Below are 72,089 nucleotides of genomic sequence, written 5' to 3'. Positions count from 1 at the left end.
TCTGATCAGCCTGAGCCTGCATCATGTTGTCATGCACCAACTGCGTCAAGGTCTGCATCTTGTCACGGAAGCGCATGACATACTCCACTATGGACACTTCAGAAGGGTTCGGCTCCTCTTCCCAGGATTCTCTTACCAACCCAAGGGGTTCCCGGACTCGCCTGCCGTACAGGAGCTCGAAGGGGGAGAACCCCGTCGAGGCCTGCGGAACCTCTCGGTAAGCGAACAGCAGGTGTGGGAGGTACTGCTCCCAGTCGCACCCTTGAGTCTCAACCAGCATGCGTAGCATCTGTTTGAGGGTACCATTGAAGCGTTCACACAAGCCATTGGTCTGTGGGTGATACGCACTCGATACCAGGTGCTTCACCTGCATTCTCTTACAGAGAGCCTCCATTAGGCGAGACATAAATTGGGTCCCTTGATCAGTAAGCATTTCCCTGGGAAATCCTACACGTGAAAAGATGGCCAACAGGGCATCCGCCACCTTATCTGCCCTAGTTGACGACAGAGCTACTGCCTCTGGGTACCGGGTAGCATAGTCTACCACAGTAAGGATGTATTGCTTTCCAGAGCTGCTAGGGATGGCCAACGGGCCCACAATGTCCACCGCGATCCTCTGGAAAGGCTTCTCTATCACTGGCAAAGGGATCAGGGGAGCCTTAATAGCAGGCCCCGCCTTCCCCACTCGTTGACAAGTGATACAGGAGCGGCAGTAGTTTGACACATCTGTCCCCATCTTAGGCCAATAGAAGTGTTGAGACAGCCGGGCCTTAGTTTTGCTGATCCCCAAGTGTCCAGCTAGCGGGATCTCATGGGCAATCCGCAACAACTCACCCCAGAATTGCTGCGGGACGACCAGCTGTCTTTCCCTCAACCACTCCTTTTGTGATTCTCCGGGTACTGTCTCCCGGTACAACCTTCCTTGTTCCCAGAGCACCTTCTCCTTATCAGTCTCGGAGAAGCGCGTCCCGGCAAGTTGTCTCAAACTCTCTAGGCTCGCATCTGTGTGCAGAGTGGCCTGAAACTCCTGGCTAGGGGAAGCCAGAAGCGACGTCAGGGTCCCTTCCCCACGAGAACCCTCTTGGACCTGCTCTGGGTCCACCTCTGGTTCAGTCACAGTGATGACTGAGGAGGGTCCGGAAGGCTGACAGTTATCTGCGTTCCGGGCACTCTGACTGCGGGTGACAGCAGCTACTTAGGCTGTCTCCCCGGGGGTTTCTACAGACCCATCAGCCGGCGCTGCTATGGGCTCTACCTCCCCATCCACCCCCAACACTTCAAGGGCAGTGCTACTTATGGGCCAGTTACCTTCCTCGGTGGCACTGGTCACTTTCATGGCATCACCTTCCTCACGGTTCCCATGCATCTCCCCATTTCCTGTAGCACCGACACTTGCCCCTGTTAGGGGTTCCTCAGCCGTCTCACTCCGCAGAGCGACGTGGCTGGGCACGCCTGTACCTATGGACACATTAACCTTCACAGAAAAATCATTATCAGGTTCAGCTGGCACAGGTACAACATTTTCACCATCAATCCTAGGGAAAAAATGGTTATTAGATGCATCATTACAAGATAAAGCATGGTCAGGTAACACATGCGATCTCCCATCATCATCATCAGGGTTAACTTTACCCTTATTAGTAGATTGGGGAGGGGTATCAGTGACGTAGTATGCAACCATCCTCCCCAAATCAGTCCCCAACAAAACATCAGTGGGCAAATTATCCGACAGCCCCACTTCCTTCATCCCGCTCCCAGCACACCAATCAATAAAAACCCGGGCCATCGGTAAAGGACAGCTGATGCCCCCAATCCCAGTGACAGTTAGGGTTTTCTCCGGAATGATTTCTTCAGGGGCCGCCAGTTCGGGTCGGATGAGGGTTCGTTCAGCCCCGGTGTCCTTGAGGCCTGTAGCAACATGGCCCCCCACAGTGACGGGCTGTACGTTGTCACACACCCTCCCAACCACACCACCCACCAAAAGAACTGCTGCATTAGGCCCTGGGGCCTTGGCTGGGGTGTTCTTCTGCTTGGCTGGGCAGTAGGTACTGATATGACCAGTCTGATTGCAGTGGTAACACTTGCGTGGTTCGGTGGTAGGTCTGGTGCTGTTGGCTAAGGGGACAGGACCTCTGGTGTGCTGGCTGGCAGGGGTACTGGCGTTGGTTGCAGGCTTACCCCCTCTCCAGCTGGTGGTGACTGGCTTCCGCGCTTCCGATCTATGGTTGGCCTCATAGGCATCGGCAATCTGCACTGCTTTCGTCACGTCTTTGGGTTCTCTGTCCATCACGAACTGTCGCACCTCAGCTGGGCAAAGATGAAAGAACTGGTCTTTGATCATCAGGTCTCGCAGCTGTGCAAAGGTGGTCACTGACAGTCCTTGGGTCCACTGGTCAAAGTGGGTCCCCAGTCCATACACCACATCACTGTAACTGTCGTGTGGGCCACGTTGGAGGGTCCGGAACTTTCTACGGTACACCTCAGGTGTAAGCTGGTACTAGGCTATCAGAGCCTGCTTGATGGCCTCATAGTCACCATCTTGCTCTTGAGGGAGGGCAGCAAACGCCTCCAGAGCTTTACCTCTCAGCCCTGGTGTCAGGTATCGTGCCCATTCATCTGTGGGCAGTCGGTACTGTCTGCAGGCTTTCTCAAAGGCCCGCAGAAAAGTGTCCAAGTCTCCGTCCTTCTCCATAACAGGAAAGTGATCGGGCCAGGGCTTAGGTATCTGAGCGCTGCTGGGCTCACGGCTGGACTGGGACGACCCCTGCATTTGCAGTCGTGCCATCTGTAGCCGGTACTCCCGCTCCGCTTGGGCCTCTCGCTCGGCTCGCTGGGCCTCTCGCTCGGCTCGCTGGGCCTGGGCCTCTCGCTCGGCTTGCTGGTATTGCTGGATCAGCTGCAGACGTCTCTCTAGGTCATCTGCAGAGCCTTGATGCAGAGCCAGCTGCAGGAGGAGGTCTGCACCCCCCTGGTTGCCAGTAGGGCCCGTATTCAGTGGTTGGACCTCTGCTGCAGCACCATGTTCGCTTGTGCTGGCTTCTGAGGCCTCTGGGCTCTGTGGCCTGGCTTGGTCTGCTTCAAATTGCACCAGTTCAGCGACCATTTGAGCCTTGGACTTGTCCTTGGGGTTCAGGCCATGGCACGTGCATATCCCAGCAAGAAAGTCCTTCTTCTGCTGGTTGTACCAGGCTACCCCTTTCGCAGCCATGGTTGCCAAATAAAAGATAGGATAGAAAAACGAAGAGAAGGGAGGGGATAATTACCAGTACGCAATTGTCTCAAGACTAATAAAACACTGAGTTCGTTCTCCAAACTTATTTGCGCAGAGTCCTCGCAAGAACTTTCTGCAAGTTTTTAGTGAGAGGAATGATTACTCAAACCAAATCACTAATGCTCTAAGATATCCCACCGCCTTGCCACCAATTGTCACGATTCCCCTGACCGCTGTCACCAATTGGTCAGGATTCCCACCGTGACCGTCACCCCTACGTCACGGGTCGGGGTGACTTTAGGCCAACAGACGGCTATCACATGTGCAGGGGGGCTTATCTTAGTTATCCCTCCACTGCTATCAATGTGATGAGAAAACACACACAAGGCTATTGACCTCTTAGTTTACAGCAGGGGCTTATTTTAGGTATCCCACTGCTTTTCTATATACCACGAACTGCAGGGATTTATGTATATCCCGCTTACAGTTCCACTTACCACTTGCAGCTCTCTGGCGCCCCCTTTACTCTCAGGTCAGATTAGGTACTGCACCCTGGGTAATTAGTTGCCAGAAAGGCTGCCTGCTATGTACTGGCTATTGGGCACGCTGCAGCGACGCGATAACTACTCCCACTCAGGCAGGAACAATAATTATCAATGGCGCAGTCGCTTCAGCATCGCTCAACAGTCTGCACACTTTCGCTGCCACCAGCTTCGATTAAACGGGTCCGAAGCTAACCCAACACAGTAGCGTAATTCTCTTCAAGAGACAGGGTACGGTTTAGAACAGGAGAATGAACTAACATATAATAGTATATCCCATTAAAAAAAATTAGGCAGTGCTTTATCAAAAATATTTTATAAAGATGCTACAAATGAGACAATTGCAAATATGTACATGGGTAATTATAACATAAAAGGAATAAATGAGAAAAAGCAACACTTACATGTTCAAAGCATGACAGGCAAGCAGGCTAGGGGAGTTTTCCATATGTCCCAGCTCATTAGGACCGGCTGCTGGCTTCAGGAGAAGACAAGAAGTCCAGAAGAAAAAATCAAGCAGAGAGAGTGAGCTGGGGAGCCTGCCACAACTTAATACCTTAAGGCTTTGACATCACAGAAGGGCTGGCATATCCAGACCCTCCTCTCTCTACATTCTGAGTACTTCAATCTTAAATTTATCTACTTGCTATAACTTCGCTACAACACATGACAGAGTCAGACCAAACCTATCATTCATCTCGGATTAACGTGAGCATTCTAATGAGATCAAATATGTCCTATCTGGGATACATATTTACAGAGAAAACCCTACTTCTTTACCAGACGGAGTTAGAAGCCCGAATTTCAAGGGATGGGTAGATACACCGAGTGAGGATAAGAATATATATTTTTGTATTTCTAGCTTAAATCGTTTGCCTAATATCTAACAAAAACTAAACAAAGAATCTTTCATGGATCCTTGAAGTTTCTACTTCACTGATAGCTGAACAAGAGCTTACACAGGAAATGCCGGTCGTAAATTCCGTTCGGCCATAAAACTCCCCACACTCTCTGAGAAGGAAAGCCAGGAATTGGCAGCTACAAACTGTTACTCCAAGAAGGGGGGCTTAGCCCACGCAGGCTAGCAAGAAAACTAACTTATGATATACATTTTCCTCACACCCCAGTCCTCTAATAACCTTGGTCGCTCTTCTCTGCACCCGCTCTAGTTCAGCTATGTCTTTCTTATACACCGGAGACCAGAACTGTACACAGTATTCTAAGTGTGGTCGAACAAGTGACTTGTATAGAGGTAAAATTATGTTCTCCTCATGAGCATCTATGCCTCTTTTAATGCATCTAATTATTTTATTTGCCTTTGTAGCAGCTGCCTGACACTGGCCACTGAATATGAGTTTGTCATCCACCCATACACCCAGGTCTTTTTCATTGATGGTTTTGCCCAGAGTTTTAGAATTAAGCACATAATTATACATCTTATTACTTCTACCCAAGTGCATGACCTTACATTTATCCCAATTAAAGCTCATTTGCCATTTATCAGCCCAAGCTTCTAGTTTACATAAATCATCCTGTAATATAAAATTGTCCTCCTCTGTATTGATTACCCTGCAGAGTTTAGTGTCATCTGCAAATATTGAAATTCTACTCTGAATGCCCCCTACAAGGTTATTAATAAATATGTTAAAAAGAAGAGGGCCCAATACTGACCCCTGTGGTACCCCACTGCTAACCGCGACCCAGTCCGAGTGTGCTCCATTAATAACCACCCTTTGTTTCCTATCCCTGAGCCAGCTCTTAGCCCACTTACACATATTTTCCCCTATCCCCATTATTCTCATTTTATGTATCAACCTTTTGTGTGGCACTGTATCAAAAGCTTTTGAAAAGTCCATATACACTACATCCACGGGGTTCCCTTGGTCCAATCCAGAACTTACCTCTTCATAGAAACTGATCAAATTAGTCTGACATGAACGGTCCCTAGTAAACCCGTGCTGATACTGGGTCATGAGGTTATTCCTCTTCAGATACTCCAGTATAGCATCCCTTAGAATGCCCTCCAGGATTTTAACCACAGTAGAGGTTAAGCTTACTGGCCTATAATTACCGAGTTCAGTTTTTGTCCCCTTTTCGAATATTGGCACCACATTTGCTATACGCCAGTCCTGTGGTACAAACCCTGTTATTATGGAGTCTTTAAAGATTAAAAATAATGGTCTATCAATGACTGTACTTAATTCCTGCAGTACTCGAGGGTGTATCCCATCTGGGCCCGGAGATTTGTCAATTTTAGTGATTTTTAGACGCCGCCGCACTTCCTTCTGGGTTAAGCAGGTGACATTTAATTGGGAATTTTTATCACTAGTCATTTTGTCTGCCATGGGATTTTCTTGTGTAAATACTGATGAAAAAAAGTCATTTAGCATATTGGCTTTTTCCTCATCCTCATCCACCATTTCACCCAGACTATTTTTAAGGGGGCCAACACTATCATTTTTTAGTTTCTTACTATTTATGTAGTTAAAGAATATTTTGGGATTATTTTTACTCTCTCTGGCAATGAGTCTCTCTGTCTCAATCTTTGCTGCCTTGATTTTCTTTTTACAGAATGTATTTAATTTTCTGTATTTATTTAATGCCTCATCACTACCTACTTCCTTTAATTCTCTAAATGCTTTCTTTTTGTCACTTACTGCGCCCCTTACAGCTCTATTTAGCCATATTGGTTTCCTCCTATTTCTAGTATGTTTATTCCCATACGGGATATACTGTGCACAGGTCCTATCCAGGATGCTAATAAATGTCTCCCATTTTCTTTGTGTATTTTTGTGTCTCAGGATATCGTCCCAGTTAATTGCACCAAGATCCTCTCTCATCCGTTGGAAATTTGCCCTCCTGAAGTTTAGTGTCCTTGTAACCCCTCTATTACACATCTTTTTAAAGGATACATGGAAACTTATTATTTTGTGATCGCTATTACCCATGTGACCCCCAACCCTTATATTTGATATGCGATCTGGCCTGTTGGTTAATATTAGGTCTAGCAGTGCCCCCCTTCTTGTTGGGTCCTGAACCAGTTGTGAAAGGTAATTGTCTCTCATAGTTGTCAAAAACCGATTACCTTTGCTGGAACTGTAGGTTTCTGTTCCCCAATCTATTTCAGGGTAGTTGAAGTCCCCCACAATAATGACTTCTCTCTTTGCTTTACGAGGATATTCTCCATTGCTTCCATTATTTTTGGAGATTTATAACAAACCCCTATCAGTAATTTATTATTTTTTCCCCCTACCCTTATCTCCACCCACAGGGATTCTACATTTTCATTAGATTCACCTATATTATCACGCAGGATGGGTTTTAAGGACGAGTTTACATATAGACACACCCCACCCCCTCGCTTATCCATTCGGTCATTTCTGAACAGGCTATAGCCCTGCAAGTTAACAGCCCAGTCAGGGCTCTCTTCCAGCCATGTCTCAGATATCCCCACCATGTCATAATTATGCTCCAACAACATTAATTCTAATTCGTCCATTTTGTTGGCGAGGCTTCTGGCATTAGTATACATGCACTTTATGTATCTCTCTGTACCTCTATTCTTTCTTAAATTATTAACTGTTCTATCCCCACCCCCCATGCCACCGCCACCCCCAACTTCCTTATTTGTGCCCAGGTCTCTGTGTGCACTATCTTCCCCTCCTATAAATTGAATACCCTCTCCCCCCCAATCCCTAGTTTAAACACTCCTCCAACCTTCTAGCCATTTTCTCCCCCAGCACAGCTGCACCTTCCCCATTGAGGTGCAGCCCGTCCCTAGCATAGAGCCTGTAGCCAACTAAGAAGTCGGCGCATTTCTGCAGGAACCCAAACCCCTCCTTCCTACACCAATTCTTGAGCCACTTATTAACCTCCCTAATCTCCCATTGCCTTTCTGGCATGGCACGTGGTACAGGCAGTATTTTGGAAAATACCACGTTGGAGGTCCTTGCTTTCAGCTTGCAGCCTAATTCCCTGAAATCATCTTTAAGGACCTTCCACCTACCTCTAACTTTGTCATTTGTGCCAATGTGCACCATGACCGCTGGGTCCTCACCAGCCCCTCCCAGTAATCTGTCCACCCGATCAGCGATGTGTCGGACTCGAGCGCCAGGTAGGCAGCACACCATTCGATGATCCCTGTCTTTGTGACAGATTTCCCTATCTGTTCCCCTAATAATTGAGTCCCACACTACCAGCACCTGTCTGGCCTGCCCTGCTCTCCTATTTCCCTCCTTACTGGAGCAGTCACTCCCCCGGCTTTCAGAGGACATGCCTAGCTGCAGCAGTGCTACCCCTGCACTGACACCCCCCTCATCTGCCAACTTAGCAAACTTATTGGGGTGCTCCAGATCAGGACTAGCCTCCCTAGCACTCTTCCCTCTACCCTGCTTCCTAACTGTCACCCAGCTTGCTACTTCATCGTCCTGCAGCTCCATCCTACCACCCCCCCTCATCTATCCCATTGAGCGTCTGCTCTGTGAGCAGAAGACTCCTCTCCATATTGTCTATGGATCTCAGTGTTGCCAGCTGCACATTTAGATTCAGAATCCGGGTTTCCAAATGCACAACGTGCTCACATCTCGCACAGCAGTATGCACCCTCGATCGGCTGCTCAAGGATTGCATACATGTGGCAAGATGTGCACTGGATGGCATTAACAATAGTGGAGCACATTTCCTAATGGGGATTCCACCAGACAGAAAAGTTAAATAATAAAAAAATAAATAAATACAAAGTATTAATAAAAAACAGACAGCAATTCCTCCCTTGGAAACTCCCTGAATCCAAAGTCACTGAATCACAAGTCCCACTTACCGCCGTTCACACTTACGCTCAGCTCACACTCAGCTCGCTCACACTCGCTATGCTGAAGATTTATAGATTTTTTTTTCTCTAGTTCCCCTTAACAGCAATCCACCTTGCTGTTCAAATTCACTTCCAAAAACCTCCTGTGAAGCACCTGAAGGGTTAATAAGCTTCTTGAATGCAGTTTTGAGCACATTGAGGGGTGCAGTTTTTAGAATGGGGCCATATAGACCCCTCAAACTGACTTCAAATGAGAGGTGGTCCCTAAAAAAATGGTTTTGTAAATTTTGCTGTAAAAATGAGAAATCGCTGGTCAAATTTTAACCCTTATAACTTGCTAGCAAAAAAAAATTTTGTTTCCAAAATTGTGCTGATGTAAAGTAGATATGTGGGTAATGTTATTTATTAACTATTTTGTGTACCATAACTCTCTCGTTTAACAGAATAAAAATTAAAAATTTGAAAATTGCGAAATTTTCAAAATTTTAGCCAAATTTCCATTTTTTTTCACAAATAAACGCAAAAGTTATCGACCTAAATTTACCACTAACATGAAGCCCAATATGTCACGAAAAAACAATTTCATAATAGCTAGGATCCGTTGAAGCGTTCCTAAGTTATTACCTCATAAAGGGACACTGGTCAGAATTGCAAAAAACGGCCAGGTCATTAAGGTCAAAATAGGCTGGGTCATGAAGGGTTTAAACACATGTGATAATTAGTTTTCCAGGTGATTCTAATTAAATCCCAGCCCCCCCAAGGAAGACATTGCGAAACGCGCCTCGGGGCGCATGGCTACAGATGGACATCTACAGTACAGACCAAAAGTTTGGACACACCTTCTCATTTAAAGATTTTTCTGTATTTTCATTACTATGAAAATTGTACATTCACACTGAAGGCATCAAAACTATGAATAAACACGTGGAATTATATACTTAACAAAAAAGTGTGCAATAACTGAAATTATGTCTTATATTCTAGGTGGATGACTATATGAAAATAGTCGTGCGTTCAGGCTTCCACTATGTGCGCCTAGTGGATCCTGTGCCTCGCGCAGGTATTGTCAACCCACAGGATATTAACTTAAAAGTGACCCGACTAAGGTGCTCTGCACACTACAGGGTATGGGTGTGTGGCGTATACAGGTCCTTCTCAAAAAATTAGCATATAGTGTTAAATTTCATTATTTACCATAATGTAATGATTACAATTAAACTTTCATATATTATAGATTCATTATCCACCAACTGAAATTTGTCACGTCTTTTATTGTTTTAATACTGATGATTTTGGCATACAACTCCTGATAATCCAAAAAACCTGTCTCAATAAATTAGCATATCAAGAAAAGGTTCTCTAAACGACCTATTACCCTAATCTTCTGAATCAACTAATTAACTCTAAACACATGCAAAAGATACCTGAGGCTTTTATAAACTCCCTGCTTGGTTCATTACTCAAAACCCCCATCATGGGTAAGACTAGCGACCTGACAGATGTCAAGAAGGCCATCATTGACACCCTCAAGCAAGAGGGTAAGACCCAGAAAGAAATTTCTCAACAAATAGGCTGTTCCCAGAGTGCTGTATCAAGGCACCTCAATGGTAAGTCTGTTGGAAGGAAACAATGTGGCAGAAAACGCTGTACAACGAGAAGAGGAGACCGGACCCTGAGGAAGATTGTGGAGAAGGACCGATTCCAGACCTTGGGGAACCTGAGGAAGCAGTGGACTGAGTCTGGTGTGGAAACATCCAGAGCCACCGTGCACAGGCGTGTGCAGGAAATGGGCTACAGGTGCCGAAATGGGCTACAGAGAAGCAGCACTGGACTGTTGCTAAGTGGTCCCAAGTACTTTTTTCTGATGAAAGCAAATTTTGCATGTCATTCGGAAATCAAGGTGCCAGAGTCTGGAGGAAGACTGGGGAGAAGGAAATGCCAAAATGCCTGAAGTCCAGTGTCAAGTACCCACAGTCAGTGATGGTGTGGGGTGCCATGTCAGCTGCTGGTGTTGGTCCACTGTGTTTCATCAAGGGCAGGGTCAATGCAGCTAGCTATCAGGAGATTTTGGAGCACTTCATGCTTCCATCGGCTGAAATGCTTTATGGAGATGAAGATTTCATTTTTCAGCACGACCTGGCACCTGCTCACAGTGCCAAAACCACTGGTAAATGGTTTACTGACCATGGTATTACTGTGCTCAATTGGCCTGCCAACTCTCCTGACCTGAACCCCATAGAGAATCTGTGGGATATTGTGAAGAGAAAGTTGAGAGACGCAAGACCCAACACTCTGGATGAGCTTAAGGCCGCTATTGAAGCATCCTGGGCCTCCATAACATCTCAGCAGTGTCACAGGCTGATTGCCTCCATGCCACGCCGCATTGAAGCAGTCATTTCTGCCAAAGGATTCCCGACCAAGTATTGAGTGCATAACTGAACATTATTATTTGATGGTTTTTTTGTTTGTTATTAAAAAACACTTTTATTTGATTGGATGGGTGAAATATGCTAATTTATTGAGACAGGTTTTTTGGGTTATCAGGAGTTGTATGCCAAAATCATCAGTATTAAAACAATAAAAGACGTGACAAATTTCAGTTGGTGGATAATGAATCTATAATATATGAAAGTTTAATTGTAATCATTACATTATGGTAAATAATGAAATTTAACACTATATGCTAATTTTTTGAGAAGGACCTGTATATGCACACATGTAAATTGTGTAAACCACATACACCGGCTGAGGACTCAACAGGATCCAAATGAGTTGTGGATGTGGTTCTGCTTTATATGTTGCTGCCTGAAAAGATCCGTGATGGCGGTCCTGGTGTTCAGATGGCAGGAAGGCGGATTAGTGGCAGCCGCGGCACAGCAGGAATGCAAAGAAGCTGCGTAGAGCCAGGGAGAGCCCCGGCTGGTGGCGTCCGTGGATACGAGCGGGGGAAGAGTGGCCGTGGGAAAGCGTGGCGTGTGATGGAGCAGTGCTGAGGCCAAGAGGGTATCCGATGCGTTTCGAAGGAGTAGCATCCTTCTTCATCAGGGTTACCGCTAAATGAGACCTCAGTCGGGTCTCATTTAGGTTAATATCCTGTGGGTTGACAATAACTGCCCGAGGCACATGATCCACTAGGTGCACTTAGTGGAAGCCTGAACGCACATCTATTTTCATACAGTCATCCACCCCTAAACTGCCAGGGATTTTGTTGCAGCCGCACCTGTTCTGTCCCTGCGGTGTACATCTATGTTCTGGGGTCCAAAAGAGTTTATTTAAAAACAAATGTTTAGCGTGTTAAAAATAATAGAATGTGTCTTCTGCTTTTTTATGGTTTTTTTTCTTCTTCCAAGAATTGTTAGTGTCTATTTTCTCTTTTTTTAAACATTTTAATATTTGCTTTTTTTTCTGGTGTCTTTCTTGTAATGTAGGAAAGCCTAAGGCCAGAAATAAACCCCATAAAACACTGTATATGGAGACTTTGGTGTCAAGTACCATATTTTTTGGACAATAACATGCACTTTTTCCCTCCAAAATTTTAGAGAAAAGGGTGCGTCTTATAGCCCAGATGTACTTTATAGTTGCTATGGGCAGGGGGAAGTGGCAGAGACAGAGGAGCAGGTTACAGGAGGCAGGAGCCAGCAGCTGCGGCTAACACGTTTGCCCACTGTTAAAGAACATGAATATTCACTGCTCCCCACGCCCATAGTCCCTCTCGCCCACAGTCCCTCTCACTGGGCCTGTGGAGCAGTGAATATTCATTCTCTTTAATAGCGGGCACACATGATCGCCCACCCACTATTAAAGAAAATGAATATTCACTGCTCACCACGCCCAAAAATATGGGCGTGGGGAGCATTGAATTATTCTGGAAGCTGACCTCGGCGTTTGGAGACTGCTTACACGTTGTGCGCTGCTTGCACTCTGAAATCAGCTGATTGAATCGAACATGGCGCTGAGCAGAGGGAAGGTGCGTAAAATTGTCTATTTTTTTATGTGAGCAGCGTGATAGGGCCATGTTTACCAGGATTGGGTGGCATCTATGCCATGATAATGATGGGAGCCATGTTTACCAAAATGGGGATAGTAGCCATGTACTGTATATGAGGTTGGGGATAGGGGCCACGTATACTATGATGGAGATGGGGGCCATGTATACTAGGATGGGGATGGTGGCCATGTAAACCAGGATGGTGTGCCATGTATACCAGGAAGGGGTGCTATGTATACCGGGATGGGGCCAGCCATATATACCAGGATGGTTAACCATGTAAACCAGGATGGGGGTGGGGGCCATATACACCAGGATAAGGGGCCATGTATACTCAGTGGGGGGCACGTATACTTGGATTGGTGGCCAAATATAACTAAATGAGGACATACATACCATGATAGATGTTATATATACCTGAATGGAGCCACTTATATCAGGATTAAAACATATACAGCTCTGGCAAAAATCAAGAGACCACTGCACAGTTTTCTAAACATCACCATCTCTACATGTCTGACAGCCAGTCCATTCCAGGGTCAGTTCATTGCCAACCAAAGTACACCTCATTCTCCTTAATGTGCTTCTGATTTGGTGATCACCTGAACCAAATCTTATTTAACGAGGGAAAGTATAAAAAAACACTGTTGTGGTCTTCACAATCCTCTTGCAATAGGACAAGCTGGATGACCAAACAAGTGCTAGAAATAGTCTAAAAGTACGGTAATTTGAATGAAAAAATAATTTGTAACCATGTCAAAGAAGTTGAAAAGAAAAGTGAGGAAAAGATGGGCTTAATTCTGGCTTTACTAATAGATGGACTGTAGTCCATTACAACAAAGTCAAGCAGCAGACATTGGGGACAACAAAGCTACAGACCGGCAGAGGGTGAAAGCGACTCTCCACTGACCGGGATGACTGTCCTCTTATTCGAATGTCACTCAGCAACCCCAGGATGACATCAAGTGACCTACAAAAGGAATGGCAAATAGCAGCTGGGGTGAAGTGTGCGGCAAGAACAGTTCATAACAGACACCTAGAGGCAGGCCTCAAGTCATGTAAAGCTAGAAAAAAGCCTTTCATCAATGAGAAGCAAAGGAGAGCCAGGCTGAAGTTTGCCAAAGACCCTAAGGATTGGACCATAGAGGACTGGAGTAAGGTAATCTTCTCTGATGTGTCTAATTTTCAGCTTTGCCCAACACCTGGTCGTCTAAGGCTATGTGCACACGTTCAGGAATTCATGCAGAAAATTCCTGTGAAAAACCGGACATTTTCTGCATGAAATCCGCAAGAAAACCGCATGCGTTTTTTGCCGCGGTTTTGACGCGTCTTTGCCGCGGTTTTGACGCGTTTTTGCAGCGGTTTTTTCCGGACACTTCCCAATGCATTTTGGAGTGGGAAATCCGCAGAAAAACCGCAAAAAGATAGAGCATGTCCGGATTTTGTGCCTGATGCGTTTTTTTTGCGGAAAAAAACGCATCATGTGCACAAAACATGCTGAATTCATTCTAAATGATGGGATGCTTATTGTATGCGGTTTTTTTGCGGTTCTATAGCATTTTTATCGGGAAAAACCGCGAAAAAACCGCGAAAAAACCGGAACGTGTGAACACAGCCTAATAGTTAGACTGAGACCTGGAGCGTCTTGCACCCACTGTGACATTTGGTGGAGGATCGGTGATGATCTGGGGATGCTTCAGCAAGGCTGGAATTGGGCAGGTTAATCTTTGTGAAGGAAGTATGAATCAAGCCGCATACAAGGTTATCCTTGAAAACCACTTGCTTCCTTCTGCTCAGGGAATGCTCCCTTACTCTGGGGGCTGGTTTTTCCAGCAGGAGAATGCCCCATGCCATACAGCTAGGTCAATCAATGTGTGGATGAAGGAGCACCACATCAAGACCCTGTCATGGCCAGCCCAATCTCCAGACTTGAGCCCCATTGAAAACCTCTTGAATGTAACCAAGAGGAAGATGGATAGTCACAAACCATCAAACACAGAACTGCTTACATTTTTGTTCCAGGAGTGGTATAAGGTCACCCAAAAGCAGTGGGAAAGACTGGTGGAAAGCATGCCAAGACGCATGAAAACTGTGATTAAAATCATGGTTATTCCACCAAATATTCATTTCTGAACTCATCCTAAGTTAAAATATTAGTATTGTTGTTTCTACATGAATAAGAACTTGTTTTCTTTGCATTATTTGAGGTTTGAAAGCACTGTTTCTTTTTTATTATTTTGTCAATTTCTCATTTGCTGAAAATAAATGCAACAATTTTAGCTTCAAATTTCGGAGTCATGTTGTCAGTACTTTATAAAATTAAACAGTGTACATTTTCCTCAAAAAACATACCTATAAAGAGAAAATTCAGAGAAACTGAAAATTTTGCAATGGTCTCGTAATTTTTGCCAGAGCTGTATATATAAAATTTAAAACCTGGGTGCGTCTTATGGTCCAGTGTGTCTTATAATCCAAAAAATATGGTAATTTCTGACCATGGTGTTTTCAAAAACAATTTTTTTAAATTTTTTTTATAAAAGCCTCAAACTTATGTGTGTAAATCAGGCATGAGATCTCACGTGATAAAAGATTACAGTGCAGGGAAGACTGGAAACATTCATATAGACGCCTGGTGGTGATGGAGTCATGTAGTATGTTCCTAGAGCCGTAGTAGAAGATGAAGATGTCGTCCTCATCATGAAGTAGTTATTTCTCCTGTCACGTGTAATGGATAATAATAATCTTTATTTTTATATAGCGCTAACATATTCCGCAGCGCTTTACAGTTTGCATACATTATCACTGTCCCCGATGGGGCTCACAATCTAAATTCCCTATCAGTATGTCTTTGGAATGTGGGAGGAAACCGGAGTGCCCGGAGGAAACCCACGCAAACACGGAGAGAACATACAAACTCTTTGCAGATGTTGTCCTTGGTGGGGTTCGAACCCAGGACTCCAGCGCTGCAAGGCTGCAGTGCTAACCACTGCGCCACCGTGCCGCCCTGCAGTATTGCTAATGCCGATTTAAGGGTCTGTAAATGAGACGAGAATTAGCGTTATGGAAGATGAGTCTATGAGAAACGTATTCAGCTGCCGACTCCGAGGAACAAACTATTTGTTGTCTGTGGCCTAAACTTTATAGGTTTTATTAGTAGATGTCAGAGAAAAAACAATGTTGTAAAATAATAAAAATATACCATTTTTCGGACTATAAGACGCACCGGACCATAAGACGCACCCCAAATTTACAGAAGGAAAATAGGGAAAAGAATGTGTCAAATGGTGGTCCGTCATACAGACCGAATTCAGCTTACCGTGGGAAATCGGTAGCGCTGGTGGAGGGTAGTCACAGGGGGTGTTCGGTGGTCCAGCAGTGATATTTCTCCTATCGCAGACTGATGCGGTAGGTTCTGTGGTTCTCTACTGGTGCGGTAGCTCCTCCAACATTTTCTGAAAGCCCGGAGCACCCGCACATCCATTGCTGTGAAGCAGTAGCCTCTGGGAAATCCCATCCCAGGCTGACGCGGCAGGTTTGTCGGTGTTCAGGGTTGCGGGGGCTACGCTGTCATTTTGTGAAAGCCCTCGAACCCCGCACACCCCCACTGCTGCAATGCAGTGGCCTTCGGTAAAATGGCCTCTGGGAAAATGCTGCTGCAAACTGAGATCTCGGCTCCAAGATCTCATCTCCTGAGATCTCAATGTGTGCATGTGCCAGCTCGGTGGCTTTTTTCCCAGAGGCCATTTTATCAGGGACTACCGCATGGCAGCAGTGTGGATGAGTAGTGCTTCGGGCTTTCCAAAAATGTTGGCGGAGCCCCGCACCACTGCACACCGCCAAATACTGCCGCACCAGCCTAGGAGGGGAGTGTGATCTGCCTGCAGTGTCGGTATGCCGTAGAATCACCCGACTCCTACTGCCGTCACACTAATTGTAAGTATATTCCGACTAGAAGACGCACCCCCATTTTCCACTCAAACATTTTTTGCGAAAAAGTGCATCTTGCAGTCCGAAAAATATGGTAATTGCTGCTTGGGTCCCCGCCAGACTCTGTATTTTCTGGTCTGTCCCAACGAACTTGTGATTCCTACAGCAAATGAATTGCCAAAGCAGTGAGTAACATAGCCAGTGATTGGTTGCATGGAGGAGATGTCTTACTCAGTAACTCAGCTTATGTTCCAGTCCATACAAGACTAGAGAATACAACATCTACACGTTCTGTCTTCTGAAATGTTTCCCTTGCTATCTCCAGTAATTTTATTATTATTCATATTCTTTATAATGATTCATCGTCTCATCGTCTTCCTATTCAGGTCCCTACAATATCCGATTCTTTCAGTAGACATCTTCTATATTAAGATAATTTTTCTTAACTACCCATCAAGAATGGATATTAAGAGGGACAAGATGGCAGAGAGGATATTAGACCTCGCCCTAGAGATCCTCTTCTGTCTTACTGGAGAGGTGAGAGATTTTCATAGCGTCACATTACATAATTCTTATTTATGGCAATAAAACTGTTAGACAGAACTCAAGAGGTGAGGAATCTGGAAATGTCTGTAGAGAGATTTATTAATGTGTCTCTCCATTACCAGGATCAGGGCTGCCACTAGAAATTTCGGGGCCCCATACAGGCAAAATTTTCGGGGCCCCCTTGAGACTCTGCCCAGGCTCCACCCCAGCCCCGCCTCCAGGCTCCACCCCTCGAACTGTCCACAGTCCCACCGCTCTCTCTTGGAAAAACTCCACTTCTCACCAATCACACATTAACAGTTCCCATCACCAGATCACATACATAGCAGGCAGCTTTTGTTTTGGCCAAAAGATTTTTTAAGCCGCCACCATAACACGGTAGATACTTTTGGCCGGGCCCTACTCTGCTGTAACCTATTAAATATTTGTTAAAATATGCAATACAATTTAGGTATACTTTTATTTATTTTTCAATTTTTAAAATGACCAATAATATCACATAGAAGGAACAAATACCACAACACCATGACCAGATGACATATTACCACCACAGTGATCGAATAATATCACATACAAGGAACAAATACCACAACACCATGTCCAGACCACATATTACCACCACATAGTGACTGAATACTACAATTCTGATCAGTAATTTAAAAAAAAGCACCATACTATCACCATAAGTGCCATTATACACAGGAGATCTGTACTTATTATGCAGTGTCTGTGTACAGATAATATAGTGATCACTAGTGAAATTATACACAGGAGCTCTGTATTCAGTGTATAGTGTCAGTGTATAGGTAACACACTGACTCACCAGTGACGTCTCTAGGTGAAGTCCTTCATCTTTCATCCAGCACAGACCGCCATCATTTCATCCAGCCAGGACTTCTCTCTGCAGGAAATAACACAGTTATCTCGAGCTCCGCTTGCAGAACACATTGCTTAATTTTTCACAACTTCTACATTACACCACATGAAGAAGGCGACATAGTATCACTCTATACAGTAACAGGACCGCCCCCCATTTAAAACAGTATACTCAAAAAATAAAATAAATACATCACTGCAGTAATAATATCCCTAAATTAGCCCCTATGGTATTAATAATATCCCCCAGCCTGGCCCCGTGTGTCTCATTCCTGGCATCAGCCAGATGTTCTCCCATCCTGCCCTCATGAGTATCCATTCTGCCCCATATGATCTCCCCATCCTGCCTCATATGATCGCCCCATGTGATCTCTCCATCCTGCCCCATCTGTCTCCATCATATCCATCCTGCCCCATGATCCTGCACGATCTGTCTCCAATTCTGCCCCCAGTGTCTCCAATCATGCCCCATGTCTCCATTCTGCCCCCTATGTCTCCAACCATGCCCCCATGTCTGCAATCCTGACACTTGTCTCCAATCATGCCCCCTGTGTCTCCATTCTGCCCCATCTGTCTCCAATCCTGCCCCATCTGTCTCCAGTCATGCCCCCATGTCTTTCATCCTGCCCCGTGTCTCCAATCATGCCCCGTATCTCCATTCTGCCCCGTGTCTCGCATTCTGCCCCAATGTCCAGCATTCTGCCCCTGGGTCTCACAGTCTGCCCCTGTGTCCAGCATTCTGCCCCTGTCACTGTGTCCAGCATTCTGCCCCTGTCACTGTGTCCAGCATTTCTGCCCCACTGTGTCCAGCATTCTGCCCCACTGTCTCCAGCATTCTGCCCCACTGTCTCTAACATTCTGCCCCACTGTGTGTCCAGCATTCTGCCCCACTGTGTCCAGCATTCTGCCCCACTGTGTCTCACATTCTGCCCCAATGTCCAGCATTCTGCCCCTGTCACTGTGTCCAGCATTCTGCCCCTGTGTCCAGCATTCTGCCCCAGTCACTGTGTCCAGCATTCTGCCCCAGTCACTGTGTCCAGCATTCTGCCCCAGTCACTGTGTCCAGCATTCTGCCCCACTGTGTGTCCAGCATTCTGCCCCACTGTGTGTCCAGTATTCTGCCCCACTGTGTGTCCAGCATTCTGCCCCACTGTGTGTCCAGCATTCTGCCCCACTGTGTGTCCAGCATTCTGCCCCACTGTGTGTCCAGCATTCTGCCCCACTGTGTGTCCAGCATTCTGCCCCACTGTGTGTCCAGCATTCTGCCCCACTGTGTGTCCAGCATTCTGCCCCACTGTGTCCAGCATTCTGCCCCACTGTGTCCAGCATTTCTGCCCCTGTGTGTCCACCATTCTGTCCCACTGTGTCCAGCATTTCTGCCCCTGTGTGTCCAGCATTCTGCCCCTGTGTGTCCACCATTCTGCCCCACTGTGTCCAGCATTTCTGCCCCACTGTGTCCAGCATTCTGCCCCACTGTGTGTCCACCATTCTGTCCCACTGTGTCCAGCATTTCTGCCCCACTGTGTGTCCAGCATTCTGCCCCACTGTGTCCAGCATTCTGCCCCACTGTGTCCAGCATTCTGCCCCACTGTGTCCAGCATTTCTGCCCCTGTGTGTCCACCATTCTGTCCGACTGTGTCCAGCATTTCTGTCCCTGTGTGTCCACCATTCTGCCCCACTGTGTCCAGCATTTCTGCCCCACTGTGTCCAGCATTCTGCCCCACTGTGTCCACCATTCTGTCCCACTGTGTCCAGCATTTCTGCCCCTGTGTGTCCACCATTCTGTCCCACTGTGTCCAGCATTTCTGCCCCTGTGTGTCCACCATTCTGTCCCACTGTGTCCAGCATTTCTGCCCCTGTGTGTCCAGCATTCTGCCCCACTGTGTCCACCATTCTGTCCCACTGTGTCCAGCATTTCTGCCCCTGTGTGTCCAGCATTCTGTCCCACTGTGTCCAGCATTCTGCCCCTGTGTGTCCAGCATTCTGCCCCACTGTGTCCAGCATTTCTGCCCCTGTGTGTCCAGCATTCTGCCCCACTGTGTCCAGCATTCTGCCCCACTGTGTCCAGCATTTCTGCCCCTGTGTGTCCAGCATTCTGCCCCACTGTGTCCACCATTCTGTCCCACTGTGTCCAGCATTTCTGCCCCTGTGTGTCCACCATTCTGCCCCACTGTGTCCAGCATTTCTGCCCCACCGTGTCCAGCATTTCTGCCCCACTGTGTCCAGCATTTCTGCCCCTGTGTGTCCAGCATTCTGCCCCACTGTGTCCAGCATTTCTGCCCCTGTGTGTCCAGCATTCTGCCCCTGTGTGTCCAGCATTCTGCCCCACTGTGTCCAGCATTCTGCCCCACTGTGTCCAGCATTCTGCCCCACTGTGTCCAGCATTTCTGCCCCTGTGTGTCCAGCATTCTGCCCCTGTGTGTCCACCATTCTGCCCCACTGTGTCCAGCATTTCTGCCCCACTGTGTCCAGCATTCTGCCCCACTGTGTCCACCATTCTGCCCCACTGTGTCCAGCATTTCTGCCCCTGTGTGTCCAGCATTCTGCCCCTGTGTGTCCACCATTCTGCCCCACTGTGTCCAGCATTTCTGCCCCACTGTGTCCAGCATTCTGCCCCACTGTGTCCACCATTCTGCCCCACTGTGTCCAGCATTTCTGCCCCTGTGTGTCCAGCATTCTGCCCCACTGTGTGTCCACCATTCTGTCCCACTGTGTGCCCAGCATTCTGTCCCACTGTGTGTCCAGCATTCTGCCCCACTGTGTGTCCAGCATTTCTACCCCACTGTGTCCAGCATTCTGCCCCACTGTGTGTCCAGCATTCTGCCCCACTGTGTCCAGCATTTCTGCCCCTGTGTGTCCACCATTCTGTCCCACTGTGTCCAGCATTTCTGTCCCTGTGTGTCCACCATTCTGCCCCACTGTGTCCAGCATTTCTGCCCCACTGTGTCCAGCATTCTGCCCCACTGTGTCCACCATTCTGTCCCACTGTGTCCAGCATTTCTGCCCCTGTGTGTCCACCATTCTGTCCCACTGTGTCCAGCATTTCTGCCCCTGTGTGTCCACCATTCTGTCCCACTGTGTCCAGCATTTCTGCCCCTGTGTGTCCAGCATTCTGCCCCACTGTGTCCACCATTCTGTCCCACTGTGTCCAGCATTTCTGCCCCTGTGTGTCCAGCATTCTGTCCCACTGTGTCCAGCATTTCTGCCCCTGTGTGTCCAGCATTCTGCCCCACTGTGTCCAGCATTTCTGCCCCTGTGTGTCCAGCATTCTGCCCCACTGTGTCCAGCATTCTGCCCCACTGTGTCCAGCATTTCTGCCCCTGTATGTGTCCACCATTCTGTCCCACTGTGTCCAGCATTTCTGCCCCTGTGTGTCCACCATTCTGCCCCACTGTGTCCAGCATTTCTGCCCCACTGTGTCCAGCATTTCTGCCCCACTGTGTCCAGCATTTCTGCCCCACTGTGTCCAGCATTTCTGCCCGTGTGTCCAGCATTCTGCCCCACTGTGTCCAGCATTTCTGCCCCTGTGTGTCCAGCATTCTGCCCCACTGTGTCCAGCATTCTGCCCCACTGTGTCCAGCATTCTGCCCCACTGTGTCTAGCATTCTGCCCCACTGTGTCCAGCATTCTGCCCCACTGTGTCCAGCATTTCTGCCCGTGTGTCCAGATTCTGCCCCACTGTGTCCAGCATTTCTGCCCCTGTATGTCCAGCATTCTGCCCCACGGTGTCCAGCATTCTGCCCCACTGTGTCCAGCATTCTGCCCCACTGTGTTCAGCATTCTGCCCCACTGTGTCCACCATTCTGTCCCACTGTGTCCAGCATTTCTGCCCCTGTGTGTCCACCATTCTGCCCCTGTGTGTCCACCATTCTGTCCCACTGTGTCCAGCATTTCTGCCCCTGTGTGTCCAGCATTCTGCCCCACTGTGTCCAGCATTTCTGCCCCTGTGTGTCCAGCATTCTGCCCCACTGTGTCCAGCATTCTGCCCCACTGTGTCCAGCATTTCTGCCCGTGTGTGTCCACCATTCTGTCCCACTGTGTCCAGCATTTCTGCCCCTGTGTGTCCACCATTCTGCCCCACTGTGTCCAGCATTTCTGCCCCACTGTGTCCAGCATTTCTGCCCCACTGTGTCCAGCATTCTGCCCCACTGTGTCCAGCATTTCTGCCCCTGTGTGTCCAGCATTCTGCCCCACTGTGTCCAGCATTCTGCCCCACTGTGCCCAGCATTTCTGCCCCTTTGTGTGTCCACCATTCTGTCCCACTGTGTCCAGCATTTCTGCCCCTGTGTGTCCACCATTCTGCCCCACTGTGTCCAGCATTTCTGCCCCTGTGTGTCCAGCATTCTGCCCCACTGTGTCCAGCATTTCTGCCCCTGTGTGTCCAGCATTCTGCCCCACTGTGTCCAGCATTTCTGCCCCTGTGTGTCCATCATCCTGCCCCCCGGGATCGCAGCTCTCAAAGAAAAAAAAAAAAACCACGACTTCTTACCTGGCCATGCTCCTGCGCCGGGTGAAGATCCCCCCAGGCTCCACACAGACGCACTCGCCGGGCCCGGTGGCTGACAATGACGTCAGACGCCGGCGAGTGCGCACTGCGGCCCTATTCAGCTGCCAGCTTCAGACTGGCTGGCGGCTGTTAACTATTGACGTGCAGGCGCGGGCCCGCACGTCAATAGTGTGCCGCTGCCGCAGCGCCTGCAGGGGGGGCCCGGTGACCAGATGAGACTGGGCCCGATGCGGGCTCCCTCTGCTCACCGGGCCCCATGCGCCAGTCACGGCTGTCATGCCCTGATGGCGGCCCTGCCTGCAGGACCCGGATCCGCGGCCATCTTGGATCCGGGACTTGCTGCAGGGAGGAAGGTAGGAGACCCCCGGAGCAACGCGATCACATCGCGTTGCTGTGGGGGTCTCAGGGAAGCCCGCAGGGAGCCCCCTCCCTGCGCGATGCTTCCCTGCACCGCCGGCACATCGCGATCATGTTTGATCGCGGTGTGCCGGGGGTTAATGTGCCTTGGGCGGTCCGTGACCGCTCCTGGCACATAGTGCCGGATGTCATCTGCGATAAGCAGCTTACACCCGGCCGCGATCGGCCGCGCTCCCCCCGTGAGTGCGGCCGATCGCCTATGACATACTATTCCGTCTTCCGTCCTTGGGAAGTAGGGCCCACCCCACATGGACGGAATAGTACGTCTAATGGCAGAAAGGGGTTAAAGTTCATTCAAAAAATTGATTAGAAAAATGAAGAAAAGTAAGTTCATAGCACCCAAAAATATGTATTAGATTATAGAAGAGAAAACAAGCATTCATTGGTTCTTACATATGGTCTTGAGGTTGTTGTGGTCTGGGTTGGAGATTCTCAAGGTATGAGAGCTCTGTCTGAACAGGAGTTAGTTCGGCTTATGTACTATTTTGACCCATAGACTTACATTGGTTGCTCTTTTTCCTGTCTCATAACCACATATGACGATTTGCCGCTATAGTCATAGCCTCTACCATATTAGAACAACACCAGTAACTTAAGGAATATGATTTTTAATTATTTGCACACTACTTCATTTTGAAATACTTAAGCCTATGGCCTATGACCTTTGGGAACGATTTACTATCTCCAAATAGACACATATGTTCTGACAGAGAACAGCTGTATCTACCAAAGTCCTCAGAATAACTGTCGCCCACTAACCAGAGTTAGACCTAACTGCATATGTTAAGTAATCTATATTTTTTCATTATTGAAATATATATTTTGCAGTCCCCCTGATTATGATTTGAGAAATATTATAATCAATCCTAAACTCATTCTCTCACCATTCATATCACATTCATTCTTTATTCTGAAAACTTTGTATCAACCCCAAAATCGAAGGTGAGCTAAGCCCACCGGCATCAGGGGCTTATCTACAGCATTCTGCAATGCTGTAGATAAGCCTCCTTTGTATCCTGAAAGATGAGAAAAAGAGGTTAGATTATACTCACCTCGGCGGGCGGTCCGATCCGATGGGCGTCGCGGTCCGGGGCCTCCCATCTTCTTACGATGACGCCATCTTCTTGTCTTCACGCTGCGGCTCCGGCGCAGGCGTACTTTGTCTTCCCTGTTGAGGGCAGAGCAGAGTACTGCAGCGCCCACATGCTAGGACTCTCTGACCTTTTCCGGCGCCTGGGCACTGCAGTATTTTGCTCTGCCCTCAACAGGGAAGACAAAGTACGCCTGCGCCGGAGCCGCAGCGTGAAGACAAGAAGAGGGCATCATCGTAAGTAGATGGGAGGCCCCGGACCGCGACGCCCATTAGACCGGACCACAGAGGGACTGCCCCTGAGTGAGTATAATATTACCTCTTTTTTTATCTTTCAGGATAAATCGGGGGCTTATCTACAGCATTACATAATGCTGTAGATAAGCCCCTGATGCCAGTGGCCTTAGCTCACCTTCAATTTTGGGGGTGACAGGTTCCCTTTAACAAACCCTTGTCTTTCTTAATCTCATTTGTCCACATATCCCAGGGAAAATTATTTATTTGTGACAAACTGAACTGTATCGGGAGGATTTTCAGATTTCTTGTGCCTGTTGATGTAATATTTAAACTTCCTTCCTTTTTTGAGAGTTTTCACATTTTCCTCAATACAATATAAACCTATTGTCAGACTTTCGGCTTGTACACAAGATGAAAAGAATGCAGAAACAACTTTTTCTGCCATGACTTGGAAACAAATCTTTTTAGCGCTTACTGGTGTCACCAAGTCCTGGATCGTGTTTACATTCTCCACTCTGGCAGGTCATGAGGTATGATTATGGAAACATGAATAATAATGACTTTATCCTGTCCAGGTAGACACATTACCTTAGAAACAACATTTAAGCATGAAGAAATGTCTAATTGTTCAATGTTTGTACCATCAAATGCAAAATCTGTGTCCTGTAATTGATAATATAGCAATTGTGTTGGACTAACAGGAATTCCCAGAACAGTTATAGGAACCAGGGTTTCTTCTCTTCCCGACAACCATTGCTCTGTTCCCATTTCCATGTTAATTAGATGTGATTGACACTGGGGATATCTAGAAGATATTTTCCAGTTAGACATGTTAAAAGTCCATATCATAGTCATAAACACTCCATCTCGAAATAAAGGTTTAGATTGGAATTGATTGATTTGGAAAGGAGTAGATGGTTGAAACCTTGTCTACTGCTGACCATCCACTTTACATTGTTTGTAGTTATTTTTACTGAAAACGCAATATTGGTAAAGTCCAGAATCCTAAGGAGGTGGATTATCTACAGAAAAAATAAAATTCTTATTCAACCAACTCACATTACCGGATTCACCTCTGTGAATAACATTTATTGGACCATTTGAAAAACTTCCCAAAAATAATCTGTCTTTGGTCCATGTCAACAGAGATTCTGAAGGTAATTCTAACCTTGTGTTGCATTTTAATAACAAAGGAGATATATTTTCTTGACTATGTACTGCTTGTGGCGTAACCCTTACTTCTGGAGCTAGAGTATTTGTTACTGTAAAAACTACAGATACCTGTACTTGTACTGGTTCTCTGTAAGTTCGATGTTTTTACCCAAACTTCATCTCCTTCTGTAACAGAAAGTAATGAAGCATCCAAAATCTTCCAAAAAAGTTGTGTCGTTAATAGTGTTGAGCATTCCGATACCGCAAGTATCGGGTATCGGCCAATATTTGCGGTATCGGAATTTCGATACCGAGTTCCGATATTTTTGCGATATCGGGAATCGGTATTGGGATTCATATTCATGTGTAAAATAAAGAATAAAAATAAAAAATATTGATATACTCACCCTTGGACGCGCCCTGGTTGTAACCGGCAGCCTCCCTTCCTAAGAATGAGCGAGTGAAGGACCTGCGATGACGTCGTGGCTTGTGATTGGTCGCGTGAGCGGTCACATGAGCGGTCACGCGACCAATCACAAGCTGCGACGTCATCGAAGGTCCTTCACCCTGCATTCTTAGGAACAGAGGCTGCCGGTTACACCGCTTATAGCCAGGGGCCGTCGGAGGGGTGAGTATATCGATATTTTTTATTTTTATTCTTTATTTTTTTACATGAATATGGATCCCAGGGCCTGAAGGAGAGTTTCCTCTCCTTAAACCCTGGGAACCATTACAGGATACATTCCGATATTTGTGTCCCATTGACTTGTATTGGTATTGGATATCAGTATCGGCGATATCCGATATTTTTCGGATATCGGCCGATACAATCCGATACCGATACTTTCAAATATCGGAAGGTATCGCTCAACACTAGTCATTAACCAAATATTTGTTTTGGATCTTCTATCTTTTCGTTTTGTGATCATATTATTTGTAATATTACCTGAGCACACAGCTTTGTCTTCACCTCTTACCTCTATATTCCAGAATAACAGATCTGTAGGATTACATTCCCATGTGCCTGTCTTATTATTGTGTATATAATATCATTGTAACTGTATAAACCCAGTCTTAGGTCCTGTGGTAGCATGTAATATTATGTCAGTGTCATGTATGAAGTGTAGCTCAATACAGCATTTTACACCATAACCCATGCATATGTTTCCGGTAATATCTACTGAATCGTCCAGTATTTCTTTATCTATTGGGTTTAGTAGACTAGATCCTCTTGGTTTCTGTGAACGTAGAGTTCTTTTGAAAGGTTCATTCATTTCACAAGTATTCGTTCCATGATGTAAGATATCTTCTGCATAGATGCAAGAAAAACGAAGAAAAGAGGCATGCAAACGACGGGGATCACCACACTATACATAATACAAATAATGAAAGCTTTATTGAAGGCACAAAGCACTAAACACTTACAAAAAAAAGCATTAAAAACACATAAAAAACCACACAAGCATATGGTAAATACAAGAGACCCATAATAGGGTCAAACCCTGGTTCAAAACCCCCCCCCCCACAAAAAACATACAATAGTGTGACTGAATGCCAATAAATAGCTGGTACACTGGAACAAATACACAATGCAGTCCTAGAGACAAATAACCACGCTATAGTGTAACATTAAAGGCTGATACAGAGTATAAATATATAAATATAATGATTGTAGATCTGGACTCACTCTGAGCAAAAGAATATGTATATATATGTATGCCAAGTCCAATATACCTACAGAGAAGATCCAATCTACAAAGACAGCCCCTAGTCAATCCTATAAGCACAAATCCTAGCACAATAGCACAGAAATTGTGCCATACAGGTACAAAAGAATATGCATGATATAGGCAAATAACCTGTGCAAGGACAAGATCCGGCCCCTGTAAAGAGTCAAGGAGTAATATAGGATAAGCGGGGAGGAGGAAGAACCAGGGCACAAGACGCCCGACGCGTGTCGCCAGAGGATCTGGCTTCTTCTTCTGAAGAAGCCAGATCCTGTCTTTGTAGATTGGATCTTCTCTGTAGGTATATTGGACTTGGCATACATATATATACATATTCTTTTGCTCAGAGTGAGTCCAGATCTACAATCATTATATTTATATATTTATACTCTGTATCAGCCTTTAATGTTACACTATAGCATGGTTATTTGTCTCTAGGACTGCATTGTGTATTTGTTCCAGTGTACCAGCTATTTATTGGCATTCAGTCACACTCTTGTATGTTTTTTGTGGGGGGGGGGGGGGTTTGAACCAGGGTTTGACCCTATTATGGGTCTCTTGTATTTACCATATGCTTGTGTGGTTTTTTATGTGTTTTTAATGCTTTTTTTGTAAGTGTTTAGTGCTTTGTGCCTTCAATAAAGCTTTCATTATTTGTATTATGTATAGTGTGGTGATCCCCGTCGTTTGCATGCCTCTTTTCTTCGTTTTTCTTGCATCTATATTTCTGTGGCATGTGATGGGAGATCCCTTATAGTGGTGCCCGCCATTTTGTGTATTATTAATATCTTCTGCATAGATCACAGTTGAAATAGTACAAAGAAGCAGAAATTTAATTCCCATCAGATAGTAGCTTTTCCTGGGAAATGTCTTCTTCTCCTGAAGGATTGATGTTGAATCCCTTCCATAAAGGACATGGTGTTTCATATTCCAACTCTTATTGGAATCCATTTCTTCCTAAAAGAAATGCAGTATCATTATTTTGCAACATACAATTTGCATTGATCGACATGTACCCACACTGTTAGTTGTCTGCGGGTATTTTTAACCATATTAGATGATCGTCGTACAAGAATCATACCTTGTTCCATGGTTTCGATTATCTCAAAGGGACCTTCTTAGTTACTTTCCCATGGTCCACTCTTCCTGAAAGTTTTAGTCATCACTAGAGCCCCTTTCTTGAATTTGGATTCATATGGTGGCTCCATTCTCTGCATTCTTGATGCAACATGTGGAAGAATAGTTTTCCGACAACAATTACAACCATTTAGACCTTGCAACAGCATCTTTTTGAGGTGTGGACAAAAATGGTTCATGTGGAAAAATCAATGGCATTTTTTCTTCCTGTCATTAGTTCAAAAGGAGTAAATTGAGTTGTGGAAGAAGTTGTTCCTCTCACAGTCAACAGTACAAAAGGTACGGCAGCGACCCAAGTATTGCCTTTGTCCAATAACAATTGGGCAATTCTGGATTTTATTGTTCTATTCATCCTTTCCACAATACCAGCAGACTGTGGATGGTAATGTACATGGGCAGGGCTGCCACTAGAAATTTTGGGGCCCCATACTGGCAAAATTTTCGGGGCCCCCTTGAAACTCCGCCCAGGCTCCACCCCAGCTCCGCCTCCAGGCTCCACCCCACGAACTGTCCACAGTCCCACCGCTCTCTCTTGGAAAATCTCCACTTCTCACCTATCACATATTGACAGTTCCCATCACCAGATCACACATATAGCCGGCAGCTTTTGTTTTGGCCAAAAGATTTTTTAAGCCGCCACCATAACACGGTAGACACTTTTGGCCGGGCCCTACTCTACTGTAACCTACTAAATATTTGTTAAAATATGCAATACAATTTAGGTATATTTTTATTTATTTTTCAATTTTTAAAATGACCTATAATACTACATACAAGGAACAAATACCACAGCACTATGACCAGATGACATATTACCACCACAGTGATCGAATAATATAAAATACAAGGAACAAATACCGCTACACCATGACCAGACCACATATTACCACCAATGACTGAATAATACAATACTGATCAGTAATAAAAAAAAAACACAATACTATCACCATCAGTGCCATTATGCACAGGAGATCTGTAATTAGTAAGCAGTGCCTGTGTACAGGTAATACAGTGATCACCGGTGACATTACACACAGGAGCTCTGTATATAATGTATAGGTAATACAGTGATCACTGGTGACATTGTACACAGGACCTCTGTATATAGTATAAAGTGTATGGTGTCAGTGTATAGGTAACACTGACTCACCAGTGACATCTCTAGGTGAAGTCCTTCATCTTTCATCCAGCACAGACCACCATCACTTCATCCAGCCAGGACTCGTCTCTGCAGGTGCAGGAAATAAAACAGTTATCTCGAGTTCCGCTTGTAGAACACATTACTTAATTTAACCAAGTTCTACATTACACCACATGAAGAAGGCAACATAGTATCACTCTGCACAGTAACAGGACCGCCCCCCCATTTAAAACAGTATACTCAAAAAATAAAATAAATACATCACTGCAATAATAATATCCCTTAATTAGCCCCTATGGTAATATTCGCCATCCTAGCCCCCGTGTGTCTCATTCCAGGCTCCAGCCATATGTTCTCCCATCCTGCCCTCATGAGTATCCATTCTGCCCCATATGATCTCCCCATCCTGCCCCATCTGTCTCCAATCTTGCCCCATCTGTCTCCATTCTGCCCCATCTGTTTCCAATCCTGCCCCATCTGTGTCCAGCACTCTGCCCCATCTGTGTCCAGCACTCTGCCCCATCTGTGTCCAGCACTCTGCCCCATGTGTGTCCAGCACTCTGCCCCATGTGTCCAGCACTTTGCCCCATCTGTGTCCAATCCTGCCCCATCTGTGTCCAATCCTGCCCCATCTGTGTCCAGCACTCTGCCCCATCTGTGTCCAGCACTCTGCCCCATCCATGTCCAATCCTGCCCCATCTGTGTCCAATCCTGCCCCATCTGTGTCCAGCACTCTGCCCCATCTGTGTCCAATCCTGCCCCATCTGTGTCCAGCACTCTGCCCCATCTGTGTCCAATCCTGCCCCATCTGTGTCCAGCACTCTGCCCCATCTGTGTCCAGCACTCTGCCCCATCTGTGTCCAGCACTCTGCCCCATCTGTGTCTAATCCTGCCCCATCTGTGTCCAGCACTCTGCCCCATCTGTGTCCAATCCTGTACCATCTGTGTCCAGCACTCTGGCCCATCTGTGTCCAGCACTCTGCCCCATCTGTGTCCAGCACTCTGCCCCATCTGTGTCCAGCACTCTGCCCCATCTGTGTCCAGCACTCTGCCCCGTCTGTGTCCAGTACTCTGCCCCGTCTGTGTCCAATCCTGACCCGTCGTTGTCCAGCACTCTGCCCCATCTGTTTCCAATCCTGCCTCATCTCTGTCCAGCACTCTGCCCCATCTCTGTCCAGCACTCTGCCCCATCTCTGTCCAGCACTCTGCCCCATCTCTGTCCAGCACTCTGCCCCATCTCTGTCCAGCACTCTGCCCCCGTGTCCAGCTTTCTGCCCCCCGTGTCCAGCTTTCTGCCCCCCCCTGTGTCCAGCTTTCTGCCCCCCCTGTGTCCAGCTTTCTGCCCCCCCCCTGTGTCCAGCTTTACTGCCCCCCCTGTGTCCAGCTTTACTGCCCCCCCTGTGTCCAGCTTTACTGCCCCCCTGTGTCCAGCTTTCTGCCCCCCGTGTCCAGCTTTCTGCCCCCCCGTGTCCAGCTCTCTGCCCCCCCCCTGTGTCCAGCTTTCTGCCCCCCCTGTGTCCAGCTTTCTGCCCAACCCCCCACCCCCCCACGGATCGCCGCTCTCAATAAAAAAAAAAAAGAAGTTCGGCTTACCTGCCGCGCTCCTGCTCTCTCTACGCAGCTGCAGCGTGCACTCGCCGGCGACTGACAATGACGTCAGACGCCGGCGACCTGCACTCTGCGGCTGGTGTTAACTATTGACGTGCGGGCGCGGGCCCGCACGTCAATAGCGTTAAACAGCTGTAGCGCCGGCCGCCGCTAAGGGCCCGGTTCAGCTTGCGGCTGCCGGTAGGGGCCCGGTGAGCAGGTAAGAGGGGGCCCGATGCGGGCCCCCTCTGCTCACCGGGCCCCATACGCCAGTCACGGCTGTAATGCCCTGATGGCGGCCCTGACCAGGATTACATAGTAGTGAAGACCTCTAGTGAACGCAGTCAGGCCTCTGTTTCTGAGGGATACGGAAGACCCCTGAGCCCAATCATGGGGCCTCCACCTCACCAACTGATACATGAGGACATTAATGACCAAAAGATCCTAGAACTCACCTACAAGATGATTGAGCTGTTGACTGGAGAGGTGACACTGCTGGGAATGCTGGGACATTATACAGTAAAACTATGAAGGGATCGGGGGGTGACTGTATCATTGTATGTGTCAGGTTCCTATAAGGTGTCAGGATGTCGCTGTCTATTTCTCCATGGAGGAGTGGGAGTATTTAGAATTACACAATAATCTGTATGAGGACATAATGATGGAGGTTCCCCAGCCCCTTACATCACCAGGTAATAGGATTAAATACACACAGCCTATAATTATCTGTATGTAAGGAATGAATTCAGTCCCTGTGTGTGTTTCCTCCAGATCTATCCAGTAAGAGGACAACACCAGAGAGATGTCCCCGTCCTCTTCTTCTACAGGACTGTAAACAAGAAGATCCCAATGTTCCTCAGGATCATCAGGTAGATGGAGAGAAGGTGTCCTGAGATCTCTCCTATGATGTGTAGACGACTGTGAAGGTTTTGTACTCAGTGTTGATTTATCCACCAGTATTACATGTTTCATACTGGTTTCATGAGAACGGTGGAGATGGCAGGATTAGAGCTGATTATAGATGTGACTTTCTCCAACTGTCTGTGACTTTTACAATATTTCAGGGTGAAGAGCTGACCCATATTAATACTACAGAGACATATGTGAGGGGTGATGAGCGGTGTAAAGAGGAGACTCCTACATATGAATACCCAGGTGAGTAGTGACCACTAACTACAGAGAAGTCACAGATTCTTCTCAGTCACCGGCTGTGGCTGCTTTATCAGTGGTGTAGTTCGGGCGTGGCATCATGTGATCCCCATTTTCGGGTAGAGCATAACATTCTCCTCCATCCGAAAATGTTTAAATGGCTTTGTGAAATTGTGAAAACTCTTTTGTATAGCGCTTACAACCTGCAAGTGTAAGGCGGCCAGGGTGGTAGTCGTGGCAACGAACTGTAGTGTTTCCACACCCTGGCGCCCCGCAGATGAAATACAAAATTCTTTCTGGTGTGTGTGTGTGATGTGTGCAGCACAGTACTCATTTCAGTTCCCTCGGTTTCTTTCACTCCAGCTTCAGGATTCCAGGTTCCATAAAACACTGCAGCGTCACAGTCCTTTTCAAACAGTTCAACTTTACTGATAACATGGGCACCCATCACTTTTGCAGCACATTTCACACAAAGCATCATATCTTGCACTTTCCCTGCAGACTCCATTTCCTCTATAACCGCTCCTTCTTCTCTCCCGGCAATCCATGCAATTTCTGTGGACAGTCTGCGCCCCTTCCGTACTACCTGCATCACCAGCTCCCTGTCAGCCCCTTGTCCGATTCCATCTTGCAAAGGTGCCAGGAGTTCCATCCTACTGACTCCAGCCCCAGTCGTAGACCCCAGAACCGCCCTGAGGATGATCCTATTGAGCTAATGCCCGACTGTTCTATTCTCCAGCCTGGGGCCCCTTATTGCCATCCGCATCTTTACCCCCAAGACCTGTAGCTGTCTCATACACTGCATGCATCCTGCCCTTGGCAAGGCTGCCCGGGTGTCTGTCTCTAATCAGGAAGTATCCTGATTATACTTCCCTGCTCCTTGCTGTACCTCCCCTTTAGTTAACCCCTGTGCTGCCTATCTCCTGCTCTATTCTATGATATCATCTATCACTACTGTGCCCCCATCTATTCTAGCCCCACTACACTTCTAGCCTATCCTGTATCCTATTCTAGCCCCAATCCTATAAACACTACCCATTGAGTATATTTACATATAAATATATATACAGTACAGACCAAAAGTTTGGACACACCTTCTCATTTAAAGATTTTTCTGTATTTTCATGACTATGAAAATGGTAAATTCACACTGAAGGCATCAAAACTATGAACTAACACATGTGGAATTATATACTTAACAAAAACAAAGTGAAACAACTGAAAATATCTTATATTCTAGGTTCTTCAAAGTAGCCACCTTTTGCTTTGATGACTGCTTTGAACACTCTTGGCATTCTCTTGATGAGCTTCAAGCGGTAGTCACCGGAAATGATCTTCCAACAATCTTGAAGGAGTTCCCAGAGATGCTTAGCACTTGTTGGCCCTTTTGCCTTCACTCTGCGGTTTAGCTCACCCCAAACCATCTTGATTGGGTTCAGGTCTGGTGATTGTGGAGGCCAGGTCATCTGGCGTAGCACCCCATCACTCTCCTTCTTGGTCAAATAGTCTTTACACAGCCTGGAGGTGTGTTTGGGGTCATTGTCCTGTTGAAAAATAAATGATGGTCCAACTAAATGCAAACCGGGTGGAATAGCATGCCTGCAGGAGATGTGTTGGCATGACTCGAGTCCTGGTTTCATAGATTCACTCCATGTCATAAATTACATTATGTTTTCAATCATAAGAAATTCAGATTACTGCACAATCTCTCCTGAAATGGGGGCGCTAATACTTTCTCTACTCTTCTGGTCAGGACTCAGTAGCTCCAATGGTCCACCATAAACGAGTGCAACTCCAGTTTAGTGTTGGAGTTCTCCCCTCGTACATACTTTTTTGGGGGAGATGTAACTGGAGCGACCCCAGACACAGGGCCACAGGTTACTTGGTACCGGTCCTTTCTGTCTCAATTCTGGGGTTGTCACGGTGGCTGGACCCGGTCCGTGAGCCTGCTAAGGGGCGTCCAATAAAGAGTGATGGGGCATAGTGCGAGAAATAACAAGGACACAGGGTTCAGTTTCTTTACCTTTTACTGAAGGTTTCAGGATCCTCAATCCAGGGTACTTTCAACAGGGCTGTCTGAGACCGGCCGGTCCGAAGGCACATCCAGAGTTCCCTTTGCAGGCGGAAATCAGTGTCTACCCACTAGCGCCTGTGTGTTGTAGTGCTTCCCTGCTGAGCATTCAGGATAGTCCTCACAACTTCTGTTCTCGTTCATTCTAGATCTTTCTCTTCTCTGTCCCCCAGGTATGTTATGGCTAGGACGCACCTTTATGACAGGTAGGCCTGGAGTTATTCTGGAACCCTAGTGTCGCCCCTCTCCCACGATTGCCTCCTATGTCCTTCTTAGGTGTCGTATGGTAGACAGCCAACCTGTAATTAACTGTCCTGCCGCTGTTTGAAGTAATGCGTGGAGACTGTTACTTCTTCTGTGCTCCGGCCACCGACTATGCGCCTCAGAAACATGTTGCCGTTCTCGGGGCACGACTCCTACTGGATCTCCTTTATGCTGATCTCGTTTCTCACTGTTCCACAATATCCTTCCTTTCTTGTCTCTTTCTTAGATTACCGCCGCAAGGTTGTGCAGGCGTGGTTCCGTAACAATCTGTCCTTTCACTAGGTACCTGCCAGATTTCCCAGTTCTGGCAGGTCCTCCCTGGAGCTCTCCCAGGTCTCGTTCTCCCTAACTTCCTGTCCGACCCCTAGTTTTACCAATGTGAGAAGTGGCCCAGTAAATAAGCCTTTTGCTCCCCCTAGTGGCCGGAGTGTAAAGTGTAGTGTGTGCTTGTTGATACCTGGTCAGTAGAACTCCTTTAGTGCCATCAGACGTACCATCACTCCCCTTAGTGGCAGAGCGACGTTACTGCAACGACCAGATCTCTGGGGCGCTGCATAACATAGAACAAAAAATATGTTTTTTTTTTTTTACATGTTCATTCTGGTTGATACTTTGATTGTGGTAGGATCAGCCTGCCTCAGTTAGGTGAGTTTGTAAGTTTGGAACTCCCTGGTATCTTTTTTTTTTTTTAAAGTCTCCATTACCTCTTCCAAATGTGCGAGATCTAAATTGAAGATGCCCCAGCTCTGCAGTATTATAAAAAGTTCTCTTTAAATGTCTAATATTTTTTTCTTGAATCTCATCTGATAGAAAATATTGGCCTTATGATAGTTTAGATTGCCAAGAGCCACCGAGCACCATACTCTAATTACTCCAGAGAGTTGATACCACTACTCATATTTTACTGATGAAGACTGTTGAGTTTGAACATTTTGATAGATGTTATTGTCCATAGTCAGTTTTTGACTACAGTAGTTACTGCCCAACATACTCCCATTTTTCACATCTGACATGTCGCTTTTTGTGGTGATAAGTTTAGAATTCTTCACAAAGGATAATAGGAAACAAATGGACCTTACAAATTATTTTCCAACCTCTCTTGAATCTAACAATACCCTGTATATGGTTGTACGGTTGTACACTACTGTCTGGGCACATGGCAGGGTTAAGAAGGGAAGGAGCACCATTTAGCTATTTGAATGCATATCTTGTTGGAATAGATTCCAGACACAATGTATTGGTTACCTGGCAGCTCAAAATGTGGCTACCACAATCAGGCTTGGCACTATCTACTCAGCTTTGAAGATCCCAAGGATTGCCTTGCTCAACATTCTTTACATGGATCTGTTCTTACACAAAGATCCCTAGGCTTGGGCCATGGTGTTACCTGCTGTTCTGTGGAGTGAGGTGGGATGACGAATAGTCAAGTAGTTGGGTCAGATCCACGAGGGCAGAGAAAATACAAAATCATAAGAAGCAAGATTAAGGGGTCACAGCAGCTTAGCACAGAGAGGACTGAACCAGAAGAGAACAAGGCTGTATCTGGCATCTTCCTGCAATTTGCTTTGAGCTTTAGTAGGGTGGGGTGCTTTCCAATTGGTGAAAGCAGGAAGCAGATTACTCCAGATGGACAGCACACACACCCATAATGCCTGACTGGATGGTACTTGTCACGGGGCTACCGCTACAGAGAGGTTCCAGAGAACCGCAGCGCTCTGGGCCTCGTTCACACACAGTGAACAGAAGCTCTTCACCTGTGTTCTGGCCTTTGTGCCAGCAGTGCAGGAGTTAACCTTATTGCTGAGAGCTGGGTCTCTCTCAGCTGAAGTGGATTTTGTGATCTGTTCCTCTATATAGACCCAGTCCTGACTTCAAGCTATTGTCAGTGATCAGTTCTACTGCCCGGCTTGGAGGTTGAAGGAGCGTAGTGTTCGTGTTGGAGGTTTATTTAGAGATTGGTGTCTGCTGTTTTGGTTGCATGTTAAACCTGTTTTCCTTCCTAAGTTTATTCCTTCTCTTCCCATCTCTGTGTTTCCTCTGTGGTTGTGTGAGCATTTGGTGAGTTTGAGACTTTTAGTTACCTTGTCTGTATACCCTGTTATTTGTTGTATTATTACACTGGTGCAGTCCACCTCCTTTGGGGGAGAGGGGGCCACTGATAGGGCCTGCACAGGAGACAGGGATACGCTGGCGGCTCGGGCCTCCTAACCATCATAGGTACCCCCGAGATAAGGGAAAGCCAGTGCCCCATTAAAGTGGTAGGGACAGGTGCGGGTCCAGTATGCCGTCCTGCCCCTTTATCGCCGCTTACAGCGTGACAGTACTACAGTTCACAGCAACCCTAATCTAAGTGGCTGAACAGAGCCTGCACAATCCAAAGCTTCTGGTTCCGATATCTCCTCCATCCCCAGTGCTGCCTGCAGAATGAATGAGGCCATGCCTGGTGACAGAAGTAGAGGTGGCAGATGTGGATCCCAGGCGAGATGGTACACGCCATTTTCACAAGCCTTAATATGACAAAATGCAGGAAACCAGAGCAGTTTAAAACCTCATAAAGTGACTCCATTTTGGAAATGATTGAGTCACCCCCAGGGCAGTGGGGTACTCTGTATCGGGTCCGGTCTCGAGGGGAAATGTCACGGTGGCTGCGATCCGGTCCGTGGCCCTGGGCCTCAACGTTAAAGGGGAACGGTCTTTTAAAGGAAAAGTGTCTAAAGTCTGTTGTGATGCCACCTTTGGTGTTCGGTCAATAGTGGGACCGACGCTGCATTAAAGGTGTCCTCTGGGGGATGTGTTGCATGTGGGTGCCTTACCTGGTGAAGAGAACTCCCTTGCCTCTGATCATGTCATTACCTTCCCCGAAGGAAAAGCAACATCACTGTAGCAACCGGTTACCTGGGGTGCTACATTAACCTTCAGTGAATTAATCTATAGTAGTGACTATTTTGACTCCACAGCCACTTTCCAAAAATTAGCGCGCAGTGGATGTTGGAGAGTGAAAACTGTGAATATACCATTTTATTGCTCACCACATAGTGCCCAGATTGTGCTCCAAGAGACACACACCGTAAATTAAGTGGGTTCTTCTCACAATAATAATGACAACTACATGGGTCCTAATTTTGATTTGGGCACACTGAAAGGCTCAGAAGCGATGGGAAGATTTGACTTTGTGAAAATGGATATAGATGGATTGGTTTATAAAAGTCATATTGCTATTTGAACATTTCCATTGAAGAAGAACTCGCCACCTCTCGTGGCAGCCTGTTCCACTCATTGATCACCCTCACTGTCAAAAGGTTTTTTCGAATATCCAATCTGTGTCTCCTCCACTTCAGTTTCATCCCATTGCTTCTAGTCTTTCCTTGTGCAAATGAGAATAAATCAATAAAGCTATTTTTACATACCGCATATACTCGAGCATAAGCCGACCCGAATATAAGGCGAGTCACCTAATTTTACCTAAAAAAAGTGGGAAACTTATTGACTCGAGTATAAGCCGGGCAGGGGCGGATTATCAGAGGGTCAATATGGGCGGTAGCCCAGGGCCCAGTGGTCTGGGGGGGCCCTGGGCTACCGCACAGATTGACCCTCTGATGATCATCTGTGAATGCCGCTGCCGGCGGCCGCCGCCGGCGTTTATGTGCCCCTGCCGTAACCGGTGGGCAGAGAGAGGGGGCCCGCATCGGGCCCCTTCTCATCTGCTCACCGGGCCCCTTCCGGCGCTGCGGCGGTTTCCTATTGATGTGCGGGCGCGCGCCCGCACGTCAATAGTTAACAACAGCCGCCAGCCAATTGGAGGCTGGCGGCTGATGTCGGCCGCAGGCGCACACGTCGCCGGCGTCTGACGTCATTGTCAGTCGCCGGCGAGTGTGCTCTGTTGGAGGGAGCTCGTCGCTGGAGCGAGGACAGGTGAGGAGTTTTTTTTTTTTTTTTTTATAACGGTGGACACACACTGAGGGCAATGCTGGAGGACACTGGGGCAGATTGCTGGAGGACACTGGGGCAGATTGCTGGAGGACACTGGGGCAGATTGCTGGAGGACACTGGGGCAGATTGCTGGAGGACACTGGGGCAATGCTGGAGGACACGGGCAATGCTGGAGGACACTGGGGCAGATTGCTGGAGGACACTGGGGCAGATTGCTGGAGGACACTGGGGCAGATTGCTGGAGGACACTGGGGCAGATTGCTGGAGGACACTGGGGCAATGCTGGAGGACACTGGGGCAATGCTGGAGGACACGGGCAATGCTGGAGGACACTGGGGCAATGCTGGAGGACACTGGGGCAGATTGCTGGAGGACACTGGGGCAGATTGCTGGAGGACACTGGGGCAGATTGCTGGAGGACACTGGGGCAATGCTGGAGGACACGGGCAATGCTGGAGGACACTGGGGCAATGCTGGAGGACACTGGGGCAGATTGCTGGAGGACACTGGGGCAATGCTGGAGGACACGGGCAATGCTGGAGGACACGGGCAGATTGCTGGAGGACACTGGGGCAGATTGCTGGAGGACACTGGGGCAATGCTGGAGGACACTGGGGCAATGCTGGAGGACACTGGGGCAGATTGCTGGAGGACACTGGGGCAGATTGCTGGAGGACACTGGGGCAATGCTGGAGGACACTGGGGCAATGCTGGAGGACACGGGCAATGCTGGAGGACACTGGGGCAATGCTGGAGGACACTGGGGCAATGCTGGAGGACACTGGGGCAATGCTGGAGGACACTGGGGCAGATGGCTGGAGGACACTGGGGCAGATGGCTGGAGGACACTGGGGCAGATTGCTGGAGGACACTGGGGCAATTCTGGAGGACACTGGGGCAATGCTGGAGGACACTGGGGCAGATTGCTGGAGGACACTGGGGCAGATTGCTGGAGGACACTGGGGCAATGCTGGAGGACACTGGGGCAATGCTGGAGGACACTGGGGCAGATTGCTGGAGGACACTGGGGCAGATTGCTGGAGGACACTGGGGCAATGCTGGAGGACACTGGGGCAATGCTGGAGGACACTGGGGCAGATTGCTGGAGGACACTGGGGCAGATTGCTGGAGGACACTGGGGCAGATTGCTGGAGGACACTGGGGCAGATTGCTGGAGGACACTGGGGCAATGCTGGAGGACACGGGCAATGCTGGAGGACACTGGGGCAGATTGCTGGAGGACACTGGGGCAGATTGCTGGAGGACACTGGGGCAGATTGCTGGAGGACACTGGGGCAGATTGCTGGAGGACACTGGGGCAATGCTGGAGGACACTGGGGCAATGCTGGAGGACACGGGCAATGCTGGAGGACACTGGGGCAATGCTGGAGGACACTGGGGCAGATTGCTGGAGGACACTGGGGCAGATTGCTGGAGGACACTGGGGCAGATTGCTGGAGGACACTGGGGCAATGCTGGAGGACACGGGCAATGCTGGAGGACACTGGGGCAATGCTGGAGGACACTGGGGCAGATTGCTGGAGGACACTGGGGCAATGCTGGAGGACACGGGCAATGCTGGAGGACACTGGGGCAGATTGCTGGAGGACACTGGGGCAGATTGCTGGAGGACACTGGGGCAATGCTGGAGGACACGGGCAATGCTGGAGGACACTGGGGCAGATTGCTGGAGGACACTGGGGCAGATTGCTGGAGGACACTGGGGCAATGCTGGAGGACTCTGGGGCAATGCTGGAGGACACGGGCAATGCTGGAGGACACTGGGGCAATGCTGGAGGACACTGGGGCAATGCTGGAGGACACTGGGGCAGATGGCTGGAGGACACTGGGGCAGATGGCTGGAGGACACTGGGGCAGATTGCTGGAGGACACTGGGGCAATTCTGTAGGACACTGGGGCAATGCTGGAGGACACTGGGGCAGATTGCTGGAGGACACTGGGGCAATGCTGGAGGACACTGGGGCAATGCTGGAGGACACTGGGGCAGATTGCTGGAGGACACTGGGGCAGATTGCTGGAGGACACTGGGGCAATGCTGGAGGACACTGGGGCAATGCTGGAGGACACTGGGGCAGATTGCTGGAGGACACTGGGGCAGATTACTGGAGGACACTGGGGCAGATTGCTGGAGGACACTGGGGCAATGCTGGAGGACACTGGGGCAATGCTGGAGGACACTGGCAGATGGCTGGAGGACACTGGCAGATGGCTGGAGGACACTGGGGCAGATGGCTGGAGGACACTGGGGCAGATGGCTGGAGGACACTGGGGCAGATGGCTGGAGGACACTGGGGCAGATGGCTGGAGGACACTGGGGCAATGCTGGAGGACACTGAGGCAGATTGCTGGAGACACTGGGGCAATGCTGGATGACACTGGGGCAGATTGCTGGAGGACACTGGGGCAATGCTGGAGGACACTGGGGCAATGCTGGAGGACACTGGGGCAGATTGCTGGAGGACACTGGGGCAATGCTGGAGACACTGGGGGAAATGCTGGACATACTGGGGCAGATTGCTGGACACACTGGTGGTAATATTCTGGACACACTGTCTGGGGGCAATGCTGGACGCACTGGGGCAGATTGCTGGACACACTGGGGGCAATATGCTGGACACACTGGGGGTAATATGCTGGACACACTGGGGCAGATTGCTGGACACACTGGGGCAGATTGCTGGACACACTATCTGGGGGCAATGCTGGACACACTGGGGGCAATATGCTGGAGACACTGGGGCAGATTGCTGGACACTGGGGCAATATGCTGGACATACTGGGGCAGATTGCTGGACACAATGGGGGCAGGACTGGAGGCATGGGCAGAATGTAGACACGGGGCATGATTGGAGACACGGGGCAGAATTAAAGACATGGGGCAGGATTGGATCATGGGGCAGGATGGATACGATGGAGACATATGGGGCAGGATGTGGAGATCATATGGGGTAGAATGGATACTCATGAGGGCAGGATGCGAGAACATATGGCTGGAGCCAGGAATGAGACACACAGGGCCAGGATGTGGAATATTATTACCATAGGGGCTAATTAAGGGATATTATTACTGCAGTGATGTATTTATTTTATTTTTTGAGTATACTGTTTTAAATGGGGGTCGGTCCTGTTACTGTGCAGAGTGACACTATATCGCCTTTTTTTCTTCATGTGGTGTAATGTAGAAGTTGTGAAAAATTAAGTAATGTGTTCTGCAAGCGGAGCTCGAGATAACTGTGTTATTTCCTGCAGAAACGAGTCCTGGCTGGAAGAAATGATGGCGGTCTGTGCTGGCTGAAAGATGAAGGACTTCACCTAGAGACGTCACTGGTGAGTCAGTGTTACCTATACACTGACACTATACACTGTATACTATATAGAGCTCCTGTGTATAATACCACCAGTGATCTCTGTATTACCTCTACACAGACACTGCGTACTAAGTACAGATCTCCTGTGAATACTGGCACTTATGGTGATATTATTGTGTTGTTGTTTTTTACTGATCAGTATTGTAGTATTCAGTCACTATGTGGTGGTAATATGTGGTCTGGAAATGGTGTTGTGGTATTTGTCCCTTGTATGTGATATTTGGTCACCAAGTGGTGGTAATATTTGGTCTTGACATGGTGCGGTGGTATTTGTTCCTTGTATGTGATATTATTCGATCACTGTGGTTGTAATTTGTGGTCTGGTCATGGCGCGGTGGTATTTGTTCCTTGTATGTGATATTATTCGATCACTGTGGTTGTAATTTGTGGTCTGGTCATGGTGCGGTGGTATTTGTTCCTTGTATGTGATATTATTGGTCAAAATATACCTAAATTGTATTGCAGATTCTAACAAATATTTAATAGGTTACAGTAGAGTAGGGCCCGGCCATTTTTCTGGAATAATCTGGTTCGGGTATATCATGACCCCCGTCACATGACCCCCGTCACATGACCCCCGTCACATGACCCCCGTCACATGACCCGGGGGGAGGGGGGGCCCACAGTGTCTGAACAGCCCAGGGCCCTGGCTACCCTTAATCCACCCCTGAAGCCGGGTATGCATTGTCTCCTCATCCCTATCCTTGTATGCGTGGCTCCTCATTCCTATCCTTGTATGCATGGCTCCTCATCCATATCCTTGTATGCAAGGCTCCTCATCCCTATCCTTGTATGCAAGGCTCCTTATCCCTATCCTGGTATGATTGGCCCCAGTCCTATCCTTGTATGCATGGCCCCATTCCTATCCTTGTATGCAAGGCTCCTCATCCCTATCCTTGTATGCAAGGCTCCTTATCCCTATCCTGGTATGATTGGCCCCATCCCTATGCTTGTATGCATGGCCCCATCGCTATCCTTGTATGCATAGTCCCATCCCTATCCTTGTATGCACGGCCCCATCTCTATCCTTGTATGCACGGCCCCATTCCTATCCTTGTATGCACGGCCCCATCCCTATCCTTGTATGCACGGCCTCATCCCCATCCTTATATGCACGGCCCCATCCCTATCCTTGTATGATTGGCCTCCATCAAAAAACATTAAAAAATAAACCATTACACTTACCTTCCTTCGCTCCCCCGCAGCGTCTTGTCTCGATGCCAACAGCTGCTTTACGTTTGTAAGCATTGCATGGCAGGGACGTCATGCGCTGCTCACAAGCAGAGCACGACTTCCGGAATACTCACCGCTCCCAACGCCGAAACTGTGTGTGTGGGGCAGTGAGTATTCAGTAGCGCACACAGCGTCAACCGCCAGGCGGTCATGTGTGCCACTACTTAAGAGAAATTAATTTTCAGAATAAATATTCATCTCTGTTAAGTAGCGGCACACGTGACCTTCCGGCAGCTGCAGGACCGGCTGCTGCAGCTGACACTGCACGAGCTTTTACAGAGAAATGAATATTAATTTCTTTTTAGCAGCGGGCACCGCAGTTAGCTGCAGCAGCCGGGTCCTACCTCTGTGACCCGCTGCTCTGCCACTACCTCTCCCCCTCCATGTTCTGGACACCTCACTCGAGTATAAGCTGAGGGGGGTGATTTCAGCACAAATGCTGAAAACCTCTACTTATACTCGAGTATATACATCAACTTACCATTTTTACAGACAGTTTTAGGAGAAATGTTCAAAAATATAAAGTTCTAGGATATTTTATTGAAAAATAATTGGTTTTATTCTTGACAGATGACTGTACCTGGAGATCAGAGGGACAGCTGACATCTTCAATTTTAAAATCAGATGATCTTGAGATCTCACAGGATATAATTGAAGTGAATGCCATTAGTATATCTGGAGTATCATCCCTTCACAGCAAAGATCTGCCATCTGATTCACTACCGGCTACTGAGGAAAATCAAAGACCCAAAAGAGGACTTGAAAAACAAACTGCTCCTAAAGCAAGGAAGTCTTTTTCATGTTCAGAATGTGGGAAATGTTTTAACTGGAAACATCATCTTGATCGACACCAAACAATCCACACAGGAGAAAAGCCTTTTTCTTGTTCAGAATGTGGGAAATATTTTAATAAGAAAAGGCATTTCGATTACCACCATAGATCTCACACAGGGGAGAAGCTTTTTTCATGTTTAGAATGTGGAAAATGTTTTATGACGAAATCAACTCTTATGGAACATCAGAGACGCCACGCAGGGGAGAAGCCTTTTTGCTGTTCAGAATGTGGAAAATGTTTTGTGACAAAATCACATCTTGTTAGACACCAGAAACTCCACACAGGGGAGAAGCCTTTTTTCTGTTCAGAATGTGGAAAATGTTTTGTGACGAAATCACATCTTGTTAGACACCAGAACCTCCACACAGGGGAGAAGCCTTTTTTCTGTTCAGAATGTGGAAAATGTTATGTGACAAAATCGGATCTTGTTAAACACCAGAGACTCCACACAGGGGAGAAGCTTTTTTCATGTTCAGAATGTGGAAAACGTTTTGTGAAGAAATCAGATCTTGTTAGACACCAGAGAACCCACACAGGAGAGAAGCCTTTTTCATGTTCAAAATGTGGGAAATGTTTTATCCAGAAAACGCATCTTTATAACCACCAGAGACTCCACACAGGAGAGAAGCCTTTTTCATGTTCAAAATGTGAGAAATGTTTTGTCCGGAAATCGGATCTTGATAAACACCAGAGAACCCACACAGGGGAGAAGCCTTTTTTTGTTCAGAATGTGGAAAATGTTTTTTGACAAAATCAGATCTTGTTAGACACCAGATCCTCCTCACAGGGGAGAAGCCTTTTTCATGTTCAGAATGTGGAAAATATTTTGTAGCCCTGCTCTATGTAACAGAAGCAATCAGACAAGTGCAGCTTCTAGTCTCCCATGGGGACTATTGAAGCAAGTAGATACCGTATATACTCTGTTATAAGCCGAGATTTTCAGCCCATTTTTGGGGGGCTGAAAGTCCCCCTCTCGGCTTATACTCGAGTCATACCCAGGGGTCGGCAGGGGAGGGGGAGCGGGGGCTATCTAATTATACTCCCCTACTCCTGGCGCGGTCCCTGCACGTCCCTGCTTCTTCCAGCGCTGCATATTCTTCCTGTACTGAGCGGTCACATGGTACCGCTCATTACAGTAATGAATATGTGGCTCCACCTCCCATAGGGGTGGAGCCGCATATTCATTACTGTAATGAGCGGAAACAGTGACCGCTCAGTACAGGAAGAATATGCAGCACCGAGAGAAGCAGGAACTGCAACGCGCCAGGAGCAGGTAAGAATACGGGAAGGGGGAGCGCAGCACTGCGCGATATTTACCTCTCCTCGTTCCGGTGCGGCTCCGTCATCAGCGTCCTCTGGCTGTGATGCTCAGGTCAGAGGGCGCGATGACGTTGTCAGTGCGCGCCCTCTGCTGAACGTCGGTGCTGAGGACGGAGCCGCACCGAACGAGGAGCAGGTGAAAGTGCCGGGGTCCTTAGCGACGGAGAGGTGAGTATGTGATTTATTTTTTTTTTATGGCAGCCACAGCATATGGGGCAAGTGACTGTATGGAGCATCTGTATGGGGCCATAAGGATTGTGCAGCACTATATGGGGCAAGTGAATGTGTGGATCATCTTATGGGGCCATAACGATTGTGCAGCACTATAAGGGGCAGTGACTGTATGGAGCATCTTATGGGGCCATAACGATTGTGCAGCACTATAATGGGGCAAGTGACTGTATGGATCATCTTATGGGGCCATAACGTTTGTGCAGCATTATATTGGGCAAATGTGTCTATGGAGCATCTTATGGGGCCCTTATTACCCTTTATGCAGGATTATATGGGGCTTATTTTAATATGGAGCATTTAATGGGGCCCATCAAACTTTATGGAGCATTATAAGGGGCTCCTGATTCAATATGGATATTCAAAAACATAACCTACTGATGTTTCAATTAATTTTACTTTTACTGGTATCTATTTTTACTTTTTACATTTACCGGTAGCTGCTGCATTTTCCACCCTAGGCTTATACTTGAGTTATTAAGTTTTCCCAGTTTTTTGTGGCAAAATTAGGGGGGTCGGCTTATACTCGAGTATATACGGTAGTTAACAAAAATGTTTTTAAAAATATTAAATAAAAAAATATAAAAGTTCATATCACCCCCCTCTCGCGCCATTCAAAAAAAAACAAAAAAAAACAAATATACACATATTTGGGATCACCGCATTCAGAATCGCCTGCTCTATCAATATATAAAAAGAATTTATCCAATCAGTAAACGGTGTAGCGAGAAAAAAAATTGAAACGCTGCAACATTGCAACAAAATGCAAAAATGCAATCAAAAGATCGTATCTACACCAAAATGGTAACAATAAAAACGTCAGACCGGTGTGCAAGCAATAAGCTCTCATCCAGCCCCAGGTACCATAGTAACATAGTTAGTAAGGCCGAAAAAAGACATTTGTCCATCCAGTTCAGCCTATATTCCATCATAATAAATCCCCAGATCTACGTCCTTCTACAGAACCTAATAATTGTATGATACAATATTGTTCTGCTCCAGGAAGACATCCAGGCCTCTCTTGAACCCCTCGACTGAGTTCGCCATCACCACCTCCTCAGGCAAGCAATTCCAGATTCTCACTGCCCTAACAGTAAAGAATCCTCTTCTATGTTGGTGGAAAAACCTTCTCTCCTCCAGACGCAAAGAATGCCCCCTTGTGCCCGTCACCTTCCTTGGTATAAACAGATCCTCAGCGAGATATTTGTATTGTCCCCTTATATACTTATACATGGTTATTAGATCGCCCCTCAGTCGTCTTTTTTCTAGACTAAGGGTACCGTCACACAGTGAAATTTTGATCGCTACGACGGCACGATTCGTGACGTTCGAGCGATATATCCGTGACGCTCGAGCGATATCGCAATGTCTGACACGCTCCTGCGATCAGGAACCCCGCTGAGAATCGTACGTCGTAGCAGATCGTTTGAAACTTTCTTTCGTCGTCTAGTGTCCCGCTGTGACGGCATGATGGCATGGTGTAACATATATCGTATACGATGTGCGCATAGTAACCAACGGCTTCTACATCGCACATACGTCATGAAATTATCGCTCCAGCGTCGTAGATTGCAAAGTGTGACAGCTGTCTACGACGCTGGAGCGATATTGTTACGACGCTGGAGCGTCACGGATCGTACCGTTGTAGCGATCAAAATTTCACTGTGTGACGGTACCCTAAATAATCCTAATTTCGCTAATCTATCTGGGTATTGTAGTTCTCCCATCCCCTTTATTAATTTTGTTGCCCTCCTTTGTACTCTCTCTAGTTCCATTATATCCTTCCTGAGCACCGGTGCCCAAAACTGGACACAGTACTCCATGTGCGGTCTAACTAGGGATTTGTACAGAGGCAGTACCGAAAATGGAGACGCTATGGGTCTCGGAAAATGGCAACTTTTTTTTTTTACAAACTTTGGAATTTTTTTTCACCACTTAAATTAAAAAGTTTAGTGTCTGTGAGCTTGTAATGACCTGGAGAATCATAATGTCAGGTCAGTTTTAGCATTTAGTGAACATGGTAAAAAAAAAAATAAATAAAAAACTGTTGTGGATTTGCACTTTTCTTGCAATTTCACCGCATTTGGATTTTTTTCCCATTTTCCCTTACATGGTATGGTAAAATCAATGGTGCCTTTCAAAAGTACAACTTGTCCTGCAAAAAACAAGCCCTCACATGGCCATATTGACGGAAAAATATAAAAGCTATGGCTGTGTGGATAAGGGGAGCAAAAAATGGAAACTCAAAAACATGAGGAATAAGAAGGGGTTGTCCTAGTAGTGGACAACCCTTTTAAACATCTAAAATCCCACACAGATAGCAGTCATTATTAGCGATGAGCGAGCACTAAAATATTTGAGTCAACAGGTTGCATGCTCAGCAGACGTTTCCAGGAAGACTAAGGGGGCAGGAAAATCGCTGAAATGGATGAAAACGGCGCTAAATTGGAATGAGAACAGCATGGGGAAGATGGCTGGATGCATCACTGACTCTCCGGTCGCTTTTGGGATCAATGTTGTCGGAGTAGTACGCCACTTTTAAGGAGTGACAACAAAACATCCAAAACCGAAAATAAAATGTACAGGAGGATTGGCCCCTACACACATCCGTCATTAACGGACAGGTGACGTCCCCGTTCAGTCACCCTTCCCGCTCACCACGCTACTCCTACAGCGGCGCCATCGGCTGAGGCTAACCGCTATGAACACCAGCATTTTCACGGGGTGTTGCAGCTTTGGGAGGACGCTCCCGCGTCTGATACAAGTGGACATTTGGCAGGAAACTACCACGCAAGTCCGACCACCCTTTACAGGACCACACGTGCACCTGTAAGTGGCTCTCAGCGCAGCAATCTAACTTTTACTGTTCATTTATTTCTCGGTTTTAAAGCAGTTTTACACACCACACCTGTCGGATTGCCTGCTGCTTTGGCTTCAGGCACGTTGTGACTAGCGCCATTGTGATTTGCTGGTTCAGCATTTGCATTACGAAAATAAAATGTGTTTTCCAAGTAAAAACATTTGTTCTTGTATATAAGGCAATTTAAAAAAGAGAAAAAATAAGCTTCCTTCACCCTGTAGTTTGTGTTTACACGTAGCCTCTTTGCTGCATTTTTCCATTTTCTCATTGCTTTCAATGGTGAAAAAAACATTCATTGTAAATGTAATTTTAATATTTTAATACCTTATCTGGACATGTGGTGTGTGACATAGTGAGACACATCCTGTTTACTTTATAAAGGGACTCTGAAAATCCAAAATCATATGCGGACAATGCAAGAACTTCCAAAAATTAGTAGGAAGAGGGACTCTGATACACCCTGTATTAGACATAAAGGAGGGTCTCATAAACATTCTTTTAAAATTGTTAGATAGTGGGACTTCTAGACTCATAAAGTTTATGCACTAAGTGCAAGGTCTAGCAAAAATTTAAATGAGGGTGAGATGACACAGCATTTTATTTTAGTTAACCAGATGTCTATTTTCAGTAAGCCAGGAGGAATAGACTGTTATCTATATGACGACTTTTGAATTTATGCAATTGTTCTTCAGTTGGTCAAAAACCATACACTGTTGTCATGAGTCTTAAATGTTGATTTTTGATCATTTTAAATGGCTAATGTTTGCCTCTTACATCAGCTCCTATAACTTATTGTCTGCTTTCTGTGCAAGACACTGATGCAGGGTCATTAAACAATGGATGTTTGCTTAATTTATTGAATGACCATTGTGTGGGTCTTGTGGCTTGTTGACTTACAAAACAAAGGAATAAGAACTATGCAAATAGATTAGTCAAACTATACAAGATAAGCTCATCAAGTCTTCCTCTTGACCTCTGGATGCTGGCTTGAAAGACAACAATTGTGAGCTATATACGTGGGATATGCCTCTAACAATATGCATTCTGACAGCCAAGAGATCCAAAGAACCAGAGACTCTTTACATAACCACAGCTAGGAACACTTTACAGGATAGACAAAGAAACTGTATATTACAGTATTTGTACCTGCGCTTAGCCTAATAGGATACTATAGTACACATACACGGTGGGTAATTACCTTGTAGGTGGAGAGAAAGTAGTAAGTCCGTCTGGGGCGTGTATGACGAGACTGGGATTGCTGGTGTGCAGGGACTAGAGTGGGAGAGCAGTAACGATATCAAAATAAATAGATGGATAAAATCACAGATAGTGTGCCACTGAGAATAGAATAAAACACAAGCGAGAAAATGTGAGCTATACGGGACTAATAAGTACCTTTATAGCAAGTCACTCATATAGAGCTATAAAACAATAAAAGGGGGGGAGGGCTAGTGAACTAACACCCCGGACAGTGCACAACCTGACATAGATAGTATGTGTGTATATGTAACTCCAGTTGGTGCTTCAGGTATATAACAAGTGGAGATCCAGTACCTGTCGTATGAATAACCACAGGGAGGAAGTAGGTAAAATTGCACTTAAGGAGTCCGTAACTTGTTAGTGATGGTAGCAAATAGAAGCGTTGTACTTAGCTCGATTAGGCGTTATCTTTGAGAAGTCCTCAGGCAGCTAATGCAGGCGCCGTCCCGGCCGGTGACAGGCGCTTGCGCGGCCTGTGTAGAGTCCTGTACGATGGACTTGTGCGCAGGACCTGCGGTGACGTTCGGGTCACGTGCTCGGGAGTCACGTGGTGCCCTTGGTGATGCTACCAACCAACGCGTTTCAGAAAATCTTCGGTTTCCTTCATCAGGGTAGGCTCCCCCTGCGCGTGCTGACTATTTATAGCGATGGTCTCCTCTCCCATAGGTTCAATTGAAAGCAAAGAGTTCCACCTCATTATTCAGGCCCCTTGGCTTTAATGTATCCAGTTCAAAGATGTGCCATCCATCTCACAAGCGCCGCTAGTATATATACTATTGTATCTTAAACTTTACAAGATAGAACCACGATCTGGCAGCTATCACAGGATGCCAGCCAGGCCCCAGCTGAAAGAATATACATCTGCTTCATTGACCATCACTGAACCCATGAATACATTTGAGGTAGTCAGGATTTGGACTCACCGGAGGCCCATGGATACATTTGTGAAAGCCAGGAATGGGACTCACCGGTCACCTGGCTCCATGGAGATGTTCGGAGAAGCCAGGTTGTGACCTTCCTGGCACCTGGCCTTGTACTTCAATGGACTGTCGGCTTCCTATTCTTGACGTTACGGGAGATGTCGAGGTAGTTGGCCCTGGAAGCTCTGAAGTCACAGCTGCTCTTATCCCAGCGAGTCAGTGGGTGAGACTGTAATTTGCACCATCTTGGGTATTTTGCTGGCACTGTTCTATGTGTTATTTAGAAGTATAAAATGAAAATAGTGGCGCAAGTGTTAAGGTTTTATTTGCAGTGAATAAGACAATTACCGGAAAACTAAATAAGTATTATGAATATTCGCGCTGATACACCTTGGCAAAAATTGAAAATTGACTGGTGAACAGTGTGAGCTAGCTTTGGGCCTTGTACCTGTTGATAAAGGGGGGAAGGGAACAGGATTAAAATACTGTAGACCTTGTGCCTATTCACACTAGTTTAATTGAAAAGTTGTGCATATAAATGCTGTTAGGTACTGTTAGATAAAAGGGCTGTATTCATTAACCCCTATTTCCACAAGAAAAAGTTATGCAATTATACACAACTAGATGGTGGCCCGATTCTAACGCATTGGGTATTCTAGAATATGCATATCCACGTAGTATATTGCCCAGCCACGTAGTATGTTGCCCAGCCACGTAGTATGTTGCCCAGCCACGTAGTATATTGCCCAGCCACGTAGTATATTGCCCAGCCACGTAGTATATTGCCCAGTCACGTAGTATATTGCCCAGCTACGTAGTATATTGCCCAGCTAAGTAGTATATTGCCCAGCTACGTAGTATACTGCACAGCGGCGTAGTATACAGCACAGCGCCACGTAGTATACTGCCAATTCATGTAGTATATTGGCCAGTCGAGTATGTAACAGGTTAAAAAATAAAAAAGTAACATATACTCACCTTCCGAGAGCCCCTTGTTGTCCTGTCGCCTGTGTGCGGTGCACGCGGCAGCTTCCTGTTGTGAATTCTGCTCTTGGGTTCCCTCCAGTGTTTGTAGGTGGGAATGCAGTTGTCTCTGAGTCACAGACCTGGCCAGGTGTATCGGATGATTACAATTCTGACTGGGATATTTAAGTGGGCAGGATCCTTTAGCCCTTGCCAGTAGTCAATGTTCCTTGTGAAGTGTTGGATCACTTTCTGGCTTCTCCTGCTCGCTGCCTATTTCAGCAAAGATAAGTGTTTGGTTTTTGTTTCTGTGTGTGTTGACCTACTCTTTTTCTTCCACTGTAGTGACCTTTTTGGACCTGCAGGTTATGGCCAGAGATGGCTCTCTCCATACTAAATTATTTCGGAAACCAACTGCAACCAACTGTCTCCTGGATTACAGGAGCTTTCATCCTATGCACACCAGGAATGGGGTTCCTGTTGGACAGTTCCTGAGAACTAGAAGAAATTGTACTTCGGACGAAGATTTCCATCAAGAGGCTCTCAGTTTGACAAATCGCTTCTGACAAAGGCATTACCCACGGAGGAGTATTTCTGTAGCCTTCCAGCGGGCCAATTCACATACTCAGGAGTCACTATTGGTGCCTCAGAATAAGGTACGGGACAATAAGCCCAGATTTGTTACCAATTTTAACAACAATTGGTCACAAATTAGATCCATTCTTCAGAGGCATTGGGGTATTCTTACCACTGATTTGTCCACTTCTAGGGTGGTGGGTGACCAACCGCAACTTACGGCCAGAAGAGCGCCTAATTTTAGAGACCTCTTGACAAGTAGCCATTACCAACGACAAACTATCAGGCTCAATCGGGGTATTCACCTCCGTGGGTCGTTTGCTTGTGGGAATTGTAACATTTGTCCACATATGTGTCCCACTAGGGATCATTTTGTTAACCCCACCAATCAGAGTAGACATAGGTTGTGTACTTACATTAATTGTAGAATGACCTTTGTCATCTATGCCCTTATCTGCCCTTGCCAACGTGTCTACGTTGGCCAGACTTCTCAGGAGCTACGGCGCAGAATACAAAAACACTTCTCTACCATTAATTTGGCACGCAGCGACTCCTTGAAGGGCAAAGTACTGGCTCCGGTAGCTGTTGTGACCTGGTGGTTAGGACAATAATGGACCTAATGATCAAGAGCACCCGGAAAGACCTGATAGCTACAAAACCACAGGACAAGCTTTGGGAAGTGGAAACTCTGCTGACCGCAATCCCTAATCCTATCACACTCACTAGAAATAGCCGTGGATTGCTCCTAACGCTCCCTATGCAACTCGTCACAGCCTCAGAACTAGCTAGCCCTAAAAAAGGAAAATAAAGCCTACCTTGCCTCAGAAATTCCCCAAAGGAAAAGGCAGCCCCCCACATATATTGACTGTGAGTAAAGATGAAATCACAAACACAGAGATGAAATAGATTTAGCAAAGAGAGGCCCGACTTACTGAACAGACAGAGGATAGGAAAGGTAACTTTGCGGTCAGCACAAAAACCTACAAAAAGCCACGCAGAGTGTGCAGGGAAAAAAAAACCTTCCGCGCCGACTCACGGTGCGGAGGCGCCACACTGCGTCCCAGAGCTTCCAGCAAGCAAGGCAATATTCACAATAGCAAGCTGGACAGAAAAAATAGCAAACAGGAAAATAGCAAAGAGGAACTTAGCTTCTGCTGGAGTAAACAGGTAACAGAACAATCCAGGAGCGAACTAGACCAATAGTACAACATTGACAGCTGGCATGGGGCAAAGATCTAAGTGGAGTTAAATAGAGCAGTCCACTAACGAATTAGCCTCGTCACCTGTGGAAGGAAACTCAGAAACACCCACAGCCACCAGAGGAAGTCCATGGACAGAACCAGCCGAAGTACCATTCATGACCACAGGAGGGAGCTCGACAACAGAATTCACAACAGTACCCCCCCCTTGAGGAGGGGTCACCGAACCCTCACCAGAGCCCCCAGGCCGACCAGGATGAGCCAAATGAAAGGCACGAACCAGATCGGCCGCATGAACATCAGAGGCAAAAATCCAGGAATTATCTTCCTGACCATAACCCTTCCACTTGACCAGGTACTGGAGATTCCGAACATAACGAGACGACAACCAAACCAAATCCCCAACATGGAGTCGGAGACCCACACAGCGCCGGCGGTTAGCGAAACGTTGAGCCTTCTCCTGGGACAATGTCAAATTGTCCACCACATGAGTCCAAATCTGCTGCAACCTATCCACCACAGTATCTACACCAGGACAGTCCGAAGACTCAACCTGCCCTGAAGAGAAACGAGGATGGAAACCAGAATTGCAGAAAAACGGCGAAACCAAAGTAGCCGAACTGGCCCGATTATTAAGGGCGAACTCAGCCAACGGCAAAAAGGACACCCAATCATCCTGATCAGCAGAAACAAAGCATCTCAGATATGTTTCCAAAGTCTGATTAGTTCGTTCGGTTTGGCCATTTGTCTGAGGATGGAAAGCCGAGGAAAAAGACAAATCAATGCCCATCCTAGCACAAAAGGATCGCCAAAACCTCAAAACAAACTGGGAACATCTGTCCAAAACGATGTTCTCCGGGATACCATGTAAAAGAACCACATGCTGGAAAAACAATGGCACCAAATCAGAGGAGGAAGGCAATTTAGACAAGGGTACCAAATGGACCATCTTAGAAAAGCGATCACAAACCACCCAAATGACCGACATCTTTTGAGAGACGGGGAGATCCGAAATAAAATCCATAGAAATATGCGTCCAGGGCCTCTTCGGGACCGGCAAGGGCAAAAGCAACCCACTGGCATGAGAACAGCAGGACTTAGCCCGAGCACAAGTCCCACAGGACTGCACAAAAGAACGCACATCCCGTGACAAAGACGGCCACCAAAAGGATCTAGCCACCAAATCTCTGGTACCAAAGATTCCAGGATGCCCAGCCAACACCGAACAATGAACCTCAGAGATAACTCTACTAGTCCATTTATCAGGGACAAACAGTTTCTCCGCTGGGCAACGGTCAGGTCTATCAGCCTGAAAATTTTGCAGCACCCGCCGCAAATCAGGGGAGATGGCAGACAAAATTACCCCCTCTTTGAGAATACCCGCCGGCTCAGGAACACCCGGAGAGTCAGGCACAAAACTCCTTGACAGGGCATCAGCCTTCACATTCTTAGAGCCCGGAAGGTACGAAACCACAAAATCAAAACGGGAGAAAAATAACGACCATCGAGCCTGTCTCGGATTCAACCGTTTGGCAGACTCAAGATAAGTCAAATTCTTGTGATCTGTCAAGACCATCACGCGATGCTTGGCTCCTTCAAGCCAATGACGCCACTCCTCGAATGCCCACTTCATGGCCAACAACTCTCGATTACCAACATAATAATTGCGCTCAGCAGGCGAAAACTTTCTAGAAAAGAAAGCACATGGCTTCATTCCCAAGCCATTAGAACTTCTTTGCGACAAAACAGCCCCTGCTCCAATCTCAGAAGCATCAACCTCAACCTGAAACGGGAGCGAAACATCTGGCTGGCACAACACAGGGGCAGAAGAAAAACGACGCTTCAATTCCTGAAAAGCTTCCACAGCCGCAGAAGACCAATTGACCACATCAGCACCCTTCTTGGTCAAATCAGTCAACGGTTTAGCAACACTAGAAAAATTAGCGATGAAGCGACGATAAAAATTAGCAAAGCCCAGGAACTTTTGCAGGCTCTTCACAGATGTCGGCTGAGTCCAATCGTAAATGGCCTGGACTTTAATAGGGTCCATCTCTATAGTAGAAGGGGAAAAAATGAACCCCAAAAATGAAACCTTCTGAACTCCAAAGAGACACTTTGACCCCTTCACAAACAAGGAATTCGCACGAAGGACCTGGAACACCATTCTGACCTGCTTCACATGAGACTCCCAATCATGCGAAAAGACCAAAATATCATCCAAATACACAATCAGGAATTTATCCAGGTACTCTCGAAAGATGACATGCATAAAGGACTGAAATACTGATGGAGCATTGGAGAGCCCGAATGGCATAACCAGGTACTCAAAATGGCCCTCGGGCGTATTAAATGCTGTTTTCCATTCATCGCCCCATTTAATACGCACAAGATTATACGCCCCTCGAAGATCTATCTTGGTGAACAAACTAGCCCCTTTAATACGAGCAAACAAATTAGACAGCAACGGCAAAGGATACTGAAATGTGACTGTAATTTTATTAAGAAGGCGGTAATCAATACAAGGTCTCAAAGAACCATCCTTCTTGGCCACAAAAAAGAACCCTGCTCCTAATGGTGATGACGACGGGCGAATATGGCCTTTCTCCAAGGATTCCTTTATATAACTCCGCATAGCGGCGTGTTCTGGCACAGATAAATTGAACAATCGGCCCTTAAGAAACTTACTACCAGGAATCAAATTAATTGCACAATCGCAATCCCTATGAGGAGGTAGGGCACTGGCTTTGGGCTCATCAAATACATCCCGATAATCCGACAAAAACTCCGGAACTTCAGAAGGAGTGGAGGACGAAATTGACACAAATGGACCATCACCATGTACTTCCTGGCAACCCCAGCTGGACACAGACATAGATTTCCAGTCCAATACTGGATTATGAACCTGTAGCCATGGTAACCCCAAAACGACCACATCATGCAGATTATGCAACACCAAAAAGCGGATATCCTCCTGATGTGCAGGAGCCATGCACATGGTCAATTGGGTCCAGTACTGAGGCTTATTCTTGGCCAAAGGCGTAGCATCAATTCCTCTCAATGGAATGGGATACTGCAAGGGCTCCAAGAAAAAACCACAGCGCCTAGCATACTCCAAGTCCATCAAATTTAGGACAGCGCCTGAATCCACAAATGCCATAACAGAATAGGATGACAAAGAGCAAATCAGAGTAACGGACAATAGAAATTTAGACTGTACCGTACCAATGGTGGCAGACCTAGCGAACCGCTTATTGCGCTTAGGACAATCGGAGATAGCATGAGTGGAATCACCACAGTAAAAAACACAGCCCATTCCGACGTCTGTGTTCTTGCCGTTCAGCTCTGGTCAAAGTCCTATCACATTGCATAGGCTCAGGCCCATGCTCAGATAGTACCGCCAAATGGTGCACAGCTTTACGCTCACGCAAGCGTCGATCGATCTGAATGGCCAAAGACATAGACTCATTCAGACCAGCAGGCATGGGAAATCCCACCATGACATCCTTAAGGGCTTCAGAGAGACCCTTTCTGAAGATTGCTGCTAGGGCACATTCATTCCACTGAGTGAGCACAGACCACTTTCTAAACTTCTGACAATATATCTCCGCTTCATCCTGACCCTGACACAGAGCCAGCAAGATTTTCTCTGCCTGATCCACTGAATTAGGTTCGTCATAAAGCAATCCAAGCGCCAGGAAAAACGCATCAACATCACGCAATGCCGGATCTCCTGGCGCAAGGGAAAATGCCCAGTCTTGAGGGTCACCACGTAACAAAGAAATAATGATCCTTACTTGTTGAACAGGATCACCTGAGGAGCGACGTTTCAAGGCAAGAAACAATTTACAATTATTTTTGAAATTCAAGAACTTAGATCTATCACCAAAAAACAAATCAGGAATTGGAATCCTAGGCTCTGACATCGGATTCTGAACCACAAAATCTTGAATGTTTTGTACCCTTGTAGTGAGATTATCCATCCAAGAGGACAGACCTTGAATGTCCATGTCTACACCTGTGTCCTGAACCACCCAGAGGTAAAGGGGAAAAGAGAGACAAAAACACGCTGCAAAGAAAAAAAAATGGTCTCAGAACTTCTTTTATCCCTCTATTGAGATGCATTAATACTTTGGGCCAGCTGTACTGTTATGACCTGGTGTTTAGGACAATAATGGACCTGATGATCAAGATCACCCGGAAAGACCTGATAGCTACAAAACCACAGGACAAGCTCTGGGAAGTGGAAACTCTGCTGACCGCAATCCCTAATCCTATCACACTCACTAGAAATAGCCGTGGATTGCTACTAACGCTCCCTATGCAACTCGTCACAGCCTCAGAACTAGCTAGCCCTAAGAAAGGAAAATAAAGCCTACCTTGCCTCAGAGAAATTCCCCAAAGGAAAAGGCAGCCCCCCACATATATTGACTGTGAGTAAAGATGAAATCACAAACACAGAGATGAAATAGATTTAGCAAAGAGAGGCCCGACTTACTGAACAGACAGAGGATAGGAAAGGTAACTTTGCGGTCAGCACAAAAACCTACAAAAAGCCACGCAGAGTGTGCAGGGAAAAAAAAACCTTCCGCACCGACTCACGGTGCGGAGGCGCCACACTGCGTCCCAGAGCTTCCAGCAAGCAAGGCAATATTCACAATAGCAAGCTGGACAGAAAAAAATAGCAAACCGGAAAATAGCAAAGAGGAACTTAGCTTCTGCTGGAGTAAACAGGTAACAGAACAATCCAGGAGCGAACTAGACCAATAGTACAACATTGACAGCTGGCATGGGGCAAAGATCTAAGTGGAGTTAAATAGAGCAGTCCACTAACGAATTAGCCTCGTCACCTGTGGAAGGAAACTCAGAAACACCCACAGCCACCAGAGGAAGTCCATGGACAGAACCAGCCGAAGTACCATTCATGACCACAGGAGGGAGCTCGACAACAGAATTCACAACAGGTAGCATCCCATTTTTTGGCCCATCATGATGGCCAGATCTCGGGTACTAAAATCATTGGGCTGGATAAAGTACGGACATCTAATAGGGGCGGCGCATATAGACAGTTACTCCTGTGTATGGAGGCGAGATGGATTTTTAACCTTGGTTCCATTACTCCCGTAGGTTTAAACAAAGAGTTGTTATTTACGGGATTCCTCGGATAAACATCCCTCCATGTGTTGGTCTATTGCGGATGAATTTGGAAGAAGTTATGCCCTCTACGCCTGGGTTTATTATGGGAATTGCCTCTGTTCATCTTCCGTTTGGAATTTGGTGTGCTTACCATCGTCTTTTGGTCTGGATCATGGACTCTGCAGGCCTTTGGTCGATTTGGTTGGGTCAGCCTTCCATGTACAAATGCCCCAAGGGACTTTCTTGGAACTTCATCTCATTTATGGTATCTGCTTGACTGTATTTTGGGCTTTATCAGGCACTTATTTATCTCTAGCTTTGGGTAGCATCCTTACCCCATTCATGTCATATGTTGGCTCAAGGGGTGCGGCGGTAATATATAATATAATACACACAAAATAAGGGTTCCGGCTCATGGGGGTGCTACTTTTTAGCACTGCGCATACTTGGCCATTATGGTCTTTTACTTCCCCTGTATCTTCTAATGGTCAGGATATGACATATCATATTAGTCTTTATACTTTTTTGACTAGTATGTTATTTTGTTAAGTACCAACTTTTCATATGTCATGTTGTCTATTTATTATTCTGTCTAATAAAGTTATACCATGGAGAATGTCTTGCTACCTTTATTATATTATTATTATTTTTTCTGTGTGTGAGCCCCTTGCTTCAAATGTATGTATGAATGCCCCCGCGGGATGTCTGGCGTTGTGTGACTGGGTATAGATGTGTGTGGCTTTATTTTGGCACTATCACATTCTTGTTTGGGACTTCAGGCCCGTCCTCACAAGCCTGATCTAGTCCCGCCATCTATATGTTGTTGTACTTCTGGCCGGGCTCATTCCGTTATTTATTGCTACATTGGGGCGGCCTTTGCTTTCCCCCTTATTCCAGATATATGCAATGGGGCACTTATATGTACATTTCTGTGGCTGTTCAATGCATATATCGTGCCTTGCCACTTCAATACACTGGGGCTCCCCTTGTAACCCTTCTATGTCCTGTTGGCTGTGCATCCCGGCTCCTGCTTAGTGCGCCCCGTACACAGCACTTACATGCTCTCTTTGAGACATTTCTGCCCCCTGTGTCGGTCTTACCGGTCCCTGCGCATGCGCCTGGTCCTTGTCCTTATTGGCTGCTATTGGCGCCTGCGCAGTATGCCGGTTCTTGGCTTTCCTCTTCTGCGCATGTATGCGCTACACGATCGTGACTCCACGGACCCATTGTTTGCAGGTAGTTGTCCGCCCTGTTCTTCCTGTCCGCTGTTCTTTCTGCGCACATTTGCGCTGGGCCATCACGGCAGGCGGACCTACTAATGCACTGTACCAACTTCCGGTTTGCGATCTATCATACACACCGGTATCGTATTAGCAATCTGGCTTTTAGCATTTAAGGCTGAGGAACGGGTCAGCACACATCTCCCCTGACGAAGCCTGGTGCGCCGGGCAATGCGCGTGGGGCACCACGTCACCGGGTGGTATTTCTATGCGAGGTTTCTCCCGCTCATGTTCTGTGGCTCAGGGATACTATTTTGTATAGGTGACCTATTAGTCTGCTTTTTGGCTCTTTGTTGTCTATTGCTCTGTGGACATTTTCTGTGCCTGTTACCGCTTGCTTGCTTGGTGCCGTGTTCGCGGCCCTGCAAGCCGTTTTTTGCACTGTCCTATTGCCAGTATATTTATATATTTTTGCGCTACACCCTATGAGCCATTAGGTCCCTTTCTTTTGGGTTATCTTATTACACTGAGTCATTACACATGTTTCCTGTGTGTTCTTGATGGCGTCTCTATATGTTTTTAATCATGTTTTTATTGTTTATGTTGTGTGTTTTTGATCTGTTAATAAAATCAGCCTATGTTATTTTTTACATTTATTCATTTGATGGTGTGCATTTTTTTACAGTAATGCTTTCTCTTTTGGTTATTTAGTTTAGTGGTCTACTGCTGTTTTGCACCCTCAGGATTTCTTTATATGATATATAGCAGTGCGCCTAAGTGCTTTTGTTTTGTGGTTTTTGTTTCTGTGGCACACTGCCAGTGTTCTGGTTTCAGTTTTATTCCTGCTCTGATTGTAGGATTCACTGGAGTTGCAGATTTACGCTCCTACATCTTTTAGTAAAGATGTAGGAAGTTTTTGTATATTCTGCTGTGGATGTTTTTGAAGGGTTTTTTATACAGACCGCACAGAACTCTGTCCTATCCTGTCCTATCTAGCTAGAGTGGCCTCCTGTGCTAATCCTGTTTTTCTGCCTGTGTATGTTTTTTCCTCTCCGACTCACCGCCAATATTTGTGGGGGGCTGTCTGTTGTGAATTCTGTGGCTGAATTCACTCCTGTGGTCACAAGTGGTACTGCAGCTTCTGAGCTTCCTCCCTCAGGTGTTCTGGTGAGCTCGTTAACTGCTTCATTACTTAACTCCGCCTGATGCTGCTATCCTTGCTCCTTGTCTATGTTTCAGTGTTGGATCTGAGCTTCTCCTGATTGTTCCTGTGACCTGCTGCTCTGTATAGCTAAGTGCTTTTTGCTTTTTTGTTGCTTTTTTTCTGTCCAGCTTGTCTTTTGTTTTTGCTGGAAGCTCTGAGACGCAAAGGGTGTACCGCCGTGCCGTTAGTTCGGCACGGTGGGTTTTTTTTTGCCCCCTTTGCGTGGTTTTGCTTTAGGGTTTTTTGTAGACTGCAAAGTTCGCTTTACTGTCCTCGCTCTGTCCTAGAATATCGGGCCCCACTTTGCTGAATCTATTTCATCCCTACGTTTTGTCTTTTCATCTTATTCACAGTCATTATATGTGGGGGGCTGCCTTTTCCTTTGGGGAATTTCTCTGGGGCAAGTCAGGCCTATTTTTCTATCTTCAGGCTAGCTAGTTTCTTAGGCTGTGCCGAGTTGCCTAGGTAGTTGTTAGGCGCAATCCACAGCCGCTTTTAGTTGTGTTTAGGATAGGATCAGGTGTGCAGTCTACAGAGTTTCCACGTCTCAGAGCTCGTTCTTGTATTTTTGGGTATTTGTCAGATCACTGTGTGCGCTCTGATCGCTAAGCACACTGTGTTTCTGGATTGCCTTCATAACACCTGTCATTAGCAATCATAACAGTACAAGGAGCCTAACTAATGATTCTCAATAGAGGGAAAGAAAAAGTTCTGACATCATTTTTTTTTTTTTCTGCTCTGTGTTCACTTTTTTTTTTCCCCTAGACATTTGGGTGATTCTGGACACAGGTGTGGACATGGATATTCAGGGTCTGTGCTCTTCAATGGATAATCTCGTTATAAATGTACAAAAAATTCAAGATACTATTGATCAGAAATCTATGTTAGAACCAAGAATTCCTATTCCTGATTTGTTTTTTGGAGATAGAACTAAGTTTCAAAAATAATTGTAAGCTATTTCTGGCCTTGAAACCTCATTCTTCTGGTAATCCTATTCAACAGATTTTGATTATTATTTCTTTTTTGCGCGGCGACCCTCAAGACTGGGCATTTTCTCTTGCGCCAGGAGACCCTGCATTGAGTAATATCGATGCGTTTTTCCTGGCGCTCGGATTGCTGTACGATGAGCCTAATTCAGTGGATCAGGCTGAGAAAAATTTGCTGGCTTTGTGCCAGGGTCAGGATGATATAGAAGTATATTGTCAGAAATTCAGGAAATGGTCAGTACTCACTCAGTGGAATGAATCTGCGCTGGCAGCTTTGTTCAGAAAGGGTCTCTCTGAGGCTCTTAAGGATGTCATGGTGGGATTTCCTATGCCTGCTGGTTTGAATGAGTCTTTGTCTTTGGCCATTCAGATCGGTCGACGCTTGCGCGAGCGTAAATCTGTGCACCATTTGGCGGTACTGCCTGAGGTTAAACCTGAGCCTATGCAGTGCGATAGGACTATGACTAGAGTTGAACGGCAGGAATACAGACGTCTGAATGGTCTGTGTTTCTACTGTGGTGATTCCACTCATGCTATTTCTGATTGTCCTAAGCGCACTAAGCGGTCCGCTAGGTCTGCCGTCATTGGTACTGTACAGTCCAAATTCCTTCTGTCCATTACCTTGATATGCTCTTTGTCGTCGTTTTCTGTCATGGCGTTTGTGGATTCGGGCGCTGCCCTGAATCTGATGGATTTGGATTATGCTAAACGTTGTGGGTTTTTCTTGGAGCCTTTGCGGTGTCCTATTCCATTGAGAGGAATTGATGCAACACCTTTGGCCAAGAATAAACCTCAATACTGGGCCCAGCTGACCATGTGCATGGCTCCTGCACATCAGGAAGTTATTCGCTTTCTGGTGTTGCATAATCTGCATGATGTGGTCGTGTTGGGGTTGCCATGGCTACAAACCCATAATCCAGTATTGGATTGGAATTCCATGTCGGTATCCAGCTGGGGTTGTCAGGGGGTACATGGTGATGTTCCATTTTTGTCGATTTCGTCATCCACCCCTTCTGAGGTCCCAGAGTTCTTGTCTGATTATCAGGATGTATTTGAAGAGCCCAAGTCCGATGCTCTACCTCCGCATAGGGATTGTGATTGTGCTATCAATTTGATTCCTGGTAGTAAATTCCCTAAAGGTCGATTATTTAATTTATCCGTGCCCGAACACGCCGCTATGCGCAGTAATGTGAAGGAATCCCTGGAGAAGGGACATATTCGCCCATCGTCATCACCACTGGGAGCAGGGTTCTTCTTTGTAGCCAAGAAGGATGGTTCGCTGAGACCGTGTATTGATTACCGCCTTCTTAATAAGATCACTGTTAAATTTCAGTATCCCTTGCCATTGTTATCTGACTTGTTTGCCCGGATTAAGGGGGCTAGTTGGTTCACTAAGATAGATCTTCGTGGTGCGTATAATCTGGTGAGAATCAGGCAAGGAGATGAATGGAAAACTGCATTCAATACGCCCGAGGGTCATTTTGAGTATCTAGTGATGCCGTTCGGACTTGCCAATGCTCCATCTGTTTTTCAGTCTTTTATGCATGACATCTTCCGTGAGTATCTGGATAAATTCCTGATTGTTTACTTGGATGACATTTTGATCTTCTCAGATGATTGGGAGTCTCATGTGAAGCAGGTCAGAATGGTTTTTCAGGTCCTGCGTGCTAACTCTTTGTTTGTGAAGGGATCAAAGTGTCTCTTCGGTGTGCAGAAAGTTTCATTTTTGGGGTTCATCTTTACCCCTTCTACTATCGAGATGGATCCAGTTAAGGTCCAAGCCATCCAGGATTGGATTCAGCCGACATCTCTGAAAAGTCTGCAAAAGTTCCTGGGCTTTGCTAACTTTTATCGTCGCTTCATCTGTAATTTTTCTAGCATTGCCAAACCATTGACCGATTTGACCAAGAAGGGTGCTGATTTGGTTAATTGGTCTTCTGCTGCTGTGGAAGCTTTTCAGGAGTTGAAGCGTTGTTTTTGTTCTGCCCCTGTGTTGTGTCAGCCAGATGTTTCTCTTCCGTTCCAGGTCGAGGTTGATGCTTCTGAGATTGGAGCAGGGGCGGTTTTGTCACAGAGAGGTTCTGATTGCTCAGTGATGAAACCATGTGCTTTCTTTTCCAGGAAGTTTTCGCCCGCTGAGCGTAATTATGATGTGGGCAATCGAGAGTTGCTGGCCATGAAGTGGGCATTCGAGGAGTGGCGTCATTGGCTTGAAGGAGCTAAGCATCGCGTGGTGGTATTGACTGATCATAAGAACTTGACTTATCTCGAGTCTGCCAAGCGCTTGAATCCTAGACAGGCCCGTTGGTCGTTATTTTTTGCCCGCTTCGACTTTGTGATTTCGTACCTTCCGGGCTCTAAAAATGTGAAGGCGGATGCTCTGTTTAGGAGTTTTGTGCCCGACTCTCCGGGTTTATCTGAGCCAGCGGGTATCCTCAAGGAAGGAGTCATTGTGTCTGCCATCTCCCCTGATTTGCGGCGGGTGCTGCAAAAATTTCAGGCGAATAAACCTGATCGTTGTCCAGCAGAGAAACTGTTCGTCCCTGATAGGTGGACTAATAAACTTATCTCTGAACTTCATTGTTCGGTGTTGGCTGGTCATCCTGGAATCTTTGGTACCAGAGAGTTAGTGGCTAGATCCTTCTGGTGGCCATCTCTGTCACGGGATGTACGTACTTTTGTGCAGTCCTGTGGGATTTGTGCTAGGGCTAAGCCCTGCTGTTCTCGTGCCAGTGGGTTGCTTTTGCCCTTGCCGGTCCCAAAGAGGCCTTGGACACATATTTCGATGGATTTCATTTCTGACCTTCCCGTTTCTCAAAAGATGTCTGTCATTTGGGTGGTCTGTGATCGCTTTTCTAAAATGGTCCATCTGGTGCCCTTGGCTAAATTGCCTTCCTCCTCTGATTTGGTACCTTTGTTCTTTCAGCATGTGGTTCGGTTGCATGGCATTCCTGAGAATATTGTTTCTGACAGAGGTTCCCAGTTTGTGTCAAGGTTTTGGCGAGCCTTTTGTGGTAGGATGGGCATTGACCTATCCTTTTCCTCGGCTTTCCATCCTCAGACTAATGGCCAGACCGAACGAACCAATCAGACCTTGGAAACATATCTGAGATGTTTTGTTTCTGCAGACCAGGATGATTGGGTGTCCTTTTTGCCGTTGGCTGAGTTCGCCCTTAATAATCGGGCCAGCTCGGCTACCTTGGTTTCTCCATTTTTTTGCAATTCTGGGTTCCATCCTCGTTTCTCTTCAGGACAGGTTGAGTCTTCGGACTGTCCTGGTGTGGATTCTGTGGTGGATAGGTTGCAGCAGATCTGGACTCAGGTAGTGGACAATTTGATCTTGTCCCAGGAGAAAGCTCAACTTTTCGCTAATCGCAGACGCCGTGTGGGTCCCCGACTTCGTGTTGGGGATCTGGTTTGGTTATCTTCTCGTCATATTCCTATGAAGGTTTCCTCTCCTAAATTTAAACCTCATTTTATTGGTCCGTATAGGATTTCTGAGGTTCTCAATCCTGTGTCTTTTTGTTTGACCCTCCCAGACTCCTTTTCCATACATAATGTATTCCATAGGTCGTTGTTGCGGAGATACGTGGCACCTATGGTTCCATCTGTTGAGCCTCCTGCCCCGGTTTTGGTGGAGGGGGAATTGGAGTATATTGTGGAGAAGATTTTGGATTCTCGTGTTTCTAGACGGAAACTCCAGTATCTGGTTAAATGGAAGGGTTATGCTCAGGAAGATAATTCCTGGGTTTTTGCCTCTGATGTTCATGCTTCCGATCTTGTTCGTGCCTTTCATGCGGCTCATCCTGGTCGGCCTGGGGGCTCTGGTGAGGGTTCGGTGACCCCTCCTCAAGGTGGGGGTACTGTTCTGAATTCTGTGGCTGAATTCACTCCTGTGGTCACAAGTGGTACTGCAGCTTCTGAGCTTCCTCCCTCAGGTGTTCTGGTGAGCTCGTTAACTGCTTCATTACTTAACTCCGCCTGATGCTGCTATCCTTGCTCCTTGTCTATGTTTCAGTGTTGGATCTGAGCTTCTCCTGATTGTTCCTGTGACCTGCTGCTCTGTATAGCTAAGTGCTTTTTGCTTTTTTGTTGCTTTTTTTCTGTCCAGCTTGTCTTTTGTTTTTGCTGGAAGCTCTGAGACGCAAAGGGTGTACCGCCGTGCCGTTAGTTCGGCACGGTGGGTTTTTTTTTGCCCCCTTTGCGTGGTTTTGCTTTAGGGTTTTTTGTAGACTGCAAAGTTCGCTTTACTGTCCTCGCTCTGTCCTAGAATATCGGGCCCCACTTTGCTGAATCTATTTCATCCCTACGTTTTGTCTTTTCATCTTATTCACAGTCATTATATGTGGGGGGCTGCCTTTTCCTTTGTGGAATTTCTCTGGGGCAAGTCAGGCCTATTTTTCTATCTTCAGGCTAGCTAGTTTCTTAGGCTGTGCCGAGTTGCCTAGGTAGTTGTTAGGCGCAATCCACAGCCGCTTTTAGTTGTGTTTAGGATAGGATCAGGTGTGCAGTCTACAGAGTTTCCACGTCTCAGAGCTCGTTCTTGTATTTTTGGGTATTTGTCAGATCACTGTGTGCGCTCTGATCGCTAAGCACACTGTGTTTCTGGATTGCCTTCATAACACCTGTCATTAGCAATCATAACAGCTGTCTATCCTTTGGGGATTTTCTCTGAGGCAAGATAGGAATACTATTTCCATCTTTAGGGGTATTTAGTTCTCCGGCTGGGACGAGGTGTCTAGGTGTGTTAGGTACACTCCACGGCTACTTCTAGTTGCGGTGTTAAGTTCAGGATTGCGGTCAGTACTGTGGACAATTTCTCCAGTGAATGTTCTCATGCAGCTCCTAGGTCACCGGATCATAACAGTACTACTGTCCATGTCCGAGGGAGATGTCGAGGTAGTTGGCCCTGGAAGCTCTGAAGTCACAGCTGCTCTTATCCCAGCAAGTCAGTGGGTGAGACTGTAATTTGCACCATCTTGGGTATTTTCCTGGTACTGTTCTATGTGTTATTTAGAAGTATAAAATGAAAATAGTGGCGCGAGTGTTAAAGTTTTATCTGCAGTGAATAAGACAATTACCGGAAAACTAAATAAGTATTATGAATATTCGCGCTGATACACCTTGGCAAAAAATTGAAAATTGACTGGTGAACAGTGTGAGCTAGCTTTGGGCCTTGTACCTGTTCACACCAGTCAGTACAAAGAGGACCCATAAGATAGTATAACATATAGAATGATCTGTGGGCAGTATGGATAAAGAGGGGGAAGGGAACAGGATTAAAATACTGTAGACCTTGTGCCTATTCACACTAGTTTAATTGAAAAGTTGTGCATATAAATGCTGGTAGGTACTGTTAGATAAAAGGACTGTATTCATTAACCCCTATTTCCACAAGAAAAAGTTATGCAATTATACACAACTAGATGGTGGCCCGATTCTAACGCATTGGGTATTCTAGAATATGCATATCCACGTAGTATATTGGCCAGCCACGTAGTATGTTGCCCAGCCACGTAGTATATTGCCCAGCCACGTAGTATATTGCCCAGCCACGTAGTATATTGGCCAGTCAAGTATGTAACAGGTTAAAAAATTAAAAAGAAACATATACTCACCTTCCGAGGGCCCCTTGTTGTCCTGTCGCCTGTGTGCGGTACATGCGGCAGCTTCCGTTCCCAGGGTTGGTATGAGCGCAGGACCTGTAATGACGTCGCGGTCACATGACCATGACGTCATGGTAGGTCCTTTTCGCATAGCATCCTTGACATCGGAACCTGCCGCTTACACTACCAAGGACAGGACGTGAAGTCGGAGGGTGAGAATAACGTTTTTTTTTATTATTATTATTTGTAACATTAGATCTTTTTACTATTGATGCTGCATACGCAGCATCAATAGTAAAAAGTTGGTCACACAGGGTTAATAGCTGAGTAACCGGAGTGGGTTACACAGCACTCCGCTAACGCTGGCATTAACCCTGTGTGAGGGATGACTGGAGGGGAGTATGGAGCGGGCACTGACTGCGGGAAAGAAAGAGCGGCCATATTTCCGCCGGATTGTGGCCGTCGCTGATTGGTCGTGGGCGTTTTGCCACGACCAATCATCGACTTGGATTCCATGACAGAGGCCGCGACCAATGAATATTCGTGACAGACGGAAAGACAGACAGAAGGACAGACAGATGGAAGTGACCTTTAGACAATTATATAGTAGATAAAGAACAATGTAAATATATAGATCAGAGCAATAAAAGTATCGTACAAAATCTGGAAATATTGATAGGAACTCCTAATTGCATGCAAAATTCGAAAAACTACTGTCTACAAAATACAAAAAGCATTTATTAAATAAATAACACCGATAAAGTCCGACCAGAGGATTCAAGTTCTTAAGGCTAATGAGCCGTATAATGAAGTATATGTATGTCTTAAAAAAACCTCTAGTCAGATCAATTAGCCCAAGATTGATCCTCACCCATATTGGTCGCAGTGTGGAAGAGGGGCTGGCAGTCCGCTTCCACACTGCGACCATTATGGGTGAGGATCAATCTTGGGCTCATTTATCTGACTAGCGTCAGACTTTGTGTGGTTTTCTGGACTCTTTATCTGTGTCCTTCTTGCTTTTGATACCCATGTGATGGTGTCTAATTGTACTTTTGTAACTTTTACTTTATTATGAGATATTGCTATTTAATAAATGTTTTTTTGAATTTTGTAGACAAGAATTTTGACACCATATTTTTCGACTTTCACAATAAAGAACAATGCCTATTCATTATGCTGCACAGAGTGTATAAAAGGTAGATGTTGTTACAGTAAAAGCAGTATTAGGCTACGTTCACATTTGCGTTGTGCGGCGCTGCGTCGGTGACGCAACGCACAACGCAAATCAAAACGCACGCTAAAACGCGTTTTGCGACGCATGCGTCCTTTTTTGCCGAAATTTGGACGCAAAAAAAATGCAACTTGTTGCGTTTTCTTTGCCCAACGCTTGCGGCAAAAAAAACCTCATGCGTCGCACAACGCAGCACAACGCATGTCCATGCGCCCCCCATGTTAAATATAGGGGCGCATGTCGCATGCGTCGCCGCTGCGACGCCCGACGCAAACACGCAAAACGCTAATGTGAACGTACACTTAGTCTGACTGCTACCGTATAGAATATGGCTCAGTCCCAGCACTGAAGGATCAAATGTCTTCCTTGGATTGTTGCCTGCCAGGCAATTGCACAAGAGAAATAGCGGAGAGCTGCCCCGGCCAGTGCCAGCAAATCTCTGTTCAGTATCTCTAAGATCAGCGGTGGGTCCGGTCACAGTGCCTTGGTGCTGCGCCTCGATACTGCGATCGCTGTGGCTAGTGCAGGTTTCAATGACACTTCTCAGTTCCTGTGTACTCCACGTGCCGGTAAGGCAATTGCTGCGGCTGGAGCAGGGCCTGTGTGATGTGTTAGACCAGGTGATGTCCGCGTGACTTGGAAGAGGTATGGAACGTAATAATGACCATTCAAACCAATGCATTTCGGAAAACAGGCCACCCTTTCACTAAACATTTTGTTGGAAAACATGGGGGTCTGGCACGGGATATGGTGACTTGAAACATCTACCTTTAATAGACCCCGTGCATCATAATGAATATGCATTGTTCTTTATTGTGTATAATTGCATTACTTGTTCTTGTGGAAACAGGGGTTAATGAGTACAGCCCTTTCATCTAACAGTACCTACCAGTATTTATATGCATGAACAACTAACTGGGCATCTTTCACAATTAAAATAGTGTGAATAGGCGCAAGGTCTACAGTATTTTAATCCTGTTCACTTCCCCCTTTATCCACACTGCCCACAGATCATTCTATATGTTATACTATCTTATGGGTCCTCTTTGTACTGACTGGTGTGAACAGGCACACGGCCCAAAGATAGCTCTACAAGGCCCAAAGCTAGCTCACACTGTTCACCAGTCATTTTTCAATTTTACCAAGGTGTATCAGCGCGAATATTCATAATACTTATCTAATTAGTTATTTGCCTGTTTTGTGGTTCAATAAACAATTGCCACATTGTTTTATCCTCATCCTGTGTTGTCTGAGTAGTATTGTGCACACGGTAAAAAGAGAGCGGGCATTCAGTGGGATGAGCTCTGGTCCATGCGATTTCGGCTAGCGGACTAGAGCACCCGCTGACCCCAATGTCTCTACAGAGGGACTGCAATACACTATGGAAGACTGTGAGGGACAAAGTAAATGTCTCTCCACTCCTGAAATTTGCCCCCACCCTTGGCATTCGTTCCCCAGGATCATTAATTACCTTTAATTAACTCAAGCTCTTTGAAGCTCTTGACACAATGGTGTGAAATCTTCTGCAGCTGCCAGCCAGCTGGCCCCTTTGTGTGACTAAGCACATTGTACAACAAGTCACAGCATGCTCTGAGGTATTGAATCTGGAAAATGATTTATAATAGCAGAATGAAATATCTCTGAGACTAGCCAAGCACATAATCTGAATCATCGTTCCTTTCCCCACGCGCCCATATTATTTAGCCACATGTAGCACTCTGGATTATGGAGTTATAAAGCATAGCTAACAGGAATTACATACGGTAGGCAAATTTAGTCTCTATGCACAGATAACATCCAGCGGAATCTAGTGGCGGTACAGCCAACCCATTCAGAGCTTTGGCCACAAAGTTATGGGCCAGCCACCATTCTGGACAGATAATCATGTTCTCAGAGATGGGAGGAGAGAGGCTGCACCACACATGGGTGGGAGCAAATGTGTGAGGTAGCAGCCTAGGAGAGATAAGGTAGCCCCTCATTTTAGGCTTAGTTTTTCTGATGGCCGGAGGATACATTAGCTGACGAAGCCCAGAAAGCCTGTTACTAAGATTTGGACCTGTGATCCATCAGCACCTTCCTGTGGTCACATGCTACATAAAAAAAAACAAAACACCAGTATACAGGCAAAAATGCTTACCTGTTCAAGGCCTCCAACAATTGCACTAACCAGGGTGCAGCGGACCCAAGTTAAGATGGCAAATACACAGGTGCAATAATACCGATAATGCAGCCACCCTACAATGAGGAATTGGCCGCTTGGTGCACCTGTGCAAACAAATAGTCTGCATGTGGCGTGTTCACACAGGAATGCAAAGTATATGGCTCAAAGCCTATTAATGACACCATATAGCGGGCTTACCATAATGCATCCTGTGCGAACAGGGGCCACAGTGTACAGAGCCATCTAGGGCCCAGCCGCACCCTGGAAAAAATATACAGTGCTACATACATGCTACATACATGCTACATAACACGGTAATTGCAACCTATCTATACCCTATCTTTGTACTACACTCCTGACTGTATATATTTGCTCTTGTATATATAACTGTAGTTTCTAGTGCTCCTCGTCAGCGATTAAATATAAAATTAATCTTGGGCTGCTCTTTTATCTCTATCCACGAATCCCCACGTCCTCACACTCAGTTGTCCCGATATAAGCCTGCTGTCGGAAGGGGCTTACTTCAAATGAGGAACTAGTGGCAGAATACCATACTGTTTTAGTGAGGAACTCTGGCAGCGACGTCCTGGAGGTTTAGATATAGATCCCCAGCCTGGACTAGTCATGTATTTCACTAACTCGTATCTATAATGGAAGCCTTTCCAGCGACTATCTGCCTTCGGTTCAGTTCCCTGACTGACCTGAGGCAGGTGGTGGCGCCAGAGACCCGATCCCCGCTGGGTCCTTCTCTCCCCTCCCCCGAGGAGAGCGAAGTTGACTCGCCCCCTTCCCCTGTGAGATCCCTTAGAAAGACACTTGGAGAATGACGTTGGGATAATTTTTTTGCCAATTTTGTAAAGATTGTGATGGAGCCCTCTCCCATGACTACGTCCTTGGGTCACGTTACATTTTGCTGCATTGTGAATATCTGTCTACATATGACCACAAACAGCCTACATTTGTCCAAGAATTCATGGAAACAGCTGTCATGACTGTGGAGGAGATTTGTGTGACCAGAAGGAAAACTCATTTTCATTAGATGATACTGACATGAGACAATGAGAAATAGAACAAGATGGGAAAAAGCAAGAACTTGACTTGAATGAAAGAAAGAAATTTCAAAACAGTGGGACTCCTAGACTGCTAAAGCCTATGAACTATGTACAAGGGCTGCCAAAAAATAGAGGGAGATACTGCAATATATGTATGTAATTTTATATCTGCCCTAGATTCAATCCCTCCCTTGTTATATGAACAAGTAGCAAAATAGCACTTAGTTTATAGTCAATAATGGTGATCTAATCATGTACAAGGATAATAGATAAGCAAGCGTGCTTCGCCTATTCAATCCCCTGCAGCTGTAGTAAAAATATAAAAGAAATCTAATAAACATGTAAATGTCTATTAAAAAGTATCACATGAGGACCATAAAACACCTGCTTACAGTCTGACTA

At 46.5% G+C, this 72,089-nt stretch overlaps 1 protein-coding gene across 1 annotated transcript; it reads left to right on the top strand.

Annotated features, from left to right (window-relative positions):
* The first annotated feature begins 31,223 nt into the window (after positions 1–31,223).
* LOC138663385 (oocyte zinc finger protein XlCOF7.1-like) lies at positions 31,224–49,028 on the top strand. The gene is made up of 5 exons (XM_069749561.1): positions 31,224–31,380; positions 31,463–31,586; positions 31,666–31,763; positions 31,959–32,049; positions 43,501–49,028. The coding sequence occupies exons 1-5, from the start codon at positions 31,285–31,287 to the stop codon at positions 44,511–44,513; spliced, it is 1,422 nt and encodes a 473-aa protein (XP_069605662.1). The 5' UTR covers positions 31,224–31,284; the 3' UTR covers positions 44,514–49,028.
* Positions 49,029–72,089: the final 23,061 nt, after the last annotated feature.

The sequence above is a fragment of the Ranitomeya imitator genome, chromosome 2, assembly GCF_032444005.1.
Source record: "Ranitomeya imitator isolate aRanImi1 chromosome 2, aRanImi1.pri, whole genome shotgun sequence".
NCBI lineage: Eukaryota > Metazoa > Chordata > Amphibia > Anura > Dendrobatidae > Ranitomeya > Ranitomeya imitator.
The sequence above is the reverse complement of the archived record's forward strand: the minus strand, read 5'-3'. Positions and strand labels throughout refer to the sequence as shown.

Coding starts and splice junctions, on each gene's coding strand:
- LOC138663385 (XM_069749561.1), top strand. CDS start 31,285: ATGGGGCCTCCACCTCACCAACTGATACATGAGGACATTAATGACCAA. Junction 31,381..31,462: donor TTGAGCTGTTGACTGGAGAG/GTGACACTGCTG, acceptor TGTATGTGTCAG/GTTCCTATAAGGTGTCAGGA. Junction 31,587..31,665: donor CCAGCCCCTTACATCACCAG/GTAATAGGATTA, acceptor TGTTTCCTCCAG/ATCTATCCAGTAAGAGGACA.